Source organism: Aquarana catesbeiana, linkage group LG09 (assembly GCF_042186555.1).
Source record: "Aquarana catesbeiana isolate 2022-GZ linkage group LG09, ASM4218655v1, whole genome shotgun sequence".
Taxonomy (NCBI): Eukaryota; Metazoa; Chordata; class Amphibia; order Anura; family Ranidae; genus Aquarana; species Aquarana catesbeiana.
The window spans coordinates 255,092,025-255,164,113 of NC_133332.1; the positions used below are offsets into that span (position 1 = coordinate 255,092,025).

General features: G+C 43.8%; 1 protein-coding gene across 1 annotated transcript; it reads left to right on the forward strand.

Moving 5' to 3' along the window:
* Window positions 1-18,249: 18,249 nt before the first annotated feature.
* On the forward strand, window positions 18,250-45,126 carry EDA2R (ectodysplasin A2 receptor). Its single transcript, XM_073600216.1, has 9 exons — window positions 18,250-18,376; window positions 18,487-18,597; window positions 20,710-20,882; window positions 29,615-29,700; window positions 29,778-29,951; window positions 31,089-31,226; window positions 34,786-35,282; window positions 37,726-37,768; window positions 40,507-45,126. Exons 1-9 carry the CDS (start codon window positions 18,329-18,331, stop codon window positions 40,773-40,775), a joined length of 1,539 nt encoding a protein of 512 aa, XP_073456317.1. The 5' UTR covers window positions 18,250-18,328; the 3' UTR covers window positions 40,776-45,126.
* The last annotated feature ends 26,963 nt before the right edge of the window (window positions 45,127-72,089 follow it).

Below are 72,089 nucleotides of genomic sequence, written 5' to 3' on the forward strand. Positions count from 1 at the left end.
AGTACATTAGTATACTGACAGGGATGAATCAACACACTGTAGGCTAGTTGTTACTAGTGTGTCTTTCCGGTAACATTCATGGATTGCGCTCGGTGTTACATTCCATCATGGAGGTGTAAGGGAGAAATAAACAATCCTTGGTGTTAAATGTATATATAAGGCATATAGAACTTTGGGATTAAACTCGACATGTCATCACAAGCCTGTACTTCACCTAAGACTCATGTAGGCTGTAACATGTTAATGTCACTTCAAAAGTCTTTTAATCTTTATAAATCTGCAGCTTTTATTAAAGCTGAAGTTTTGTTAAACTTTATCTCTACAGCTTTAATTACATTCCTTACCTATATGAAGTATGTCCCAAAACAAGCTACTGGATTCTGTAGAATCTTCACTGCAGGGCTGCCCTGTCCTCTTCCTGCTGCTGAACTTCTGGCACTGTGGGGGTTAACAGCTTTGGGTTTTCACAGTTCTCATTGGAGGAGAGGGCAGGAGCGAGGCGTGTCCTTGTCAGATCATCTTTAGTGCAGCTGATGCTGGAGACCCCGTGCTGTAAACCCAAACAGTGCTGGAAGTTCAGCAGCAGGAAGAGGACAGTACAGTCCTGCAGTGAAGATTTTTACAGAATCCAGCAGCATGCACAGCATGGGACATACTTCATTACAGGTAAGTAATGTAACTAAACCTGTTTTTAAGCTAAACTTCAAGTGTGTGTAAACCCGAAATCTTTTTATTCAGTATGTTGGACATTATGGTTTGCCAAATACAATCATCTTAAAGCTGAACTCCGAGTCTAGATTTTATTGCATAGTTACATACTGTAAGTATACCTATTCCATACCTGGCCACTACTTGTGGAAGCCAAGAATCACTGTAGTAACCACAACTACTAACACTAAGTAGCTAAGCCACCAAGTGGCTGTGCTGCATAGTGACCACATCCCAAGCAAGCGTTGGGGGGGTTGTGGATATTGTCCTTTTAAGGTGAATTAACCCTTTAAGCGAGGGGAAATACTGTAACTGTAACCCTAGACAGCAGTAGACGCCAACAGGGGTTTTAATTTTCTATCCTGCTCTGGGAAATAAAAAAAAAATACCTAAATCATAGGTTTTTGATATGCAATGATCAGTCGTAACATTTTGACCACCCACCATAACCCGTCGAGGCATGGACTCCACTAGAGCATTAAAGCTATGCTAGGGTATCTGGCACCAAGCTGTTAGTAGCAGATCCTTTCAGTCCTGTAAGTTGTGAGGTGGGGCCTCCGTGAATCAGACTTGTTTTCCCAGCTCATCCCACAGATGCTTAATTGGATTGCGATCTGGAGAATTTTGAGACTCATTTTTGTGTTCCTAAAACCATTCTTGAATTGATCAGACCAGGTCACCTTCTTCCACTGCTCTGTGGTTCAGTTCTGATTCTCACGTGCCCATTGTAGGATGTTTTGCCTGTGGACACGGGTGAGCGTGGGCACCCTTACTAGTCTGCGGCTATGCAGCCCCATATACAACTACGATGCTCTGTGTGCTCTGACACCTTTCTATCAGAACCAGCATTCAGGCCCGGATTGGCCATAGGGCAAACCGGGCATTTGCCCGGTGGGCCGCGGCCGCTGGGGCCGCCAGGCTGCAAGTCCTTGCATGGCCCAAGGCTTGAGCTTGTGCCGCTCATCCAGCTTCTCCGCGGCCGCCCGGAGCTCAGCCATCGGCGCCGGGGGGAGGAGCTAAATGAGACGCCTTCGGCCTCACCACGGCTGAACGGCCGCACGTATAGGTCAGCCGTCAGTGCCGGGGGGAGGAGCCAGAGCAGACACCTTGGAGCCGGTGTTATGTCGAGAGGTGCCGGAACAGAAAACGTAAGTTCAGCCTCCCCTGTGAACTAGATAGGAGGATCGGTGGGGGGTGGCTGCATATAGAACAATTATTTTCTCCATCTTCCTCCTGCAGTATCGGAATGCCTGTGAGAGGTAGAGGAGAAGCAGGCATTCCGAGACTGCAGGAGGAAGATGGAGAAAATGATTCTTCTATATGCAGCCACCCCCCACCGATCCTCCTATCCTGCTTCTCTCTGCTGCTCCCGCAGGGCTCTCCACCGCACCCATACTCTCTGCCAACCCCGTGCTCTCCACATCACCCCCATGCTCTCTGCCATCCCCCATACTCTCCACCCCCCCATACTCTCCACCTCCCCCCCATACTCTCTGCCACCCCCCATGCTCTCTGCCTCCCCCCATGCTCTCTGCCACCCCCCATGCCGTCTGCCACCCCCCATGCCGTCTGCCACCCCCCATGCCGTCTGCCACCCCCCATGCTCTCCGCCTCCCCCATGCTCTCCGCCTCCCCCATGCCCTCCGCCACCCCCCATGCCCTCTGCCACCCCCCATGCCCTCTGCCACCCCCCATACTTTCTAGCCCCCCCATACTCTCCACCTCCCCCCAAACTCTCCGCCACCCCCCATGCTCTCCGCCACCCCCCATGCTCTCTGCCACCCCCATACTCTCCGCCTCCCCCCATGCTCTCTGCCACCCCCTCATACTCTCCGCCACCCCCCATGCTCTCTGCCACCCCATACTCTCTGCCACCCCCCCATACTCTCCACCTCCCTCCATGCTCTCTGCCACCCCCCCATACTCTCCACCTTCCCCCCATACGCTCCACCTCCCCCCCATGCTCTCTGCCACCCCCTCAAACTCTCCACCTCCCCCCATACTCTCCACCTCCCCCCATGCTCTCCACCTCCCCCCCATGCTGTCCACCTCCCCCCCATGCTGTCCACCTCCCCCCCATGCTCTCCACCTCCCCCCATGCTCTCCACCTTCCCCCCATGCTCTCCACCTTCCCCCCATGCTCTCCACCTCCCCAATGCTCTCTGCCACCACCCCCCCCCCCCGTGCTCTCCACATTACCCCCATGCTCTCCGCTTCCCCCTGTGCTCTTCACATTCCCCATGCTCTCCACCTCCCCCCATGCTCTCCACCTCCCCCTATGCTCTCCGCCACTCCCCCCTGTGCTCTTCCGGTCTTCCCATCACCCCATGCTCTCCGCCAGCCCTCCTGTGCTGTCCACATCCCCCATGCTCTCCGTTGTCCTCCCTGGGCTCTCCACCTCCCCCCATGCTCTCCGCTGCCCCCCTGTGCTCTCCTCTTCCTCCCTGTGTTCTCTGCCTCTCCCCTGTGCTCTCGCCCCACCCCATGTTCTCAAGGTTCTTCCCTGTGCTCTCCAACCCCCATGCTCTTTCCTGGTCGCACCCCCCCCTCCACACCTCTGCTGGGTTCCCCCCTTCCCTCTCTCAGGGGATCTGTCAGGGTGGAGAGTGGGGAAGGGGCCGGTTAACATGTCATGGGCTGCTCAATCCAAAATGCCCGGGCCTATTTTTTGTCCCAGTCCGGGCCTGCCAGCATTCACTTTTTCAGCAATTTGAGCTCCAGTAGCTCTTCTATTGGATGGAAATACACAGGTCAGCCTTCCCTCCCCACCTCCATCAATGAGCCTTGGCTGCCCATGACCCTGTTGTCTGTTTTCCTTCCTTGGACCACTTTTGGTTGGTCCTGAGTTGACCATCGCAGACCGGGATTATCCCACAAGAGCTGCAGTTTTGGAGTTGCTCTGACCCAGTTGTCTATCCATTACAATTTGTCCCGTGTCAAAGTTGCTCAAGAGCCTTAAGCCAGTCACAGATGGAGCAATTTTCTTTCCTGCAATCATGGGTCCCGCACAGTCGAATACATGCGTAAGCTGCAGGGGCCATGGCACCCCAGTATTATCTGCAGTCCTAACTCTATAAATTTTGAGAGCCTCCATAGTAGGAGCACATATATTATAATGGATAGATTGCGGGCAGGTATGCCTGGAGGGAGCCCACCCCGCCTTAAAAGTGCAATGATTTGTACCGTTAACTGGGCAATCCCTCCAGCGAAGCCATTGTGTTCATCATCTTCAACTACAACAATTTCACTTGCTGCCTAATTATGGTTTATTGGTGTGTGTGTGTGTGTGTATATATATATATATATATATATATATATATATATATATATATATATATATATATATATATATATATATATATTAGTACACCCCTCACATTTTTGTAAATATTTTATTATATCTCTTCATGTCACAACACTGAAGAAATGTATGCCATAATTATGGCTGATTGGTGTATGTATATACTGTGTGTGTATGTATATATATTTTATATTTTATTCTCTCTTTTCACGTGACAACACTGAAGTAATGACTACAATGTAAAGTAGTGAGTGTACAGCTTGTATAACAGTGTAAATTTGCTGTCCCCTCAGAGCACACAGCCATTATTGTCTGGCAACGAAAATAAGTACACCCCTAACTGAAAATGTCCAAATTGGGCCCAGTTAGCCATTTTCCCTCTCCGGTGTCATGTGACTGGTTAGTGTTACAAAGTCTCAGGTGTGACTGGGGAGAAGGTGTGTTAAATTTGGTGTTATCGCTCTCACTCTTTCACACCGGTCACTGGAAGTTCAACATGGCACCTCATGGCAAAGAACGCTCTGAGGATCTGAAAAAAAGAATTGTTGCTCTACATAAAGATGGCCTAGGCTGTAAGAATATTGCCAAGATCCTGAAACTGAGCTGCAGCATGGTGGCCAAGACCATACACGTGCTCAGCATCATATCCAGAGGTTGTCTTTGGAAAATAGACGTATGAGTGCTGTCAGCATTGCTGCAGAGGTTGAAGGGGTGGGGGGTCAGCCTGTCAGTGCACAGACCATACTCCGCACACTGCATCAAATTGGTCTGCATGGCCGTCGTCCCAGAAGGAAGCCTCTTCTGAAGATGATGCACAAGAAAGCCTGGAGTTTGCTGAAGACAAGCAGACTAAGGACATGGAGTACTGGAACCATGTGCTGTGGTCTGATGAGACCAAGATAAACTTATTTAGTTCAGATTGTATCAAGCGTGTGTGGCGGCAACCAGGTGAGGAGTACAAAGACAAGTGTGTCTTGCCTACAGTCAAGCATGGTGGTGGGAGTGTCATGATCTGGGGCTGCATGAGTGCTGAAGGTGATGGACTGGCCAAGCATGTCTCCAGACCTAAACCCTATTAAGCATCTGTGGGGCATCCTCAAACAGAAGGTGGAAGAGCGCAAGATCTCTAACATCCACCGGCTCTGATGTCGTCATGGAGGAGTGGAAGGGAAACTCCAGTGGCAACCTGTGAAGCTCTGGTGAACTCCATGCCCAAGAGGGTTAAGGCAGTGCTGGAAAATAATGGTGGCAGGACTGGTATCTGCCCCTTTGTGCAAGGAGGAACAGGGTGAGCACCGCCAGAGCCCTACAAAATGACCTCCAGCAGGCCACTGATGTGAATGTCTCTAAGCAATCAGAAAAAGACTTCATGAGGGTGGCCTGAGGGCCCAACATCCTCTAATGGCCCCTGTGCTCACTGCCCGGCACTGTGGAGCTTGATTGGAATTTGTCATTGAACCACCACTGGCGCCCTGTGCTTTTCAGATGAGAACAGGTTCACCGTGAGCACATGCGAGATGTAAAAGGGTGTGGAGAATGTTATGCTGCCTGTAACATCGTTCAGCATGATCGGTTTGGTGGTGGGTCAGTGATGGCCTGGGGAGGCATATCAATGGAGGGACGTACAGACCTCTACAGGCTAGACAATGGCACCCTGATTGCCATTAGGTATTGGGATGAAATCCTGAACCTATTTGTCAGACCCTACTCTGGTGCAGTGGGTCCTGGGTTCCTCCTGGTGCACAACAATGCCCAGCCTCATGTGGCGAGAGTATGCAGCCAGTTCCTGGAGGATGAAGGAGGATGAAAATTGAGACCATTGAATGGCCCCCACGCTTGCCTGACCTAAATCCAATAGAACACCTCTGGGACATTGTTTCAGTCCATTGGACATCACCAGGTTGCACCTCAGTCTGTTCAGGAGCTCAGTGATGCCCAGGTCCAGATCTGGGAGGAAATACCCCAGGATACCATCCGTCATCTCAGGAGCATGCACTGAAGTTGTCAGGCATATATACAAGCATGTGGGGGGCATACAAACTACTGAGGACCATTTTGAGTTGCTACAATGAAATTTCAGCAAAATGGACTTGAGTGCTGCATCATTTTCTCACTTTAATTTTCGGGGTGTCTTTGAATTCAGCCCTCTGTAGGTTGATTATTTTCATTTCCATCAAATGATGTGGCATCCTTTTGTTCTGAACACATTAGCACAAAATATCCTTATGATATTTTTCCCCATTGAGATCTGATGTGTTTTCAAAGGGTTCCTTTAATTTGAGCGTTGTATATACAAATATATAGTATGTGTATATATATATATATATATATATATATATATATATATATATATAGTTTATTGCTATCAAAATTACACAGAAGGCCAAAGGAGCCATATCTGAAATACATGTGATATCACACTGCATTTGCCATAAGCAATGAATGCTGCAATCATAAAACTGCATTCTGATCATTCCTATCCTCTGATCCTGGCACAGATAAAGGTTACATACCTCTCACCTCCTACCAATACACAGGCTGTACGGATACATATTGGTGACACTATTATTGTACATCTGACCTATCCCATTCCTTACTGTTATCCAAAAATACCTATAAACCCAAACTGTTTGAGATCTATGTCTATTCACAATTGCCTTTTTTGCAATCCTTAAAAACCCAATTTTTAGTCTTTTTTTGGAGGGTAGGGGAGACATCAGGGTCTTTTTAGACCCCCGATGTCTCATTAAAGATAACCAGTCACCAAAAAAATATATAACATAGGAGACTTTGTCCAGTATGTGATGAAAAAAAAAGTTTAGTAAAAAATTTTTTTTAAAGTTTCAAAAATTAAAATGATACCCAAGCAGTTTAACCACTTAAGGACCAAGCCTCTTTCTGAGATTTGTTGTTTACAAGTTAAAAACCTTTTTCTTTTTGCTGAAAATTACTATAAAACATTATACTTTTTTTTCTAACACCCTAGAGAATAAAATGGCAGTCGTTGCAATACTTTCTGTCACACCGTATTTGCACAGCAGTCTTAAAAGCGCACTTTTTTTGGAAAAAATACACTTTTTTAAATTAAAAAATAAGACAACAGTAAAGTTAGCCCAGTTTCTTTTATATTGTGAAAGATAATGTTCTGCTGAGTAAATTGATACCCAACATGTCCCCCTTCAAAATTGCGCCCGCTCATGGAATGGCGACAAACCTTTACCCCTAAAAATCTCCATAGGCGACGTTTAAAAAAAAATCTACAGGTTGCATGTTTTGAGTTACAGAGGAGGTCTAGGGCTAGGATTATTGCTCTCGCTCTACTGATCACGGCGATACCTCACATGTGATTTTAACACAGTTTTCATATGCGGGCGCTACTCACGTATGCGTTCGATTCTGCACGCGAGCTCGGCGGGACAGGGGCATGTTTAAGAAAATTTTTGTTTTCTAATTTATTTTACCTTTTTTATTTTTACACTGTTCTTTTTAAAAAAAAAAAAAAATTGTGTCACTTTTATCACTATTACAAGGAATGTAAACATCCCTTGTAATAGAAAAAACGCATGACAGGACCTCTTAAATATGAGATCTGGGGTCAAAAAAGACCTCAGATCTCATATTTACACTAAAATGCAATAAAAAAAATAATAATTTTGTCATTTGAAAAAAATAAATTAAAAAATGGCCCTTTAAGAGCTATGGGCAGAAGTGTCGTTTTGACGTCGCTTCCGCCCTGCATTGTTATGGAGATGGGTGGGGTCCATCTTCCCCTCTCTCTCTATACCCAGAAAGGACAAGCATCTGATCACCTCCGCCGACAATTGGACACTGACACTTTTGACACTTTATGGCAACCAGTGACACAAATACAGTGATCAGTGCTAAAAATATGTACTGTCAGTGTACTAATGACACTGGCTGGGAAAGGGTTAAACATTAGGGCTATCAAAGGGATAACTGTGTGCCTAACCAATGTTTTTATGTAAACTGTGTGCTGCTGCTGGATCGCTCCCGCCGCTCCAGTTTTTTCTCGGGCTTACCGTTCTTACCGGCAAAAAAATTGTACAAAAAAATTTGGGTATATATTGTGTTTTTTTTTTTCTTTTTTGTAAGCACTTCCCATCTGGGCCAATCATAGAAAATTATTCAGAACCCCCAAACATTATATATGTTTTTTAGCAGAGACCCTAGGGAATAAAATGGAGGTCATTGCAACTTTTTGTCACACGGTGTTTGCGCAGAGATTTTTCAAACTCTTTTTTGGGGGAAAAAAACAGATTCATGAATTCAAAAATAAAAAACAGTAAAGTTAGCCCAATTTTTTTGTATAATGTGAAAGATACACTGAGTAAATAGATACCTAACATGTCACGCTTTAAAATTGTGCACTCATGGAATGGCACCAAACTTCGGTACTTAATCTCCATAGGCGACACTTTAAAACATGTTTAGAGTTAGAGGATGTCTTATGCCGTGCATACATGAGCGGAATTTCCGACAGAGTCCAATGGGAGCTTTTTATCATATATTCCGACCGTGTGTATGCCCCATCTGACTTTTTCTGTTGAAAATTCAGACGGACTTAGATAGAGAACATGTTCTATATTTTTCCGATGGAACAAATTACTATTGGAAAAACCGCACGTCTGTATGTTGTTCGGACGCACCAAAAACGATGCATGCTCTGAAGCAAGTATGAGACGGAAGCTATTGGCTACTGGCTATTGAACTTCTGTTTTCTAGTCCCGTCATACGTGTTGTACGTCATCGCGTTCTGGACGGTCGGAATTTGGTGTGACCGTGTATGCAAGACAGCTTGAGCGGAATTCCGTTGGAAAAACCTTCAGAGTTTATTCCGACGGCAAAACCGGTCATGTGTACAGGGCATTATGCTAGAATTGTTGCTTTTGCTCTAATCCATGCGGCGATACCTCATGTGTGATTTGAACACCGTTTACATATGTGGGCGTGATTTGCGTATGTGTTCTCTTCTGTGCGTGGGGACTTCAATTTTTTTTACTTTTATTTTTACACTTTTTAAATTTTTTTTTTTGATCACTTTTATTCCTATTACAAGGAATGTAAACATCCCTTGTAATAGGATTTGTGCATGACAGGTCCTCGTTATGGAGAGATGTGGGGTCAGTAAGACCCCACAGCTCTCCTTCAGGCTGGAAAGGCTGAGATAAAAAAAAAAAAAAAAACACTCTTGGCCTTTCCAGCCACGTCCTCAGCATTGTTTACTTCCACTGGCCTGGACGTGACATCATAACATCGCGCCCGGGCCTCTGAGGGTCATAGAGATGACTGGGGACCATCCGGTCACCAGAAATCTCTACGGTAGACTTCAGGCGGCGACCGATTCGTTCTTGGACTCACCCATCGCATGGGCAAGTCAGGAGAAGCACCGGAGGGCGGTGGGAGGGAGGGGGGATCCCCTCCCGCCGCCTGTAAGAACAATCAAGCAGCTAAACAGTGCACAGAATCACCGGTCGGAAAAAAATGATATCTGGATGATGCCTGTAGCTGCAGTCTTTATCCAGATATCCACACTCAAAGTCCAGGATGTTATATGACGTACTTTGGGTGGAAAGTGGTTAATTCATTAAATTGTAGTTTTTCCCAAAAAATTGCGTTTGAAAACCGCTTTGCAAATACCATGTGACATAAAACATTGCAACAATCGCCATTTTATTCATTAGGGCAGTGATTCTCAACCAGGGTTCCTCCAGAGGTTGCTAGGGGTTCCTTCAGCATTGGGCAATTTCTGCCTCTTAGATAAGTTCCCACTGACACCAGTGATCTTTTTAGCTATCTTTAAAGTGGTTGTAAACCCTTTACAACCACTTTAAACTACAGCCAAGCCTATATTTAGGCTTACCTGTAGCTGCACTGGATATCTCCTAAATCTGCACAGTTTAGGAGATATCCCTGTATTTGCATGTGCAGACGTCATTGGCACATGTGCCCTTAAGCCAACTGAAGCAATGGCACGTACGTTGTATTGTGCCGTTCCCGGCGGCTCCCGTGCTCATGCGCGGGAGTGACGTCAACGCAGCTCCAGCCAATCCATGCCAGAGCTGCGATGCCTGGAAGTAAGTCCCTGGGGAAATGTCGGCCGCCGGAGCGGTGCAGAAAGACCGCTGCGAGGGCTTCAATCTCAGGTAAGTTATTCATAATGAGCTAGTATGCCATGCATACTAGTTCATTATGCCTTTATCTTGCAGGGTTTTTTTTTTGGGTATCTTAAAACAGGTTTTCAACCACTTTGTGGTAATTCTTCCCACTGACCATCACACTATTGTATCATGAGTTGTAGATTTCTAATTTTTAGCAGGGGTTCCCCAAGACTGGAGAACTATTTCAAGGGTTCCTCTGTGTTGAAAAGGTTGAGAAAGGCTGCCCTAGGCACTATACAGTGGAACCTTGGATTACAAGCATACTCCCTTCCAGGAGTATGCTCGTAATCCAATGTATTCGCATATCAAAGCGAGTTTTCCCATTGAAGTCAATGGAAGCCAAAATAATTTGTTCCGCACTGACTTCAATGGGATGCAGTACTGCATGCGGCCAGAGACGGGGGGGGGCACCAGAGAACCTCGGAAACAGCCGAAAAGGCCCGAGGGACACTTCGGCGGACCTTGGCCAACCTCGGAAAGATTCCGTTCACGAGCCTTTCCGAGGTTTGCCGAGGTCAGCCGAACTGTCCTCGGGCCTTTCCGTGCATTTCCAAACGGCGCAGATCGGCGACTTTCGGCTCTGGCGCCCCCCACCTCAGGCCAAAAGCGGTACGGCACACCGCTTTTGGCCTGAGTCCTGCTCGTTTTGCGAGACAACTCTCGCAAACCGAGTTAGGAATTTTAGAAATACAGTGCTCGGTTTGCGAAACGCTCGTTAACCGCGTTACTCGCAAACCGAGGTTCCACTGTATACTGTTTGGGAGTTCTAAGTAATTTTCTAGCAAAAAATAATGTATTAAACAAAAAGTGCCAGAAAAGGCCTGGTCTTCGAGTGGCTACTCTGTATTTATTTCCACCTAAATAATATCCGCTTCCTTTTGAAAGGTTTCATTGTTGCATGCAGCCGCCATATTTCATATTTGTTCTTCTGTCTTTGACTCTCCGTGAACACAAATGGTAGACAAGCGTCACCCGGAGGACTCTAGTAAACAAGTAAACTGTAACCGAAAACTGTGAAGTTATTGCACGGTAATCAGTCCAACTTGAACTTAATCTGCAACTGATAGAGGCAGTGTGCTTATCATGTATTATCATCTCCCCCACTCTGGAAGCTCAGCCTTAAAATCCTGGGCTCTCAGCATGGAAAGAGACGGCAGTACGGAGCCAAGATGTGGGAGGGTGGCAGAGGATACGTTTTCAGGGACTGTGTGGGATAAAAACAGGAGGTCAAACACTTCAAACTAATATACTACCGATAATATAGCCTCAATTCCCTATACAACACACCAGGATGAGGATCCCTATTTTTTTAACCACTTAAGGACCGAGCCTCTTTTTGAGATTTGTTTACAAGTTAAAAACCTTTTTTTTACTAGAAAATTACTTAGAACCCCCAAACATTATACATTTATTTTTCTAACACCCTACAGAATAAAATGGTGGTCGTTGCAATACTTTGTCACAACGTATTTGCACAGCGGTCTTACAAGCGCACTTTTTTTGGAAAAAATACACTTTTTTGAATTAAAAAATAACAGTAAAGTTAGCCCAATTTTTTTTATTTATATTGTGAAAGATAATGTTACGCGAAGTAAATTGATACCCAGCATGTCATGCTTCAAAATTGCGCCAGCTTGGGAAATGGCGACAAACTTTTACCCTTAAAAACCTCCATAGGCGATGTTTAAAAAAATTCTACAGGTTGCATGTTTTGAGTTAGAGGAGGTCTAGGGCTAGAATTATTGCTCTCGCTCTACCGATCGCGGCGATACCTCACGTGTGTGGTTTGAACACCGTTTTCATATGCGGGCGCTACTCATGTATGCGTTCGCTTCTGCGCACAAGCTCAGAGGGACGGGGCGCGTTTAAAAAAAAAAAAAATTCTTATTTATTTTACCTTTTATTTTTTTATTTTTACATTGTTCTTTTAAAAAAAATGGTGTCACTTTTATTCCTATTACAAGGAATGTAAACAAGTAAAAGAAAAAAACCATGACAGGACCTCTTAAAAATGAGATCTGGGGTCAAAAAGACCTCAGATCTCATATTCACACTAAAATGCAATAAGATAAAAAATTGTCATTTAAAATTTTTTTTTTAAAAAAGGCCCTTTAAGAGCTATGGGTGGAAGTGACGTTTTGACGTCACCTCCTCCCTGCAATGGTATGGAGATGGGTGGGGGCCATCTTCCCCTCACTCGTCTCCATGCCCAGCAAGGGAGAAGATTTGATCACCTCTGCCATTGCCGACGGCTCCGGGAAGCGGCGGAGGGCACCGGAGTGTGGCGGGAGGGGGGGTGCCTCTCTCCTGCCGCTGATAAGTGATTGTGCGCCGAATCCGCCACAGAGACCACTTTTATCTGAAAGCGGACGGCCGACCAAAGAAGAGAATACCGGGGTTATGGCAGCTATGGCAGGAATTGGGGCTGATCTGAGGTCTGAAGGTGCAGGAATTGGGGCACATCTGAGGTGTTAAGGTGCAGGAATTGGGGCTGATCTGAGGTGTGAAGGTGCAGAAATTGGGTCTAATCTGAGGAATTGGGGCTGATGGGATTTGGGTCATGTAACGAGCCCCTTTGCTTGCTCAGTTCCACTCTCCCAACATTCCTCTGCTGCTATAGAATCAGACTGCAGATCACAACATCTGATTGTTCGGTCATCCGATGCTCCGGGACTAGAACTACAGCTCTGTGCCATTCTAATCCAGTTGTGATAGCTCAGAACAAACACCAGGCAGGCTGTATGTAAGTTCAAACAGGACTCTCACTTTATTGCAAAATACAGGCTTTTATACACTAAAAGAGGAGGTGCAGACCTTCTGCTCATATTACTCTAACAATACAGCTGTAACCTAATTAACCTAATTAACATGAGCTAATTAACTAATCCCTTTAGACAGCCTAGATGACTCAGACATGACTTTTAGGCCAGACTGGCCGTCTTGTAGTTCAGAAAATCCAATCAACATTATCACAATCAACATAGACTCTTCACACAATAGCAGAGTTAATTAACACAAACAATAGGAATCTAATGACTCTTAGATCCCATACTATAGACTTATTTACAATACACATTTTATCAAACAGACAGACAGGTGCTGGAATTTACATCAGCATCTCCTAACAGTATCCGTCCCAGCATTATGAATCAGCCACTATTCCAATAGGGCAAATCCAGGGTCCCAAGAGTCTGTGTGTCCTGGGGGACCAGGACCCGAATCCACAGTAATATCACCTCAATGGTCCCCAGGCATACAGCTCATAAAGAGCACCGTTCCCCCAAATGCAAGGGCCCCTGATCGATCGGCAAGAGGCTAGCATACAGTCCCCTCCAAAAGTCTCTCTCCCGGCTAGGTCTGTCACAGTTCTGATCTGAGGTGTGAAGGAATTGGGACTGATCTGAGGTTTGAAGGTGCAGTAATTGGGGCTGATCTGAGGAATTGGGGCTGATGGGATTTGGGTCTGAGGTGTGAAGGTGCAGGAATTGGGACTGATCTGAGGTGTGAAGGTGCAGGAATTGGGGCTGATCTAAGGAATTGGGGCTGATCTGAGGTGTGAAGGTGCAGGAACTGGGGCTGATCTGAGGCATTGGGGTTGATCTGAGGTGTGAAGGTGCAGAAATTGGGGCTGATCTGAGGAATTGGGGCTGATGGGAATTGGGTCTGATCTGAGGTGTGAAGGTGTAGGAATTGGGACTGATCTGAGGTGTGAAGGTGCAGAAATTGGGGCTGATGGGAATTGGGGCTGATCTGAGGTGTGAAGGTGCAGAAATTGGGGCTGATCTGAGGAATTGGGGCTGATGGGATTTGGGTCTGATCTGAGGTATGAAGGTGCAGGATTTGGGTCTGATCTGAGGTGTGAAGGTGCAGGAATTGGGACTGATCTGAGGTGTTTAGGTGCAGGAATTGGGGCTCATCTGAGGAATTGGGGCTGATGGGATTTGGGTCTGATCTGAGGTGTGAAGGTGCAGGAATTGGGGCTGATCTGAGAAATTGGGGCTGATCTGAGGAATTGGGTCTGATCTGAGGTGTGAAGGTGCAGGAATTGGGGCTGATCTGAGGAATTGGGGGCCTGTAATGCACAGTGCTCTGGGCGGTGGTCTGAGGGGGGCCTGTAATGCACAGTGCTCTGGACGGTGGTCTGCGAAGGCCTGTAATGCACACGGTGCTCTGGACAGAGGTCTGAGGGGGGCCTGTAATGCACAATGCTCTGGACGGTGGTCTGAGGGGGGCCTGTAATGCACACAGTGCTCTTTATAGTGGTATGAGAGGCCTGTAATGCACACAGTGCTGTGGATGGTGGTCTGAAGGGAGGCCTGTAATGCACACAGTGCTCTGGACGGTGGTCTGAGTGGGGCCTGTAATGCACACAGTGCTCTGGATGGTGGTATGAGAGGCCTGTAATGCACAGTGCTGTGGATGGTGGTCTGAGGGGAGGCCTGTAATGCACACAGTGCTCTGGACGGTCGTCTGTGGGGGGCCTGTAATGCACACAGTGCTCTGGACGGTGGTCTGAGGAGGGCCTGTAATGTACAGTGCTCTGGACAGTGGTCTGAGGGGGGCCTGTAATGCACACAGTGCTCTGGATGGGTGGTATGAGGGGCCTGTAATGCACACAGTGCTCTGGATGGTGATCTGAGGGAGGCCTGTAATGCACAGTGCTCTGGACGGTGGTATGAGGTGGGTCTGTAATGCACAAAGTGCTCTGGATCCCTGAACTACACAGCTTTATTCCCCTCCCACTGTCAACGCAATTTGTTAATTAGGATTTTGTCATCCAAAATTTAGCTTTGCTCCTAAGATTTTCATTGGAGTGTATTCATTTTTGCAACATGGTCTTGAATGAATTTGTCAGGAAAAATACTTTTTTGTGTGTGCAAATTAACAAATCTTGGTTGCAATCAATATTGGGAGTATTTTGTAGTATATTGTCCCATAGAAAATGTTGATTCTGAAAAGTAAAGGCTTTATACAAATCTGTTGGGGTGTACTCATTTATGCTGAGCACTGTATATATAAAGTATATTCTAGGAGAAAGGACTCAGGGGATGCTATTAACACCCGGGTTGGGGGGGGGCGCAATACTTTCTTTGCCCGGTTGGCTGGCAACACATGCTATGCCACTGAGTTTCATAATAATGCCATTTTAAGGCAGCCTTAAACTTTTTACACCAGAGGAACCCTTGAAATAATTTGCAAAGTGTCAGGGAACCCCTGTTACAATTAGTCCATCAGATGTCATAAGGCAAATACCCTTTACATTGGTGATCAGTGAAAAGAATGACCCCTTATGATGCTCAAGGAACACCTAGCAACCTTTGGAGGAACCCTGGTTGAGAGTGGCTGTTCTTATGGCTCATTTACATTTGTGTTAGCCCTTCGAAAAGCAATCTGTGGTGGATCACTTTTAAGAGGGACCCTTGAAATAATTTTCAGGTCTTAAAATATTTCTCACAATATCTCACAATAAGGTAATGTGACTAGCAATTTGTACATTTGTTCGGAGCATTCGCGCTCCTTCATCAGGCAAAATTTTTGTCTAATGAAGGAGCACGCATGCGCCGAAAACCAGCTCCTCCCCACTCTCTCACCATATGGAAGTGACGTGTCCAGCCGCCCCTGAGCGGAATCTGAGAACCAGGAAGCGTTGGGAGCTACCAGCGCAGCCGGGAACATCGGCTGCCTCTCCACCTGCGAGCCCACCGCCTTCCTCCAGGAGTGGATGAACTTCCTATACCATTTCACATGCGCTGTAATCTCTACAATCTTGTGAGTTTAAAATCATCTGTCCTAGATTAAAATGTTTTTTATCACGCTGCACTTAGATGGCGCTGCTCTCTGTTTTATAACTTTCATACAAACCAATTTACACTTATTGGGATTTTTTTTATCAAAGACATGCAGCAGAATAAATTTTGGTCAAAATCTATTAAGACAACCCTCAAAATTTCAACTCGCCTGCTCACATTTGGCGAGTAAAATTATGAGGAGTGCAATTATGGACAGGGCTGTGCTGTCCCGGGAATGTATAGCCAGTGCCTGCCCCCCCGCACAGGCTCACAGCGTGGGTATTTTAGCAGCATCTGTACAGCCGCCTGGGTCTGCCCCTCTCCACCTCCCTCCTGCCGCTCATCCCTGCCCCCCGCACAGGCGCACAGCGAGGGGCATTTCAGTAGGAGCAGTCCGCCGCCTGGGTCCGCCCCTCTCCACCTCCCTCCTGCCGCTCATCCCGCCCTCAGTGTTTACACAATGCCTGACCCTTTGGCTGCAGGAGAAGGGTAACTGTCATTGTGCTGTGATTGAAAGCAGCACATATGCTTGAGGGGGTTGGAGGCGTTGAATGGGGAATTTAACAAAATGTGTGCTGGAAGGAAAGAGGGGGTTAATTTATTTATTTCAGGTACTTATATAGCGCCATCAATTTACGTATACATTGTACATTCACATCAGTCCCTACCCTCAAGGAGCTTACAATCTAAGGTCCCTAACTCACATTCATACACACTAGGGACAATTTAGATAGGATCCAATTAACCTACCAGCATGTCTTTGGAGTGTGGGAGGAAACCGGAGTACCCGGAGGAAACCCACACAGGCACAGGGAGAACATGCAAACTCCAAGCAGGTAGTGTCATGGTTGGGATTCGAACCAGTGACCCTTCTTACTGCTAGGCAAAAGTGCTACCACTACACCACTGTGCCGCCCTAGGTCTGAATCAAACTTATGCCTCCAATTCCACCCCCCCCCCCTTCCAATACCTATGCCTTCAATTCCACTACATTACATTGAGGCTGCATTGATGGGCACTGGTGTGGCTGCATTGATGGGCACTGGTGTGGCTGCATTGATGGGCACTGGTGTGGCTGCGCTGATGGGCACTGATGGCCACTGTTGAGGCTGCATTGATGAGCTTATGCTAATGGGCATTCCTACGTGGCACTGATAGGCTGCACTGATCAAGTTGTTGTTAATATTTATTTTTGTAACTAAATTATGCATAAATAATTTAACAGTGTCATTTCATTATTAGATAATATATGAGGTTGTGTTTAGGGGCAGAATTAGGGATGGGGCATGGTAGGGGTTGGGTGGGGCAACTGGTGGCGAGTAACTCTTAAGGCCTGGCTAGTAGCTCAGGACTTGAAATTTTGAGTCCTGTATTAAGAGATTTGATTTTGTTCATTTTTTACTGGATATGTCTTATAGCAGAAAGTAAAAAATAGTTATTTTAAGTTTTTGGTTTTTTTTTTTCCATTATATATAAAAAAAAAAAACTCAGTTGTGATCAAATACAACCCAAATTTTGCCTGCTTGTGTACTCTTACCTCCTTACTGAAGTGTTCCTCTGCCCTGATTCCTTTCACATGGGTGGTCTGCTGTGCTCTCCTATGGGCGTCGTCTGCTAATCTGTGGACTTTTATCTCCTTCCCTTTCATCACTTCCTGGCCCGCCTCCTAGTTTGCTTGTCTATATAAGACATGCTCAGTGGGGCACACATGGCCTGAGTGATATCACAGTTCTCTGAGTGCTTGGTGATGTGGTGTCTGACGATTGTGTACTGACCCCATCTTAGTTTGCTGCCTGCGACAACCATGGTGTGTCTCCTGCTTGTCATAGGTACACGCGAGTGGTCTCCGCATCATCAGTTGGGGGCCACGACCTGCTTGCTGCAAGTCTATCCCCACCGTCAGGAGCTCTTGTGAAGAAGCAGACTGGGGCTTAGACTCCACGCCCCGGGGAATCCTGAGTTGGCAATCTACAAGGACTCACTACCACAGACTCCTGACAACATTTTATATAAGCTTTATTTGGGTTCAGCGTTGCGTGAACACACAACTACCAGTTAAAGTAGAGCAGTGCTGAACAACAAAAAATGGCCTGGTCATGAAGGAGCTTAAGTAGTTAAAACTTCAGATTTCAATGATTGGGTTACCGTCTGATTTCGTTTTGTGTCCATTGACTTTTTAAATAAAATAGGTGAACGATTACATGCCAACATACATGTTACCATCTTTATATCTGCATACAGACAGGCTGACTCCACAATAACCTTCTTTATTACAGGATTGGAAAACTGGAGACCCGCGGCGTGCTGTTTGCCAGTTGCCAGTCTATTTTTAAAGTGATCGCAGATCATCTATGATGATGGCACGCACATACCTGATGTATATCCTTTTCATATTGACGGTAAGGCTTTGTGACTGTATTGATAGTAGACTCCTGTGCTTTCTGATGTTGTCTTAGATGCGTTTTGAAGAATAATGAAAGCGGGTTACAGGTTTTTTTGTATGTTACAGTTAGTCCTGGTATGTGAAGTCATTGCCGACTGTCAAGTAGGCGAATATAAAGATGATCGTGGGAACTGTGTCCAATGTACTCAGTGTGGGCCGGGCGAGGAGCTTTCTGAGGTGAGATTACCGAAATGTAATTTGCATAATATATACACTATATGGCCACCTGACCAGTCCATCACACCTTCATCAACTTGTTTTATTTAAAGGCTTGTTTGCTTGGCTGCTTTGTGCAATGGTTTTGCATGGAGAAGCCCAGATCCTCCCCTTCTTGGGTCCCGCTCCTGGCTCCTTCCTCCTTTCCGAGTGCACCCACAGAAAAAAGCTTGCTCTGGAGGCACCCAAGCAAGCACGCTTCTGAGCCGCGGCTCTGTCCATTCACATATGGAGCTGCATCTCGGCCCCGCCCCCTCCATCTCCCAATTGCCTCACAGGCTCTGACAGCAGCAGGAGTCAATAGCTGCCAAAAGCCAATCAGGAGTGCGTGTCCTCGGAGAGGCAAGGCTGTCATGGACATTGCTGGATTGAGAGGGGGCTTAGGTAAGCATTGGGGGGGCTGGACACGTCACAGGTTTTTTTTCTTTCATGCGTAGAAAGCATGAAATGAAAAATTCATTAAATGAAAAAGTAAAAATGTAGCACAACCTCACACTTTCTCAAAACAAGTTATAAATATAAACTTGTAGCACCCTGGTGTTAGGCAGGGTGGTTAACAAATTTAGTTTGCTAGGTGGTAACTAGCCTGGCTAATTGTTAGTGGGGTCCACTGACTTTTCCCTAGCTCTGGATTTGATGCACCTCTCTCTTTTGTCACTAGGTGGCATTGTTGCCTGTGGCATTGGAATGACAGGGGGCATAGTGAATTCAGACTAGGAGTGAATAGGTTGTTTCAGCTAATTGGCAGGGGTTTTCTACTGCCCCTTGGCCTGCTGGGAGAGCCTATTCGGAAGGAGTCAGGTGATCGGGATTCTGTGCCACCTGGACGGCAGTCTGGTTGGACGTCAGGGTTGCCAACCGCCTGTAAATTTACTGACAGTTTGTAAAAATCTGATTTTTTTTTTTTTTTTACAACTGCCAGTAAATATCAGGGGCTGATAATTTCATGCTGTGTTTATTTCAGGTACTTATATAGTGCCATCAATTTACGCAGCGCTTTACATATACATAGTACATTCACAGTGCAGTGCGTTCGCAATTCCCTGACTCACCCATATTTGAGACTGATCCGATTGAGGAGCTTTTGGCCCAGGAGTCACTGTCTAAACCCCTTTCCACATTATATATTGCCCTTCTTAGTGTTGAGTCTCCTGAGATGGAATGGCTGTGGGAATTGTGGCACACGTATATACCTATGCATCGCATAGTCACCCATTACCTGAAACCGAAGCCTGCGATGTCCCCGCTAGCAGCGAGTGTCCATCTTCACCCCTCTTCCTTCCGGGGCCGTGAACTCCGACTCTGTGACTGGCCAGAGTCACGTGATGTCACTCCCGCGCATGCGTGCGGGAGCCGCCAGTAACGGCATGACCGCTTCAGAAACTGCATGATCTGCCCTTTCTAAAGTGCGCATGCACTGTAGACATCGGCGCACAGCTTTTTTTGTAAATATCTCCTAAACCGTCGAGGTTTAGGAGATATTTCCAGCACCTACAGGTAAGCCTTTATATAGGCTTACCTGTAGGTAAAAGTGGTTGTACAAGGTGTACAACCACTTTAATCCCAATGATGCCAGGACATTTTCTTCTCCCACTGGCCACAGTTTGGCCCCCCTAAAGCTTGAAGGATAGTAAAGTGGCCCTTTGCCCCTTTCACACTGAGGCGCTTCTAAACTGCCAGTAAAACACTGAGCGCTTTTGAAGAGTTTATCAAGGGCTTTTGAAGAGCTTTCCATTAATTTCAATGGAAAGGGGAGTTTTTTTCACCGCCCTGCCAGCGCACTGCCCCAGTGTGAAAGCATCTATTGATTTTAATGGCAATAGGTTTTCGTGAGCTTTTCAGGCACTTTGTTTAGCGTGAAAGCGCCTGAAAAGCACCTCAGTGTGAAAGGGGTCTTAGTTTATAGAGTTTGGAGACCACTGCTTTAGAATATAGAATGATATCCTTGAGATCTTGTACCATTGGTAGCTCCCATAAATATTATCACAGGCTCGTTTTACAGGAGTTATGGTTGCTATTTTAATTTGTATTGCCCCTAATGAAATGTTACCACAATGTTAAATTTGTTTACAGGACTGTGGCAGTGCAAGAGACATTCGGTGTGTGCCGTGTAGACCTGGAAGGTATAAAGAGGACCGCAGTCACCAGCGTTGTCTTAGATGTTTGCCATGTGTAGTTATCAACAGGGTGCTGAAAGCTAACTGCACTTTAACTACAAACTCAGTGTGCGGTGACTGTCTTCCAGGGTGAGTATGCTAAATATACACTAAGTGAGCAATATGACCAAGTGTAGGTGGACCCTCTTCAGATACTTCATGTTTTTACAGTGAAGGGTACTGTTAATGCTACATTGTCTATTTTAGCCAATTGTGTGCTTCCAACCCTTTTGCAACAGTTTGGGGAATGTTCTTCTCTATTCCAGGATGACTGTGCCCCTGTGTAAAAAGCCAACTCCATAAAGAAATGGTTGAACCAGTTTGATGCGGAGGAACTCAAATGAGCCTGACCTCTTTGTAATGAATTGGAACACCAATTACAAGACAGGTCTTCTGGTCCAACATCAGTACTTGACCTCACAAATGGACACAAATTCCCACAGACACCCACTAAAATCTTATAGAAAGCCATTATAGAAGAGTGGAGGATGTTGAAGCCATAAAAGGGTCAACTCCATATTAATGATCATGGTTTTATAATAGAATGTCCAACAACCTTATACACTATATTACCAAAAGTATTGGGGCACCTGCCTTTACACGCACATGAACTTTAATGGCATCCCAGTCTTAGTCCGTAGGGTTCAGTATTGAGTTGGTCCACCCTGCGCAGCTTTAACAGCTTCAACTCTTCTGGGAAGGCTGTGCATAAAATTTAGGAGTGTGTTTATGGGAATTGTTTTCATAGAGCTTGCTTTGTGCACTGGTGCACATTCATGTGGGAACAGGAAGGGGCCATCCCCAAACTGTTCCCATAAAGTTGGGAGCAAACAATTGTCCATAATGTCTTGGTATGCTGATGCCTTGGCTTAAGCGTTTCCTTCACTGGAACTAAGGGGCCAAGCCCAACCTCTGAAAAACAACCGCACACCATAACCCCCCCTCCACCAAATGAGTTGGAATAGTGCACAAAGCAAGGTCCATAAAGACATGGATGAACGAGTTTGGGGTAGAGGAACTTGACTGGCCTGCATAGAGTCCTGACCTCAACCCAATAGAACACCTTTGGGATGAATTAGAGCGGAGACTGCGAGCCAGGCCTTCTCATCCAACATAAGTGCCTGACCTCACAAATGCGCATATGGAAGAATGGTCAAACATTCCCATAGACAGGCTCCTAAACCTTGTGGACAGCCTTCCCAGAAAAGTTGAAGATGTTATAGCTGCAAAGGGTGGGCCAACTCAATATTGAACCTTACGGACCAAGACTGGGATGCCATTAAAGTTCATGTGCGTGTAAAAACAGGCATCTCAATACTTTTTGGTAATATAGTGTAGGTCAGGTGACCACAAACCTTTAGCCATTTATTATATGTATATGTTGGGGTTTGGCATTAGGCCCAATAATTACTTTTTTTTTAACCTTTCTTTTTTTATTATAGAGTTTTTAACTTTAAATTGCAATACAGTAGGTATACCAAACACAGAACAGAAGCCACCACGCTATCAGGACCAGAGGGCACATAGCGATCCACCCCTGGACGCTGAGGCTACTATCCTATGCATTACCGGGACAGATTCATCAAGTGCAAATGCAGAACTACACCCCCCCCCCCCACTGCTAGTGCATGACGTTGAATAATGGTACCACCCTGCGTCTATTCTCAAATTTTTCCTCTGTTACAACCAAGACAGCTGTCCCTCCTGCCCACCCCTTGACCCAGCCCTGATTATATGGGAAAAGCAGAGATGAAGTAGAAGAGAGACTGAGGTTAAAGAATAAGGAAAATGGAGGAAAGGGGAATACACAAGGGGTAAAGGGGGGAGGGTGAAGGAGCACCTAGAGTAAAGAGGAAGCACGCACCTATAATGTGGAAGGTATCATGGGTTAAGCTCCGCCACTAGATTTGTGGGGCTAACATCTCTTGGAATTGAGCTGTGGTATAATAGTATATTGAGAGGTTCCAGATGTAAAATTGGATATGGTGGTCATCCAATATTTTAATTATGTGCAGTATTATTCAGAGTGGTTTTATTTGTAGAGTATAATCTAACACATGCTGGACACCTTTACTGGTCACCGGTTTAATGTTTGCACTTCAATACCAGGCACTTTTACCCCCTTCCTGCCCAGACCAGTTGTCATTTTTCAGCGCTCTCACACTTTGAATGAAAATTGCTCGGTCATGCAACACTGTATGTACCCATAAGAATTTTTTTATCATTTTTTTTTTCACACAAATAGAGCTTTCTTTTGGTGGAAATTAATCACTACTGGGTTTTTATTTTGCTAAATAAGCAAAAAAGACTGGAAAATGTGAAAAAAATCATCTGTTTTCTTTGTTTCCATTATAACATTTTGGAAATAAAAAAAATCTTACTTTATAAATTTAGGTCAAAATGTATTTTGCTACATTTCTTTGAAAACAACCCAAATCAGTGTGTATTTAGTCTGTAGGAAAATTAGAGTCCACAAACTATGGTATATATCTGAAAAATCGATCAATCCTGATGTACTGATGGCCTATCTCCTTTCTTGAGGCCTGAAAACACCAAAAATATCCCCCAAATTACCCCTTTTTGGAAAGTAGACAGTTGAAGGTATTTAGTAAGAGGCATGGTGAGTGTTTTGAAGTTGTCATTTTGTTACATTTTTTTTAGGAAAATTAAGAAAATATGTAAAAATTTTTTTTTTTTTTTTTTTTACACTGTGACCAGAGCAGTGTTTTTTTTTTTTTTTTTTTTTTTTTATACATTGCTTATACCATTGAATTTCATTGGTATAAGCAACCATTTTTACTGAATGAATCTGATTCATTCAGTGTCTATTGTTGTGAAAAATCTTTCCTTCAGAATTACTTTAACTTCTAATCATGTTAAATTGTTTTGCGTGCTCAGTTTGAAGCTGTGGAGCTTGGTGTAAGTGGAGCTTTTTTAAGTGGGAGTTATAAACAAGAGTTAGAGTATACAAGTCTTGCTGTCTGTTGGTGTGTGTATTGCTGCTGTCTGCTGGTGTGTGTATTGCTGCTGTCTGTTGGTGTGTGTATTGCTGCTGTCTGTTGGTGTGTGTATTGCTGCTGTCTGTTGGTGTGTGTATTGCTGCTGTCTGTTGGTGTGTGTATTGCTGCTGTCTGTTGGTGTTTGCTGGGTTGCATTTTGGGGACTTTTCCTTTTAGTTTTTATCTTGCCTTTTGCTGTCACTTTTTAAATAGCTTTTCTTTTTTTTTTTTTTTCTTTTTGTTTCATCAGTCTATCAATTAAGGGTGTGGTTAATTGCTCCCAGGTGACTATTTAACTTGTTGTAGGACTCAGTTGAGCGTGCTCAGTTTGAAGCTGTGGAGCTTGGTGTAAGTGGAGCTTTTTTAAGTGGGAGTTATAAACAAGAGTTAGAGTATACAAGTCTTGCTGTCTGTTGGTGTGTGTATTGCTGCTGTCTGCTGGTGTGTGTATTGCTGCTGTCTGTTGGTGTGTGTATTGCTGCTGTCTGTTGGTGTGTGTATTGCTGCTGTCTGTTGGTGTGTGTATTGCTGCTGTCTGTTGGTGTGTGTATTGCTGCTGTCTGTTGGTGTGTGTATTGCTGCTGTCTGTTGGTGTGTGTATTGCTGCTGTCTGTTGGTGTGTGTATTGCTGCTGTCTGTTGGTGTGTGTATTGCTGCTGTCTGTTGGTGTTTGCTGGGTTGCATTTTGGGGACTTTTCCTTTTAGTTTTTATCTTGCCTTTTGCTGTCACTTTTTAAATAGCTTTTCTTTTTTTTTTTTTTTTTTTTTGTTTTTTTTGTTTCATCAGTCTATCAATTAAGGGTGTGGTTAATTGCTCCCAGGTGACTATTTAAAGGGGTTGTAAAGGTAAAAGTTTTTTCACCTTAATGCATTCTATGCATTAAGGTGAAAAAACTTCTGACAGAACCGCCGCCCCCAGCCCCCCCGTTTTACTTACCTGACGCCTCGAAAGTCAGCTTCGCGTTCCCGACATCTGTTCCTCCGCTCACCCTGGCCGCTGATTGGCTGCAGTGGATGGATTGAAAGCAGCGCAGCCATTGGCTCGCGCTGCTGTCAATCACATCCGATGACGCGGCGCGCCGGGGGGCGGGGCCGAGTGATACAGCGAGCGGCTATAGCCGCCGGCTGTATCACGGGAGCGCGCCCGCAAGCACTCACCACCGTGCGAGAGAGCTCGCATGAAGGTGGTAAATGCTTGCGGGGAGGAGCTGAGACAGCCGCCGAGGGACCCCAGAAGACCAGGTTCGGGGCCACTCTGTGCAGAACGAGCTGCACAGTGAAGGTAAGTATGACATGTTTGTTATTTTTAAAAAAAAAAAAAAACACCTTTACAACCCCTTTAACTTGTTGTAGGACTCAGTTGAGCGTGCTCAGTTTGAAGCTGTGGAGCTTGGTGTAAGTGGAGCTTTTTTAAGTGGGAGTTATAAACAAGAGTTTAAAACAGGAGGTTATAACAGGGGTCATAGTACCTGTGTAGTGTGAGTATCTGAGTGTTGTCTGAGTAGTGTGTGTGGATCGTTAGTACTTGTGTATTGTGTACCTGTGTATTGTCTTGAGTATTAGTGCCAGGAAGCTAGTTGTTAGGTAATTTGGACAGGGTAAAATCCTCACTAAATTTAATAGGTACGATGCCCGGCGGGTGTGGAGAGGCGACTCTTTGTACATCTTGCCGCATGTATGCGTTCCTTGATCATCCGATCGAGGGCGAATACTGCTGTGCAAAATGTAAGCACATTGTTTCCCTGGAAGCCCAGGTTCTGAATCTGGGGAAGCAACTGTCAGCACTGAGAAGTCCCTCCATACTAAAGGTGAGCCAGGAACGTACACGGCAGGTGCCGGCAGGGGCCAGCACAGAGGCGGGTGGAGACAAAGAGGTGCAGGCACTAGCAAAGAGTAGATGGGTGACAGTCAGGAGGGGTAGAGGGGGAAGTGCCAGGGAGGCCGATCCAGGACTGGAGCATCCCAATAAGTACGCTCCATTGAGTGACATTGGTGTAACCAGTCAGGGACCAGCACTGCTGGAGTTGAGGGACTCTCCTAGCTGCCAGGGGAAGAACTCCTCCAGTGAGAGTGGGGGGGGCAGCAAAGGGAAAGGAAAGACAGATTCTGGTGGTAGGGGACTCAATTCTTAGAAGGACAGAGAGGGCAATCTGTAACCAAGACCTGAAGCGCCGAACAGTATGTTGTCTACCGGGTGCTCGGGTTCGGCACATCACGGATCTTGTGGACAGATTACTGGCAGGGGCTGGGGAAGACCCGGCTGTCATGGTGCACGTTGGCACCAATGACAAAGTCAGAGGCAGATGGAGTGTCCTAAAGAACGATTTTAGGGACTTAGGAGCTAAATTGAGGAAAAGGACCTCCAAGGTAGTGTTCTCAGGAATACTACCGGTACATCGAGCCACACCAGAGAGGCAGAGGGAGATTAGGGAAGTAAACAAGTGGCTGAAGAGCTGGTGTAGTAAGGAGGGGTTTGGGTTCCTGGAGGACTGGGCCGACTTCTCAGTCGGTAACCGGTACTATAGAAGGGACAGACTGCACCTAAATGAGGAGGGTGCAGATCTGCTGGGAATGAAGATGGCCAAAAAGTTAGAGGGGTTTTTAAACTAGGCGATGGGGGGGAGGGTCCAGAGACAGTGATAGCCAGCGCGGAAGATATTCCAGAGGGTAGTATTGGGGGCATTAGTGGTAGGTTAACCAAAGCACAAAAACACAAGGTGAGTATAGTAGCAAGTCCAAGTTGCAATCTTGAAACACCCAATACGAGGACAATATGCGACCGGTCTAAACTATGTGGCATGTTCACCAATGCCAGGAGCCTGGCGGACAAGATGGGTGAACTAGAGATACTGTTGTACAAGGAGGATTTGGATTTTGTGGGAATTTCAGAGACCTGGTTCAACAGCTCTCATGATTGGCTGGCAAACATTCAAGGGTATACCCTATACCGCAAGGATAGAGAGGGTAAAAAAGGGGGAGGGGTATGCCTATATATCAAGAATAATGTACAAGTGAATGTGAGAGATGACATCACTGAGGGGGCTAGGGAGGAGGTGGAATCTTTATGGGTAGAGCTCCAAAGGGATGAAGCTAAGGGGAAAATAATACTGGGAGTATGCTATAGGCCCCCTAACCTGAGGGAGGAAGTGGAGACGGATCTCCTATCACAAATTGGATTAGCAGCAAGGATGGGAAGTGTTATCATAATGGGGGATTTTAATTATCCAGACATAGACTGGGCGGAGGGAACCGCGCATTCATTTAAGGCTCGCCAGTTCCTTAATGTCTTGCAGGACAATTTTATGGGTCAGATGGTAGACGCACCAACTAGAAATAAAACATTACTAGATCTACTGATTACCAACAATACAGACCTGATAACAGATGTGGAAATACGGGGCAATTTAGGTAACAGCGATCACAGGTCAATTAGTTTCAGTATAAATCACACAAATAGGAGACATGAAGGGAACACAAAGACACTGAATTTCAAAAGAGCCAACTTCCCTAAACTACAAACCTTGCTAAAAGGCATAAATTGGGATAAAATATTAGGAACAAAGAATACAGAGGAGAGATGGGTTTGCTTTAAGAGCATATTAAACAAGGGCATTAGCCAATGTATCCCATTGGGTAATAAATTTAAAAGAGCGAACAAACATCCTGGATGGCTTAACTCCAATGTAAAAATGCATATAAAAGCAAAGGAGAAGGCCTTCAAAAAATACAAGGTTGAGGGATCATCCACAGCATTCAGAATTTATAAAGAATGCAATAAGAAATGTAAGGGTGCAATTAGGATGGCTAAGATAGAACATGAAAGACACATAGCGGAGGAGAGCAAAAAAAATCCCAAGAAATTCTTTAAGTATGTAAACAGTAAAAAAGGGAGGACAGACCATATTGGCCCCATAAAGAATGAGGAAGGACATCTGGTTACAAAGGATGGGGAGATGGCAGAGGTATTGAATTTATTCTTCTCCTCAGTATTCACGAGTGAATCGGGGGGCTTCAGTAACCAAAACTGCAGTGTTTATCCTCATGACACAACACAGGAAGCACCTACATGGTTAACAGAGGACGGAATTAAAATTAGACTTGAGAAACTTAACATTAATAAATCACCGGGACCAGATGGCTTGCATCCGAGGGTACTTAGGGAACTCAGTCAGGTGATTGCCAGACCGTTGTTCCTAATTTTTACAGACAGTCTATTGACTGGAATGGTGCCAGCTGATTGGAGAAAAGCCAATGTAGCACCAATATTTAAAAAGGGCCCAAAAAACATCCCTGGGAATTACAGACCAGTTAGCCTAACATCAATAGTATGTAAACTCTTGGAGGGGATGATAAGGGACTATATACAAGATTTTAGTAATAAGAATGATATCATTAGCAGTAATCAGCATGGATTCATGAAGAATCGTTCTTGCCAAACCAATCTATTAACCTTCTATGAGGAGGTGAGTTGCCATCTAGATAAAGGAAGGCCCGTAGACGTGGTGTATCTGGATTTTGCAAAAGCATTTGACACAGTTCCCCATAAACGTTTACTGTACAAAATAAGGTGCGTTGGCATGGACCATAGGGTGAGTACATGGATTGAAAACTGGCTACAAGGGCGTGTTCAGAGGGTGGTGATAAATGGGGAGTACTCAGAATGGTCAGGGGTGGGTAGTGGGGTCCCCCAGGGTTCTGTGCTGGGACCAATCCTATTTAATTTGTTCATAAATGACCTGGAGGATGGGATAAACAGTTCCATCTCTGTATTTGCAGATGATACTAAGCTAAGCAGGGCAATAACTTCTCAGCAGGATGTGGAAATCTTGCAAAAAGACCTGAACAAATTAATGGGGTGGGCGACTACATGGCAAATGAGGTTCAATGTAGAAAAATGTAAAATAATGCATTTGGGTGTCAAAAATATGAATGCAATCTATACACTGGGGGGAGAACCTCTGGGGGAATCTAGGATGGAAAAGGACTTGGGGGTCCTAGTGGATGATAGGCTCAGCAACGGCATGCAATGCCAAGCTGCTGCTAATAAAGCAAACAGAATATTGGCATGCATTAAAAGGGGGATCAACTGCAGAGATAAAACGATAATTCTCCCGCTCTACAAGACTCTGGTCCGCCCGCACCTGGAGTATGCTGTCCAGTTCTGGGCACCAGTCCTCAGGAGGGACGTACTGGAAATGGAGCGAGTACAAAGAAGGGCAACAAAGCTAATAAAGGGTCTGGAGGATCTTAGTTATGAGGAAAGGTTGCGAGCACTGAACTTATTCTCTCTGGAGAAGAGACGCTTGAGAGGGGATATGATTTCAATTTACAAATACTGTACTGGTGACCCCACAATAGGGATAAAACTTTTTCGCAGAAGAGAGTTTAATAAGACTCGTGGCCACTCATTGCAATTAGAGGAAAAGAGGTTTAACCTTAAACTACGTAGAGGGTTCTTTACTGTAAGAGCGGCAAGGATGTGGAATTCCCTTCCACAGGCGGTGGTCTCAGCGGGGAGCATTGATAGCTTCAAGAAACTATTAGATAATCACCTGAATGACCGCAATATACAGGGATATGTAATGTAATACTGACACATAATCACACACATAGGTTGGACTTGATGGACTTGTGTCTTTTTTCAACCTCACCTACTATGTAACTATGTATTAATGTGCTGTCACCTAACCACTCCACTCCAACAAATGTCACATACGTGGCTTTACAAGTGTGCGATTATTTATATACTTCAAAATATGATTTTTAACTTACCCTGCACAGAGATGGGTGCAGATATTCATGATGTCCATGTTGTCTATATAGGTTCTATAGCAAGACTCGTATTGGAGGACTTCAGGAGCTGGAATGCTTCCCATGCACATCTCACACGGCACGCACAATAACTCACTGTAGGTGGCTAACTAATTAAAATAGAATGGTAGAAACATGAATGTGTATTTGTTGACTGTGAATAATGATCTTCTAGGTCATCCGAGTCTAGGGTTTGGTCAACCATCCAGTACAGACGCACCACCTCCTTCTCGGGACCCTATCATTTTAGTGGCGATTATAATGGTGGCCCTGGCATTAATTTTGGTTACCTTGGTGACTTTTTCGGTCATTTGCTGCGGGCGTTTCTTCAAGAGCCAGTGTCAACGAGGTAAGTTGCAAAAAATATACCAATACATGAATTACAAATTGAGTGATCTGGCAATAGATTTCATTGAACTATGCATTTCTATTGTGGAGATGTGGTTGGAGTAAGACAAACAGTTGTGTTGGACAAACATCTGTTCATAAAACAAATATATAGTCTCTATAAGATTGCTGTGAGGGCAGTTAAGCATAGGTACTCTATATGGCCAAAACCTTATCAACACCTGATCATCACTCCTACTCCATGGTCAAAATTATGTTGATCTCCCCCCTCCAAATGAGTTCAGAGGTTTTTTCTCTTCCAGTATGGCTGTGCCCCTGTGTAATAATCCGGCTCTATAAAGACATAGTATTACCAGTTTGGTGTGGAGGAACTTGAGTGACCTTCACAGTGTTTTGGCCTCAACCCTACTGAATGCCTTTGGGATAAATTGCAACCCAGGGCTTCTCGTACAACATTAGTACCTGGTCCACAACAAAGAAAATAGAACCATTTAAATGCCCCCCAAACCTGTATCAGTTGAATCAGCATGTGAATATGCTGGTGCAAGATAGGATCAGCTTGTCAGGCTCTAGAAGACTTCAACAAAATGGTGACCATCTGCAAACAGACATTGACTCCCTGTTGCAAGAATGTGAACAAGCTGATTAAAAGATGACTTCAGCTCCTGCTCTCCACCTGCAGAGAACTCCTCGGATGTGTTTTGCCCTTTTTCGGAGGCAAAACACAAGGGTGAAATGCGTCGGATGAGGTCTCTACAGTTGAGAGCATGAGCGGTAGCCATCTTTCACTCAGCTTGTAAACATTCATGCAACAGGAGTAGTCGGTGTCTATGTGCAGACCAACCACCATTAATTCTTCTGGCTGAATGGGCACAAAACCCCACAAACACACTCCAAAATCTTGTAGAAAGTCTTCCCAAAAAGAGTGGAGGATGCTATTATCATAAAGGGGCCAACTCCATAATAATGACCATGGTTTTGAGGTGCAATGTCCAACATATAAGTCTGATGGTCAGGTGTTCACAAACGTTTAACCATACCCATTAACAATTTTGTCTCCCCTAAAAAAACAAAAAACATCAGGCATAGACATAATGAATAATACATATGAGACTGATTTGTAAATGTTTTTCTCCAGCTTTCCAAAGATCTCACGCTATTGCAGGCCAGCCAAGAAGATTAACCAGACAGTCAGATTCTACAAGCGCCCCCTGTGAGGAGCAGCCAATCCCTACATTCTGCTTTGGATCCACAGACACCTCTGGACAAGTGGCAGGTAAGCTGACACTTTTGTGTAAGCTGTCTAAAGGCATTACATAGACATGAGATGATGGTGCCCACAAACACCACTGCCCAGGGCTGACCAGCCAATAGGAAAAAAAATAAGCACTTCAACCAACTTTGAAAGGCAGAAGGGGGTTAATGTTTTCAAATACACTTTAATATTTGGGTTTACATTCAAAATGTCCAATCTGAGTTTTCACAGCTGTTATCTTGGGATTGCTAAAGAGTTGCAATGTGAGAGATGCAGCAATAAAGAATTTTATCAGGCACTATGCACTGTTAGATCGGATGACAGGCTGAATGACAAAGTGGGTAAAAGAGAAGCCAGGACTGGGACAAAAAATAGGCCTGGGCATTTTAGACTAAGCAGCCCGTGATACCGGTTCCTTCTTCACTCTCCATCCTGACAGATCCCCTGCAGCAGCTGGCGGGAGAGGGGGGAACCTGGCAGTGAAATGGGGTTTGAGGGGGGGGGTGGGAAAGAGCACAGGGGTGGCGGAGAGCATGGGAATGGGGTGGAGAGCATGGTGGGGGGGCTGAAGAGCAGGTGGAGCAGAGAGCAGGTGATGGCCAGAGAGCACTGGGTGGGGGGGGGGTAGAGGATGCAGGGGCTGAGCACGGGGGAGCGCAGAGCATCTAGGGGGGGCAAGAGTACTGACAGTGGGGAGTGGGGGGGGGCGGCAGAGAGCACTGGTGTGGGTGGAAAGCACAGGGGGGTGGAGAGCACTGGGGGGGCCGGCAAGCAGGGGTGGCAGGGAGCACTGGGGAGCCAAAGGGCACTGGGGGCACCAGAGAGTACTAGGGGTAAGCTGGAGAGCATTGGGGGAACTGGAGATCACTGGGAGGGAGCTGGAGAGGAAGGGGGGGGGCGGGGGGTCTGGAGAGCACTGGGGGTGGAGCAGGAGGCACAGAGGGAGCTGGGTGGTGGACGAGAGCAAGAGGGCTGGAGAGCACTGGGGGGCGGCAGGGAGTACTGGGAGAGCCGAAGGGCACTAGGGATTGGGGGGAGGCTGGAGAGCAGCACTGGGGGAGAGAATTGCAAAGCACAGAGGGAGCTGGAGAGGAAGGGGGGACGGGGGGCAGGAAGCACAGAGGGAGCTGGTGAGTACTGGGGGGGGGTGCTGGAGAGTAAGAGGGGCAGAGAGCACTGGGGGGGGCAAGGAGCACAGGGAGGCTGGAGAGCACTGGGAGGGAGCTGAAGGGCACTGGGGGAGCTGGAGAGCATTGCTGGGGGGAGGGGGACTGAAGAGTACTGGGGAGCGGCAGCAAAAGAAGTTGGGTAGGAGTGGCGGGGCAGCTGCATATAGAGCAATTAATCTTTCCATATTCCTCCTGCAGCCGCTGAATGCCTGCTTCTCCTCCTCCTCCTCCCTCCTGCAGGCATTTAGTGGCTGCAGGAGGAATCTGGAAAGATCAATTCCTCTATATGCAGCTGCCCCACTTCTCCTATCCAGGCACACAGGGCTGCATGGGCACTCACTCTAAACAAGCATGCAGCAAGTGGCATCAGGCAATGGGGTCTATTCCGGCTCCATCCCCTTAACAGTCATGGGACAGCTGGGTAGATTCTTTTTAGCTATCTGTAAGGGCCCTTTCACACTGGGGCGGTTTGCAGGCGCTATCGGCCGAATACCGACGGTAAAGCGCCGCTTACAATAGCGGCGCTTTACCGCAGACGCCGCCCCTGTCCCAGTGTGAAAGGGCCCTAAGGGGAGAATTTTTCCCAGTGACCACAAATGTAAGGAGCTTTCTTCCCAATGACCATCACATTAGTGTTCCGTGAGCTTTGAATATAGCAACTATCTGCAGGGAGTTTCCAGACATCGAGACATTATTTTAAGGCGTATATGTATATATCTACAATACATACTGTCAGCCTTCCTCAGCATGGGTTCTGTGCAACCCCAAAATTCCTTCAGTGCTAGGGTTTCTTCGACTGTGACTTATTGACCTCCCATTTGATGGCTTCTGTGTAATTCCAGGTCCAGTGCCACTTACAGTAAATGAGCTAGCAGAATGACACTACTGATGTCTTAGGCTGTCTAATCGGCATTCTTCCCACTGACCACCAATTTAAGGGATGCTCTTCCCACTGATTACCACTGCAGGGAGCATGCTACCCACTGACTCCCAATGTAAAGAGCATGCTTCCCACTGACGACCAATGTAAGGGGCATGCTTCCCACTGACGACCAATGTAAGGGGCATGCTTCCCACTGACGACCAATGTAAGGGGCATGCTTCCCACTGACGACCAATGTAAGGGGCATGCTTCCCACTGACGACCAATGTAAGGGGCATGCTTCCCACTGACGACCAATGTAAGGGGCATGCTTCCCACTGACGACCAATGTAAGGGGCATGCTTCCCACTGACGACCAATGTAAGGGGCATGCTTCCCACTGACGACCAATGTAAGGGGCATGCTTCCCACTGACGACCAATGTAAGGGGCATGCTTCCCACTGACGACCAATGTAAGGGGCATGCTTCCCACTGACGACCAATGTAAGGGGCATGCTTCCCACTGACGACCAATGTAAGGGGCATGCTTCCCACTGACGACCAATGTAAGGGGCATGCTTCCCACTGACGACCAATGTAAGGGGCATGCTTCCCACTGACGACCAATGTAAGGGGCATGCTTCCCACTGACGACCAATGTAAGGGGCATGCTTCCCACTGACGACCAATGTAAGGGGCATGCTTCCCACTGACGACCAATGTAAGGGGCATGCTTCCCACTGACGACCAATGTAAGGGGCATGCTTCCCACTGACGACCAATGTAAGGGGCATGCTTCCCACTGACGACCAATGTAAGGGGCATGCTTCCCACTGACGACCAATGTAAGGGGCATTCTTTCCACAGACCATCAATGTAAAGGGCATTCTTTCCACAGACCATCAATGTAAGGAAAATTATTTCCACCGACCACCAATGTAAAGGGACATTCTTCCACTGACCCCCAATGAAGTTTGGCAGAGGTTCCTTGGGACCTGAAAAGTTATTTTAAGGGTTCCTATGGGAGAAAGAGGTTGAGAAAGGATGATCTATGTTGCACCTACGTAGTTGGCCAGGCATATGTAAAAGGCCCAAAAAGCAGCTCTGTATTAATACTTAGGGTTTGATTTACTAAAACTGGAACGTGCTAAATATTGTGCAGGGCTGCATAGAAGCCAATCGGCCTCCAGGTTTTTTTTGTCAAAGCTTAATTGAACAAGCTGAAGTTAGAAGCTGATTGGCTACCATGCACAGCTGCACCAGATTTTGCACTCCCCAATCTTAGTAAATCAACCCCTAATCTGACGGAGGAGCTCATCAGTCTCCTTGTGCTCCTTCACTGTCCAATCAGCCTGATAGGGGTGAATAGAGGCCACCACCATATTCCTTATCTTTATGTGGCGTCATCCTCCTGGCGGAGTGTAAATCTCAGGAATTAGATTTTTTGGCAGGAAACACAACTCCTATCAATGTATGTCATCTGTATATTGGTGATTGCCCAGAGTTCATCTTTAAACTATTTTAATGATTATGTCTCTGATTTGATAGCAGGTCCACTGGAAGAAGTCCATGTGATTTCAGACCTCGTCTCCTCCAGCCCCTGCGTGACATCCAACGCGTTACTTCCACCATCTGTAGAGCTGTGTGCCCTCCCTCTTCCCCTCGACAAACCCAAGTACAATTGGAGCATCTCCGAAACTCAACCTTTGATCCGTAACTCGGGCTGCAGTGACTGTTTCTCGGGAAGCGGCCCTTCCACCGAATACAGCCAAGGCGCTGTAGAGCCTGGCAAAGCAACTCATTCCTGCGCATCGGAGCGCCAGCACTGGTCTCATGCACCTGTGGAATGTACAGAGCTGGATTTACAGAACTTTTCCTCCGAAGAGGGATTTTCCCACAACGGAGGCCATGATCACTTAGGAGGCAACCAGAGGTCTCATGCGGTGACAAAACCCCACAGCTGCTCGTGCAGTACGCAAAATGATCCTTGCATGAAATCTGCAGAAGAGCCAATGTCACGCTGCTGTGGAAACATGCCTTACCAGGTACAAGCACGCTTCTAAGTTCCAGGAGGAACCTGTCCTGTGTGTTATGCATTTGTGTGATGAGTATTTTGTCAATGAATTTATAGTACCAACTGGTGTTCTTAAAGTTTGTGTATGTGAATGCTAAAGATAATGCCTTTAGGGATTCTGAACATCAGGACTTAAAGCAGGACTAAATCCTTCTCTTTTACAGCCAGGGAAACTGCCATCTTAGTCTGTTTGATCTGCAAAATTTCCACTCGCATTTGAGTGTTTCAGCTTGGGTGAGGGTCAGATCCACTGGGCGGTCTGGCTCAGCTTGGGCAAGGGGCGGGCTCAGGTGGGGTCAAGTCGCTGGCCCGGTGCACATTATGTGGCCACATAAAGGTGCTTTGCTCCACGGCAGAAGCTCATTTTTATCCATGCAGGCTGCTGGCTGGGGCAGGTAAGTTGTAGCTGCCCTTTTGCAGCTATCCAAGTCTTTCAGAGAATGTGGGAAGGGGGTGAGCTCTGTACTGGGGAGAACTTGGGAGTACACAGCACAATCCTCAGCCCTGCACTCTGTACGTAGTGCACCTCTCAACCCTGCACTTAGTACGTAGAGCACATAGGCACTAAATAACTATTGGTGCTTTCAACATTTTGTTACAGTAGCATTTGGAGCATTTACCCTATTGCCACTGTGGGCCTGTATTCAACACAAAATTTTAATATATTTAACCATACATAAAAGCATATCTTAACCAAACAAAACTATTCTCTAACTTCTCTACTCTTCTTACCCCACTTTGCTCTTCCTTCTAACTTTGGGGACCCTATTGAAAAGGAATGTGCTCTGGCAACCCTGATGTAAAAGGGGTGACTTTGGGGATCCTAATGAAAGGGGAACTCTGATGTTAGGGGGAACTCTGAGGTCCCCGTTTTAAAGAGGCAGGGCTCTGCGGACTTTGATTTAAGGGGAGGTGATGTAAAGGGGGGCTATGGGAACCCAGATGTAAGGGTGGACTTTGGGGTCCTAATGTAAGGGGAGACTTTGGGGACCCTAATGAAAGTGGGGACCCTGATATAAGGGCAAACTCTGGGGACCCTGATGTAAGGGGGGATGACTTTGGGGACGCTGATGTAAGGGGGGATGACTTTGGGGACGCTGATGTAAGGGGGATGACTCTGGGGACACTGATGTAAGGGGGGATGACTCTGGAGACACTGATTTAGGGGGGATGACTCTTGGGACACTGTAAGGGGGGTGACTCCCGGGGATCCTGATTTAAGGAGAGGGGACTCTTGGGAAATTAAGGACCCTAATGAAAGGGGTAAATTCTGATCTAAGGGGGTCAACCTTGGGGGACCCAGGCCTAAAGCTGTGTAAGGGCCCTCAAAATTTGTGATGGCTGCCCTGTTTCCCACACACTGTGCCAACATTTGGCATGTCGCTGCAGGATTGGATGGTGTTAGCTGGAGACAAAGCTGTTTCCTGCAAACTTTAGCCAATCCGTGAAGAGGTATCCAGCCAATGACGCGCCTTGCAAGCCATGCTGTGCTCAACATCATGGAGCTAACATTGGCAAGGAGGTGAGAAAGCATGCCTGCATAGGCTGAATTTGCAGCCTTTATTTATATTTAAGGGGGGGGTTTGAAGTAGCTGCTCTTGCCTGGGGTGCAAAATCGTCTAGCGCCGGCCCTGCTAACAGTTCAGTAGAGGCAAAGGTCACCGGAAATTATTAGCTCACAAGATTTCTGGCTGGATTTATATTTGCACTTATTCAATGGATATAGCAAAATGCTTTTAATGGTATATTTAACAGGTCAAAGGAGAGTAAAGTTTTACTAAACCCACAACAGTAAAATCAGTCTGTATATGCAGTAAAGCATGCTGCTTGTTGTCCCTGTGTGAACCAAAGTTAATCCTCTGCATTGCGTAAAAAGGCTGTTTGATCCTGTCTTCTCTGATCCTCCCCTTCTTTTACTGTCCCCAATACATCTCCTGATAGTACAGATCTTTTAGGGCACTCTGCACATGCTCTGTTTAGTGTGTTGCTATAGTTTTTTTTTTTTTTTCCCTTGGGAGGGTGTATGCAGGGCCGTCTTAATATCATTATCTGCCCCTGGGCAAAGTAATGGACGGGGGCCCCTACTAGACTGCCCCAGTTTACACACCTACTTTCAAGAATTAAAGTTTAAAAAGCTGAGTAACGCCCTAAGGGAAGTTCATTGTTAGTATGCACCATTTGAACATTTATTTGCTGGAAAAGGGACCGCGGACTCCTGGATGTGTCGTATAAAGATAGCATACCCATGCTGATGTCTTTTTGTGAGACTGGGTTTTCCATACAGTTTGGTTTAATAATGAAAGGAAGATGGTCTTGGTTGTGGTTGATACCCCTGAGACTACAGTTCATAGATCCCTGATGATACATTCTTTGTAATAACAATAAAATATAACCATACATATTTTCTTTTATAGAAAAGGGGAGATGACGTATCCTGCTTGAACACCGTCGCTCTAGGTATGTATCAGAGCTTTGCTGTTTTCCATGAAATAATGCTTTAAAAAAAAAAAAAGGCTCAGTTGTGTTTGCTGTAAGACATGTGGTTACTTAAAGAGACACTATCACTTTTCCCATACAGGGCAAATGTGACAATCAGGGGCAGACTGACCACTCATGGGGCCCCCTGTCCACACTCAAGCCACACCCACACAAAGCCCCATCTACCTGTTGCATCTCAGATGCATAGAGGGGACATTTATACCTGCAACCATTCCAAATCACATGACAAGTCCCCATTGCCGGGAATATAACTGTTCATATCGCCGTAACTTATGTCGTAGCAATTATAAAAAAAGGTTCCTGCACTACTTTTTTACCAGTTTCATTGCGACTTGCATAGACTTCGGTTGTATGAAGTCCGAAGCCACAATGGAATCGGCAGTGCAAATTGCAGGTATGTGTGGCTCTGAAGTAAAGCAATTTCAAAACTGCCCCGGTAGTGGCTATATCTACTGCAGCATAGCCTTCCTGGAAGTTCCCAGCTTCTTTCCATAGAAGTCGCTGGGCACTTCCTGGTTTATAGGTGGCTGCCATATTGCAGCCATCTTCATGACGCAAGCAGGGCATTTTGTGAAAGCATTGGTTGTGGTTTTTGGGGGCTGTAGGTAGCTCCTGCTGGTTATATATTACAGTAAAGTTGCCCGATGATTGAGAGGTTGTTTGCCTTGTGCAGCAACTGACAAAACATGGAAAATCTACTGACAGAGCGTATTTTTTCCTGAGAACCTAAAATATGCCAGAAACTCCTATTAGAAACTGAGGAAAAGGGGGTGTGAGGGAGAGAGAGGAGCAGAGGGTGTGTGTGTGGGGGGGATAGGAATAGGAGGGAAGCAGAGGGAGGCGAGAAGGGGGAGAGAGTGGGTGGAGAAAAAAGGTAGCGGAGAGGGGGGTTAGAGAGGGGGGGGTTATAAAGGGGTGGGGTGGGGGGGACGAGACAGAGGGAGGTGACAGGGGGGAAGAGGATGGAGAAAAAAGTTGGGGGTGTGTGAGAGGGGGGGGGGGGGTGAGAGAGTGAGGGGGATAAGACAGAAGGAGATGAGAAGGGGGAAGGGTGGGGGAAGAGAAGGTGGAGAGAGAGAGTAGTGGGAGTGGGTGTAAGACAGAGTGGGGTGAGAGACAGAAGAGCGATGGGAAAGATGGTTGGGGGATGAGAGAGAGGGTGAGACAGAAAAGGTGTGAGAGAGAGAGGGGCGAAACATTAAAAATGCTAAATTCCTTTAAATAACATGTCTGGGGGGTGCTCCAAACCTGCATGTGAAGTGGCACATCTGTGTAATGTATACAACCTACTAAAGCAAAACTAACATGGAATCAGGGATTCCCACCCAAAATCCATACTAGACTCATATCTGAACATGTATTCTGGCAGGCCAAGAAAGGATGGGGGGGGGGGGGTCCCCATCTCCTTCATGAACCATGTCAGGCCACAATCCCTCAATTTGAGTGAGGAGGGTGCCTTGCCAGGAGGAAACCCCCTGTCAAAGTACCTTGTTCTGATGTTTAGGAGGACAACAGTTCTCCAGAGTAAAAATAGTAATTCCAAAATGCATTTCATGTAACTTCCTTCCATGTTCTCCTCCTGGGTGGAACTCCTATCCCCTCCCTTTTAAAGGGGAGCCTCAGCTCAAGTCATTTATATGTTTTTTTTCTCTTTGGCCCCTTTCTTCACGAAATAAAATTTCCTTCCTTCGAAAACCGCTTCTTTACCATGTTCCCTTTGACTCCTCCAACATCTCATTGTGTACCTCCTGTATTGCTAACCTAAGTGGCAGGATTATTCTCCAAAAGGGCCCTACATCTTCTTAAAGGTGTGGATTCTCTTTTATCTGGTTGATCCAGAATGAAATCCTTTTGGTGCTATTTAGGCTTTTGTTGCATTTTGCTCATAATATGAGACTCCAGATGCTCATTTATTTGTTACATTGTGTCAGATAAAAGCACTGACACTTCTGAATGAGTACCTGGTTTGGGCTGGAGACCATACTGGATTGGCTGGACCAATCATTAGTCGTGGGTGGTTGTGTGGGCAATAGGGAAGAAATCCCTAGGGGGCTGGGGCTGCTACCTTTCTGATATATTATGTTTGTTTCAGTGGGAAGACTTGGGTAGGAAGGAAGGCGCACCCAGTGTCCAGAAAATTGCAACTATTGTTGTATAGTTCATAAAGCGTTTATTGAAAGTGTAAACATGTACATCGAGCCAACGCATTTCGGGGAAATGGACTCCCCCTTATTCAGGGCCATTGCTGCGTGCTATGGGATGAGAATGGTTCCCAGAATGGTTTATAGATTTTGAGATTTTGGAAAGCAGAATGGCAGAGTGCTGGCTAGGGATGGAGAGGCAGCAGACTTACTTCTGAATAAGTGGCCTTCAAAGAGCTTTGATCTCAACCCTACTGAACACCTTTGAAATAAAACTGGTGAGCCAGGTCTTCTCATCCAACATCAGTACCTGACCTCACAAACGGTCACAAATTTCCACAGGTACACTCCAAAATCTTGTGGAAAGCCTTCTAAAAAGAGTGGAGGCTGCTTTAGTCTCAAAGAGGGGGCCAACTCCGTATTAAGGGCCATGGTTTTGGAATGGGATGTTCAACAAGATTGCTTATAAACTTGATGTTCCATATAGCATATTGTGTTGCTGTTGTATGATGTTCTTTTTCTGTTTCAATATATAACCGATCTTCTCTTTATCAGAACTACCAGTCTCCCAGATGCCAGACTCCCTGGTCACCCTACTTGCACTAAAGCTGGACAGTTCCTCACCCGGACACAAAGATTTCAGAGATGTCGGAGTGGCACTAGGAGTGCAACCCTTTCTTATAGATCGCATGCAAGGATTCCAGGCATTGCATGCTCACTTGTCCACCAGTATGTCCTGTACATTGCGGCAGTTAGTACGGACTCTTCAGAGGCTGCAGAGGAGGGATGCCTTAACCCTGATTTACTTGCATTTTGGCCAGTAGAGACTGTTCCGAAACTTTACATTCTTTGAGGTTCCTAAAGCATGGCAAGTGCTAAATCACTTAACCCCTATGCACTGCTATGTGTGGAATCTGTGGTGTCCGGACGGTGCAGCATCCCAGTAACCTGATTTTAGGTACGGGACCTGTAAAGGTTATACGTGGTGATGGAAAGGCGAACAAGTGGAGCAGCAGATGCTTCCTTATACGCAGGATTTTCAAACTACAACATTGATTTTAAGTGGATTTTCTTTGTTCAAGGGTTGATTGTTTTTTTTTTTTCAACTACAAGATGAACCAAGCAAAGTCAATTATTTGTGAAATTCATGAGAATGCACATTGTAGATCTGCAAGGTATATTAGAGACTAGACCAGCCATTCTCAACAAGGGTTCCTCCAGAGTTTCCTAGGGATTCCTTGACCTGCAGCTGTTTGACCTTCCATTTAATGGGCCCTGCATACTTCCTTGACCTGTGGCTGGTTAATCTTTCATTCAATGGTTCCTGCATAGTTCCTTGACCTGTGGCTGGATGACCTTCCATTTAATGGTTCCTGCATAGTTCCTTGACCTGTGGCTGGATGACCTTCCATTTAATGGTTCCTGCATAGTTCCTTGACCTGTGGCTGGTTGACCTGCCATATAATTATGCCTGCATAGTTCTGGAGCCACTACCACCTGGAAAAGGCAGCTGTATAGCACCAATGATATTTTTTAGCTGTCTGTTAAGGTGGCATTCTTACCACAACTCTAGGAAAGACATTCTATCTACCAATCACCAATGTAAGGGGCACTTTTCCCCATAGACTTCCAATGATTTGGTTTTAGCAGGGGTTCCTCAAGAACTCAACATTAACTCAAGGGTTTCTCTGAAGTTGAAAGGCTGGACTAGACATTGAAGCCTGTAATAGACTTACTGTATATTCCACTTTGGGCTGGTTTAGATAAACATGTCTGTTCATCCTTCTAGCCTTAAAGATATTGCATTTAAAGTAAACCTAAACCCTAACTGGATTGTTTAGCTTGCTCTGTGTGTATGCCCTTGTTCCAATTTTGGCTGCACATGAACTGGCATCCTGATAGTGACACTGGCAGACCATCCCTGTGTGTTGGCACAGATGCTTGTAGTCTACCCCAGGGGAGTATGCGGCACGGTGACAACACAGGAGGTGGGAGAAAGACAGAGCGTTGTTACCCTATAACAGGAAGTGCCTGAACAAGGGGCCTTCATGGCAGCATCACAAGGGATTATTTTAAATCTGGACTCCTGGAATGAGACAAAATCTACACTAGCAGTGCCCTCTACCCCCGCATTGCAAGGGTTAAATGCTCGTTAAGTCTGGGGGTGCTGGTATAAGGTGTATCACCTAATTCCTGGCTCCAGCAGGCTCCAACGCTGTCCTCAAGCTCCGCCCTGTGGGTGGTCCCTCAACGTCATCATGCGTCGTTTAGGGCTATTAAGCCTGAATTGTATCTGAGGATGAAAGCCTGTGACCATGGCCTGAAATGGCTTAAAAAGGACACTGTGGGGGCCCAGGTGCAGAGATGGTGGGACCCTGCAAGAGCCAGGGATAAGGTAAGTAGTACACCTTATTCCTGCATCCCTGGACTAAAGAAGCATTTAATCCTTGCAGTGTGGGGAAGGGGCGAGAGTTGCTTGGGTAGATTTTGTCTCATTTCCCAAATTTTGCTTTATTGGCGTCCACATAACGCATATGTCCAGCGGCAAAGAATGTAAGCTTTAACGCCCACAGACTGCACATACGTGTCCATGGGCGACCAAGGTTTCTGTGCTGACTGCATGCTCCCTGCACAGTGACCTAGCTGTCATATACAGCTCCTGGACTGTAGTAATGATCGGGAACTGTTTGGACTGACTCCTGATCATATGACCGTTGTGACAGCCAATCACAGTGGTCACCTGATTGGGCAGTCCTTCCTACCCCCTGGGCATGAAGACCCAGTTGAAGGAACGCCAGGGCTGGTCCAGAAAGGGTTAAGATGTTAGCAGTTGGGTTTAGATCTACTTTAAAGAGATTTAATGTTCTTGAAAGCTGTGAAAAAAGTCTATGCTGGATTTGATGTAGTCAGTACTTTGATCGACAAAAAGAGCGCCAGCTGGTGGTTGTTTTAAAGCTGGCCATACACTGGTAGATTTTCGTATGAACATTCGTGCAGAAAATCTCGGCAGTACTTTCGATAAGGCCATCAGAGGTTCAAAGAATACAATTCAAACTTCAAAATTTGCTTTCAACATTCGATTTTGTAATTAATAAAATTTCCCGAGTAAAAAAACACATTCATGGTTAGAAAGTCATTCAAGAAAAATTTTCCAATGCTTCGCATTTTCTAGTCACTACAGTCAAAAAGGAACTACTATTTGACACTACTATTTGACACTAACGATTCGAAAATTATAAAGGTTTCGAAAATGAACATTTTTATAACAAAATTCTACTAGTGTATGGTCAGCTTAAGAGTCCACACAAATTTTTGCTGATATAACAAGAGGATCGAAGACGTCCAATGCGGCCAAACATCCCCCTTCATCAGGGCTGGAGATGCATCTCAAATCATGACAAGTATTTTAGTGAAAATAATTTCAGCCTGAACAGCCTTTTGTTCCGGCAATGGGGTTTGTTCTGGGGATGAAGTGATGGAGTTATAAATGTAGCAAAGTATTAATTTGAAGCATCCGAAATCCATGGATGACTATTGTTTTTGTACAATGTAAAAGTGTAGAATGTTAAAATGTATCTAAACACGAAAAAAAAAAATATATTGCAGCTTACCAGACCTTAAGTGCCGGTTCACACAGGGGCGGCACGACTTGCAGGTTGCCTCACCGAGGCGACCTGCACACGACTTGGGCGGCGACTTGCAAAACGACTTTTGTATAGAAGTCAATGCAAGTCGCCTGAAGTCGCCCCAAAAATACTACAGGAACCTTTTTCTAAGTTGGAGCGACTTGCGTCGCTCCTATTAGAACGGTTCCGTAGTACAGAACGGGACGTGACTTGTCAGGCGGCTAGGTCGCCTGACAAGTCGCCCCTGTGAACCGGCACTAAATGTGCTGGCTAAATACATTTTTGTTTTTAAGGCTTCTTTTCTTTAATTATAGGGTTCTATACACTCTATAGTATACATACACATACAAATTACATAAAACAGGTTGAAATTAAGAGTCCATCTAATTAAAAAATCAAATGTATGAAAAATAGAAAGTTTAATAAGTGAAATAAATAAAATGAATGAAAAATGTAAAAAAACTATTTAATTCAAAAAATCAACAAAGGTTAAGCCTCTCATATAATCTAAATGTATAAGGATAAAAAGGTACTGTAACAAAACGACCCACACTCCGCTTGAGTGCTTTCGTCATATACCGCTTCCTACCAGTCTGAATATAGATATCAGATATACCAACCGCTAACAACAAACACAAGAAGACAATACTCGTTTGGTTGCTGAACATGGAATGTTTATTAGAACAAGAATACAGTCTTATATACAGTTGAAGAGGAGGTTCCCCCCTCCTGCTCATATTACTCTTAACAATAGACCTGTAACCAGAAACATAATTAAGAGCTAATCATTTACCCAGACTTGGTGACTCAGAGTTATGACCTTTCAGGGTAGACTTGCCATTTCCTCACTTACAACTTATAATACACATATGTAAAAACACATCCCCTAATAGTGCATCTAGGAGACAAAGGTGTGGTAATGAGCACAATAAACTATTGGGTAAAAGACCCAGGCTTTCCAGGTCTCATTAACCAGCATTCCTTTCACATACATCTGTCCACTGAGTCCCAAGCTTGCAGAGACCATCATGACCTCCTTAATAATGTCCTTTTGCATTACATAACAGAATATCTTCCGAAGTGCTTGTAGCTCCCTCAAATGCCAGGGCCCATAGTCGGTAGGCAAGAGGCTAGCATTCAGTCCCCTCCAAAAGCCTCTGTCACATTTGATTGAAGAAATTGGAACAAGTAAAACTTGTCCCCAACTGGTCACGAAGGAGGGGGGAAAAAAGGGGGGGGGGGGGGGGGTAGACTATCGCGGTACCAACTTGAACAGAGTACACAAAGTTCATAAAAAATGTTTTATTGATACAAACCATTAAAGTTAATAGGTATCCCAAAGTGACATTAAAATTTAACTAAGAATTAATTTAAAATGTAAAAAAAATATATATAAATATATCTCTTTTTCACTTTCTCTCCTCTCTCTCTCTCTCTCTCTCTCTCGCTCTCTCTCTCTCGCTCTCTCGCTCTCTCTCTCTCGCTCTCTCTCTCTCGCTCTCTCTCTCTCTCGCTCTCTCTCTCTCGCTCTCTCTCTCTCGCTCTCTCTCTCTCTCTCTCTCTCTCCTCTCTCTCTCTCTCTCTCTCTCTCTCTCTCTCTCTCTCTCTCTCTCTCTCTCCTATCTTCTATCTTTTTCTATCTCTATCCATCTTTCTTTTTCTCTCTATCTTTCTTTTTCTCTCTATCTGCCTAGAGTTTACATGTTCTCCTTGTACTTGCGTTTGTTTCCTCCGGGTGCTCAGGTTTCCTCCCACAATCCAAAGACATGCTGGTAGATGAACTGGTCCCTGACTTAATTAGTACATGTGTGTAGTATGAGAGTTAGGGACCTTAGAATGTACACTATATATGTAAAGCGCTGTGTAAATTGACAGCGCTATATCAGTACCTGTAATAAAATATATATATATATATTATTTTTTTTAATTCATTTAATATATGTTTAATTTTATTTTTCAATTAGATGGACTCGTGTCCTTTTTTAACCTGAGTAATCATTTAGGCATATAAGCTGGTGATTGTGCAAATAACACATTACCTGTCCCTGAGTGGCTATACTCCTTTCCCTAGTGTATCTATAGAGGGAGCCATGGTTGTCACCCAGGCTAGACTACAAACTAGTCTGCCTTTGTTCATCTCCAATACATGGGGGTGAAGGGATTTGTAGATTGCACATGATAGATAACATTGCGTTAAATAAATGAGATGTAAAAACAGTAAATGGATAGAAAGATATATGTATATTATATACTTGCTTTTCTTTCTTTTTTTTTTTTTTACATTTCTTCAGTTACTTCCTGGTTTCTGGCCTAGGCCAAAATGCATATATCCAGCAGTCTTCATGGCATTTTTTTTCTATCATGTGGAGGAAGGGCTAAGCACACCCTCATGCCTGAGCTAAGGGCAGATGGAATACCAGGATGTAAATACTACATAAATCCTCTTCCCCTTCTTAAGATGGCTGCGGCTAGAAATGCTGGGCAGTTGTTTTTGAAAGTGCTTTCTCAACAAAATAAAAGATGGAGACATAGATGGATGGGTGGTTTTGCTATGAATATTTAAAATGAAATGGCATTTTCAGTTTTTGGTGCTCAGATACAGTTAAGTTCTGCTTTAAGATTTCTTGTTCAACTGCCTCTTAGATTGTAAGCTCTAATGAGCAGGGCCCTCTGATCCCTCCTGTATTGAATTGTATTGTTCCCATACTGTCTGCCCTCATGTTGTAAAGCGCTGCGCAAACTATTGGCGCTATATAAATCCTGTATAATAATCATGGGAAGGACACTGCATTTCTAGCAGGCTCAGTGGGCATTTTCTGCATTTCCTAAACAATTTTTAAAGCCTGAAAAAAACAGTACAGCCACCACATGTAAGGACTGGTAAACTGCAATATATGACTTTTTTTTTTTTTTTTTGCGTTTAGTTATCCTTTAATACTATTGTTTTGTGTATGCTATACCGGAATAGGGGAATTTTTTTTTTTTTTGTGCATGAACTGAGTGTAATTTCACTAAGGACCACTAGATGGCAGACCTAGAATATATTATATCTGTACATTAAAGTCAATGATTGTTTGGCGGACAGATTCTTGTTCAAGCCATGTGATGCATGTGATGTTTTTATATTAGTAATATGTGACATTTTCTACACCAATTAAGTGTTGGTACAAAAAATGTGTTTGTCCATTTCATACACTATTGTATTTACAGCTGGTTACCATAACTGTACACCGTAACTAAATGCATAGATTGGTAAATAACGGTGTATTTTCAATTTCCATTTTTTCTTTTCTTTCTTATATAAACTACTTGTTTTTACTGTGGGTTTTTTTTTTTTTTTTTTTTTTTTTTTTTAATCCTTTGTTATATCTCAGTGCTGCTGATCTCCTGCCGTCTCTTGACAGCCCCTTCCTGTCTACATGCGTGCCAGTGATAGTTGCATGGCATATCCTCACGGCGTGTTTCCTGATGGTGGTAGCAATTGACCATGCCTGTGTTAATGTATGTTGAAATGTCCACTTTAGATATCTGCAGAATGGAAAAATTTGTTTTGTTATTTACATAAATTTGTTTAGTTAACTTTGTTAAATTTATTTAATTTGTTTTCGGAATTTGTTTTATTTGAATTTGATTCAAATTCTCCAAATTTGGTCCAATTGAACACAATTCAACCGATTTTCGAAAATGCAAATTCCATTCAAATTCTATTCGAAATCCAAATTTTGGAAGATGGTTATATTCTTTTATTCCATTCTATTGTTTTTTTCTACTCTATGCTTTTATTTCTATTCTATGCTTCTATTTCTATTCTATTCTTTTCTATTATATACTATTTTAATTCAAATTTTTTCTATTTGAAATTTAAATTTCGGAAGATGGTTATATTCTTTCAAATTTTTATTCTATTGTTTTTTTTTTTGTCAATTCTTTTCTATTTTATTTTCTATTCTTTTCTATTCTATTTTATTCTTTTCTATGATATTCAAATTCATTCTATTGGAAATTTGAATTTCTGAAGTTGGTTATATTCTATTTTTTTCTATTCTCTTTTTTTTTTCTATCTATTCCAATTCAGAATTTTTTATTCCATTTGAAATTTGAATTTCGGAAGATTGTTATATTCTTTCTATTTTCTTCTATTCTATTGTTTTTTTTTTTTTCACTTTTCTATTCTATTCTATTTTTTTCTATTCTATTTTATTTTATTTTCTATTCAAATTCATTCTATTGTAAATTTTAGTTTCTGAAGTTGGTTATAATCTTTCTATTTTATTCTATTGATTTTCAATTCTTTTCTATTTCTTTTCTATATTCTATTTTAATCCAAATTTATTCTATTTGAAATTTAAATTTCGGAAGATGGTTATATTCTTTCTATATTTTTATTCTATTGTTTTTTTGTTTTTTTCAATTCTTTTCTTTTTTCTTTTCTATTCTCCTTTTATTTTCTATGATATTCAAATTCATTCTATTGGAAATTTGAATTTCTGAAGTTGGTTATATTCTTTCTATTTTATTCTATTTGATTTTTTTTTTTCACTTTTCTATTCTGTTCTTTTATTTTCTATTTTTATTCTTTTCTATTCTATTCAACTTCATTCTATTGTAAATTTGAATTTCTGAAGTTGGTTATATTCTTATGTAATGCTATTCTCTTTTTTTCTATTCTATTTCAATTCGAAATTTGTTCTATTTGAAATCTGAATTTCTGAAGCTGGTTATATTTCTATTTTGTTCTATTTTCTTTTCTATTTTATTCTTTTCTATTAAAATTCATTCTATTGTAAATTGGAATTTCTGAAGTTGGCTATATTCTATCTATTTTATTCTATTCTATTGTTTTTACATTCTTTTTCGATTCTCTTCTATTTTATTTTCTATTCTATTCTTTTCTATAATTCTTTTCAATTCAAATTTATTCTATTGGAAATTTCGAATTTCTGCAGCTGGTTGTATTCTTTCTATTCTATTATATTCTCCTTTTTTCTATTCTATTCCAGTTCTAAATTTATTCTATTTGATATTTGAATTTCGGAAGATAGTTATATTCTTTCTTCTGTATTCTATTGTATTTTTTTATATTCTATTCTTTTCTATTCAATTCTATTCTTTTATATTCTATTCTATTTTATTCCGTTCGGAAATTTTAATCGAATTCTAAAAGTATTTGCATAGAATTTAAACATTTTGAATTTGTTTCGAATTTCCGTTATTTCGGATTTGTATAAATTCATTGCCATTGTAATTCAGATACATCCGAATTTCTGAAGAATGCTAATTTTGTCCAAATTTCGATTCGAAACTGCACGCATCTAGTCCATTTGTAGTCTCCATTGAAAGCTCCTGTGGCAGGGTGACAACGCAGAAGCACAATTGCTAGACAGGCACAAAGCGTTGTCACCCTCTAACAGGAAGTGCCTGAACAAGGACCTTCGTGGCAGGATCACCAGGGATTATTTTACTGAAAGCTGCAGATTTTTTTATAAGGTTGCACGGTATAACTTATATTGGATTTTGGTAACTGGGTTTACTTCTACTTTAACCGGCAAAGTTACCATTTTCCATGCAGTTTTGGCAGCTCCTGTTTAGTGCTGTGTACATAGGCGGTAGGCTGTGTGATGGGCTCATGAAGGCTCCTGAAAGCACAGATTTTATAAAGCTTTCAGAAAGCTGGAGGTGGAGAGCCTGAGTTACTCTGCAGTGCTCAGTGAGAGCTGATTGGAGAGAAGGGACATGCCCCCCCCCTTGACACAGCACACAGGAACAGAGCTGAGGTTGTCAATCACAGGCTGCTTGCTGGAGCTCCCTCCCCTGTCACCTTTTTTTCCTCTTGGTGTCAGAAAAACCTCTCCGAAGGAACTCATGCTGATCACAGAGGAACAAGGCAGAAATGACACTTCGTGCTTTGGACTGAGACAAGTACACACTATATAGCGATATGCTTTGTTCATCTTTGAGGATAATCACTTTAACGCCCAACAGTGTGTACAGCCTATTGCATTAGGGTGTGCACCCCAAAGCTCAAACACATATGAGTGTATGTGCATGCGGCAGTGTCAGTAGAGCCATGGCCGGTGTCAGTAAGGTAGTGGCTGGTGTCAGTAGTTTTTATTGTTTGATTTTTTAAAATAATTTTTTACAATTTTTTTTATTTCTTTTAATCTTTTTAAAAATTTTTAGGAGCCCCGTTAGGGGGCTTTGGCGAAGTTACAGGGGTTTAAACGGGGAGTCTGCCCCACATGGGGTGATTAGGGGTGTGCCCAGGCACACCTGGCACACCCTGTGTGCACGCCTATGACGCCCACATCTCCATGGACGGCCAAGGTTCCTGTGCTGAGAGCATGCACATTCCCAGCATGGTTCTCAAGCTGCCATAGACAGCTTGCAGTGTCTATTCATGATTGGGAACCAGCGGGACGGGCTCCTGGTCACGTGACCACTTCGATGGCCAATCCGCCATGTGCACCAGGTATAAAGACCCATTTAAAGCGACACCAATGCTGGATTGGAAGGGGTTTGACCTTTGTTATAAGCATTGATGAGACCCACTTTGCTTTCTCTTGTACGTCGTGGGCACCTTGAGAGTCCACCATGTGGACAACACCTACTCCATTAATCATGGGAATATAGCCCATTGGCCTAGAGTGTTGTGTGTGTGTGTGTATATAAACGTAAAAATAATATAAAATGATAATATTGTTTGTTCCTCCATTGAAATTAGCCTCTTGTTTCGCCATGCATCTTGCTTAGGCAAAATTTGGGCAAAAAAAAAAATACCATTAGGAAAACCTGCCCATGTTGGGTTGCAAGCCCCTTTGACCTCTCCCCAATCCAACTTCCCCCACCAAATCACCCTTACCAGCCCGAAGTGAAATTTAAGGGATGACGGCAGCATGCATAATATGCCGTAGCAAAGAGTTGAATGGTGGCACAAAGAGTGCGGCATGGCGAAACGCGGAGAAAATAGCAGTATGTTTTGGTAATGGCAGGTCTGCAGAGTATTAAATTATAGTATTAGTATTCTAGTATTATACGCCAACTCAGTATCATTGTAGCTATCCCAGTTGTACCAAAGTAGAATTGTGGCATAGGAACAATTTTGGCAAATTTCTAAATTTGGCAAAATGCATTGGAGTCACTGAAGGAAGAATATCAAGGAATTTTTTTGATGGATTTTAGGGGAACAGTAGACTTTAAATGGAACATTTTGGCAAAATGCACTGGAGTCAGTAGAGAAATCGAATTTCCAAGGATTTTTGGTGGATTTTTGAGGCACACTAAGCTTTAAATGACAGATTTTGGCAAAATGCATTGGAGTCACTGGAGAACGAGAAATGAAAGGGCTTTTTGGTAGTTTTCTATGGACTCAGTGGGCTTTAAATTTCAAATTTTGGCAAAATGCTTTGGAGTCTATGGAGAGTTTCAAGGGATTTTTGGTGTTTTTTTTTAAGGGTACAGTGGGCCTTAATGGCAAATTTTGGCAAAATATATTGGTCACTAGAGAAATGGAAATTCAAATGCCTTTTGGAGGTTATGGGTACAGTGGGCTTTAAAGTGCAAATTTTGGCAAAATGCATTGGAGTCTATAGAGAATTTCAAGGGATTTTTGGTGGTGTTTAAGGGTACAATGGGGGTTAATGGCAACTTTTGGCAAAATGCCAAACTGGAGTCACTGGTGAAAGAGAAATTTAAAGGTCTTTTGTAGGTTGTTATGGGTACAGTGGGCTTTAAATGGCAGATTTTGGCAAAATGCATTGGAGTCACCGTAAGACATTCAAGGAATTTTTGGTGGATTTTAAGGGTAAAAAAGTAGGCATTAAGTGGCACACAGTGTTTTGGCAAAATGCATTGGAGACACTGGGTAAAGAGAAATTTAAGGATTGTTTTGGTGGTTTTTACGGGTACAGTGGTCTTTAAATGGCAAATTTTGGCAAAATACACTGGAGTCAATAGAGAAAGAGAAATCCAAGGGATTTTAGGTGGGTTTTACAGGTACAATGATCTTTACATGGCTCCAAAAATTTTACAGAAACTCCTTTAATCCATCTGTACCTGGTCTTGTGCCAACAATTGGCCCCTGGGAGGGATAGGAATTCAGGAACCCTAACACCGATCCTATGAAAACAATGTCTTTTGATTAAAAAATTATAATAATAATAGTTATTTTTTATCGGAGTGCTGGCTGTTTGTTAACAAACCCATGTGATCACCATATAATTGCTGATATGTGATCACATTACTTTGTAATAATAATAAAATATATATATATATATATATATATATATATATATATATATATATATATATATATATATATATATATATATATATATATATATATATATATATATATATATATATATATATATATATATATATATATATATATATATATAACATAATTGTTATTTTTTAGCAAACTTCACCTAAGCAGTTAGGATGGCAAAATTTGAGGCTAATTTTGATAAAATTTCAGTAAATAGGAACGTTGACTGAACTTGTATTCATTTCAAATGTTTGATCATGGGCAAGAGAAGCCCCCTTCTTTTTTTTTTTTTTTTTTTATTAAATCTCTGTACATGATTTTTTTTTTTTTGTGAATGATGTTTACAAGCAATCAATAAAAATGTGCAAGATCTTGAAATACATTTGCACTTGTGTAAGAAAAATATAATTTTTTTCATGTTGAATATTTTCTGCTTTTGAGTTGTAAATTATCGACTTACCGTATCTCATTGTGAATTTTGTTTTGTACCAATTTGTTTTATGTGATCAAAATGTACAGAAAACCAATTTTGTAAAAAATAAACCTTTTTTTTTTTTTTTTTTTTTTTTTTTTTTTAATATCCAGCGAGTTTTTATTATTTTTTTTTTTTTTTACGTCTAAGTATTTCTCACGTGTTTGAACATAAAGAGGAGACTATTAAAAGTGTTTTCTGCATTATCTATAGAATTTTCTAATCGCTTCTTGAACCTCTTGATAGTTAAAGTGAAAGACCTCTTGAGAAAAATCAATCCACTTCAAGTCAAATCAACCTTTATTATAGAGCCTTACTTGCCTCTGTTCTCCAGTTAGGCCGTGCCCATTGTAATGATTGGTCTAAAACTTCTGCAGTGTGTGCATAAAAAAAAAAATATAGAACGTAATAGCTCTGTGAAACTGCATGTATGTTCATTTCTGTTTGAATCGAAAGATACCTGGCTATTTTCTCTCCAGGTCAAATGTTATTCATTTATCCAAAAAAGAGTAAATCAGGAAAATATCACATTTTGGCCTGTAGATGGAGTTGATGATCATAGGAAATAAATATTAACTATGATCGTGGGCTCCGTTTAGTGGCCATTGACGTGGTATTTTCCTGATTCATGCAGTATAAGGCGCCGCACTGCTGATAGCCTCGCCTGAACAGCCGAAACGTGTTGGATTTCTTTGGATTTCCTTGTATTTCCTTGTATTGTTCCTATGTATAAAAAAAAAAGGACTTTTTAGTTTTATCTTGCGGATTTTACCGAAGAGCCAGCTTTCCTCTTAAGAATCACTGGGTGTTTGGTCTACAGTGACCGCTAGTCTGAGCACTGGTGCATTTGAACCACTAGCCGACCGTAATACGTATCTATACATTGCGGTCTGCGAGGAATATTGGCCATCACCCCGGTATTGTTTTCTTTCCCATGAGCCACTGGACCGCTACACCCCCCCCCCCCCCCCCCCCCCCCCTTGCCGGTGTCTCTCAGGCTTACCGTTTATGCTTGCTTGACCGACTGGTCACACAGGCGATCAAAGAGTAGATCCTCTTTGAAAGCCCCTATGGCCTTTGAGGGCTGGAGCGACATGACGACGTCACTTTCGGTCCAGGTTGGAAGTTTTTTTTATAAACTAAAAGATCAAAAAGAAAAATTTTTGATCTTGGGCTTTTAAAGGTAAAGGAGAGATTTGGTGTCTTTTTGACCCCAGATCTCTCCATAAAGAGTACCTGTCTTCCTTATTTTTATTACAAGGGATGTTTACATTCTTTGTAATAGGAAAAAAAGTGAGTAAAAAAAAGTGAAAATAAAAGGACAGTGTAAATAATAAAAAATAAAATTTTAAGCACCCCCTTCCCTCATTTGTTCTCATGCATAAAAGCAAAAGCATACGTAAGTCACGCCCGCATATGTAAACGGTGATCACACAACACATGTGAGGTATCACCGCAAACGTTGGCGCGAGAGCAATAATTCTAACACTCTACCTCCTCCATAACTATAAACAGGTAATGAAGTTTTTAAGTACCGTTGTTTTGCCGCCATAACACGAGTGTGCGCAATTTTAAGGCATGACATGTTAGGTATCAGAATGCTCGGCGTAACATCGTCTTTCATATTATACAAAAATTAAATGGGGTATATATATTATGTTTTGTTGTAATTCATTAAAATTTTTTTTTTAAATTGCGTTTGAAAAATGGCTGCGCAATACTATGTGACATAAAAAAATTCCAATGATCGCCATTTTATGCCTTAGGGTCTCTGAGAGAGAGAGATAGAGATATATATATATATATATATATATATATATATATATATATATATATATATATATATATATATATATATATATATATATATATATATATTTATATATATATATATATATATATATATAGAGAGAGAGAGAGAGAGAGATATGAGAGAGATATATATATATATCTCTAGAGAGAGATATAGAGAGAGATAGATATATATATATATATATATATATATATATATATATATATATATATATATATATATATATATATATATCTATCTAGAGAGAGAGAGATATGTGTATGTATATATATAATATTTGGGGCAATTTTCTAGCAAAAAAATACTGATTTAAACTTGTAAACAAAAAGAGTCAGAAAAAGCCTGGTCTTCAAGTGGTTGAGGACATTGAGATGAGGAGGCTGTAGCTCTGATCCTTTGCTTTGTACATTCAGGTCGCTTTTCAGAGGGCATTTGACAGGTGGTGAGGAGTTGTTCTATTACCTCGCTGCCTGTCCAATGCCCTCTGAAAAGCGATCTGAATACAAATCGCTCTTCAGTGTCCAACATATAAAAACATGCGAGGGTGCCAGGGGCGTAACTACCACCATAGCGACCCATGTGGGTGCTATGGGGCCCGCAGCCGAGTGGGGCCCAGTGAGGATAAGAGCACCGCCGCCACAGTCTCCCAGCCAGGGGAAGAGAGAGAAAAGGAAGAGGCGAGCTGTCCGTGTCAGCAGAGAGCTGAATTGCCCGATGTAAGAGCTTTCATTAGAACTTCCAGTGTTCCCGGGGCTCACGTCACATAGCTCTACCTTTTGGCCCCTCCAATGCGGGACATGTGACGTCATCAAAGGCGTCGGGCCAAGAGGTGGGGCTATGTGACGATGAGCCCCGGGAAGACAGGAAATTCAAATGAAAGCTATTACAGCGGGCAATCCCGCTCTCTGCTGATCCGGATGGCTTGCCTCTTCTTCTGCATAGGTGGGGCTGTATGGGGCACAAGCAGACCAGGCTGTATTGGGCACAGGTCACGGTGTATGTGGCACAGGTCACGGTGTATGTGGCACAGGTCACGCTGCATTGACACTAGGGCAGCTGTGGGGGGGGGGGGCTGTTTGCAGGGGGGGGCCCATACAACATTTTGCTATGGGGCCCTGCTATTTCTAGTTAAGCCCCTGGAGGGTGCTTACAATGGTTAGCCTATATTCATTAGGTTTAAAGCATTAAAAAAAAAAAAAATGCTGTGTTTGTCATTACAAAACTATATGTTTCTGTTACACTGCCCTGCTAATAGGGTGACAACGCTGCTGTACAGTTTCACAGCAAGCAAAAAGCATTGTCACACTATTACAGGAAGTGGAAAAAAAACATCTACTGGCAGGATCAACAGGTAATAAAACTATGCTATAGGCTGGATTAAGACGTCTGAGCAAAATAAAAAAATGACCTACACAGTATATCATGCAGTTACTAATATTAATGCAGAGTTCCACATTAATATTTAATAAGAACACATTACCAGTGTAGCAACGCTCTTTGCAAGGATCTCATTTAGAATACTTATGCAAGTAGGGATCAAGCAGACTCTTAGGTCTCTTTCAAATGGGGAGAGGTAAAAAACAGGTGGCTGAGCTGCAGGTTTTGCCACCCAACCGAATACTGACTATAGCCTGACAAGCCTGTAAGTCATGCAACGGCCATGGTATTTTTAACTTGGGCCCACTGAGATCAATAAGGCTGCATTACAAATGCTTGGCTTGCAGCTGCAGCGCAATGGCGCAAAGTAAAATTGCTGTTTAGCAATTAGGGAAAAAAAAAAAAGCAAAAACTCAACAAACATGCATTAGGAGTCCTCCCGAATGAAAAGAAAAAATAACTAGTAGCAGCTTAGCATCAATGTCAGTGCGTTTTAGGTAGCTTAACCACTTAAGCTCCAGGCCTTTTTTTTGACAGGCTAAAGGGTAAAACTAATCCTAATACCTGTACATAGTTTTGCAACTTTGACCTGTGTTAGTAAAACTGTACATATCATCCCAACTACTTAGTACATCCACATAGAAAAAAAAACACAGAAAAGCGCCTCTAATGCCACGTACCCACGACCGGACTTTCCGGCATACTTGGTCCGGCGCACCGGAGTCCGCCGGACAATTCGATCGTGTGTGGGCTCCAGCTGACTTTTTTTCTCAAAAGTCTGACAGACCTAGAAATGAAACATGTTTCAAATCTGTCCAACAGACTCGAGTCCGGTCGAAAAGTCCGCTCGTCTGTATGCTAGTCCAACTGACAAAAACCGACGCTAGGGCATCTATTGGCTACTGGCTATGAACTTCCTTGTTTTAGTCCGGTCGTACGTCATCACGTACGAATCCGTCGGACTTTGGTTGATTGTGTGTAGGCAAGTCTGTTGATTCGGAAAGTCCGTAGTCCGCCATGTGTACGCGGCATAAGAGCAATGTTTAATATGCAATATAATAAAAATATCCAACACTTACATCTAGGTAAGGACTGGTATGCTCGTGGGAGATTGAAATCTCCTTGGATTTTTTTGCCAGCGTCTAAAGCAGTGGTTCTCAACCTTTCTAAGGCCGTGACCCCTTGATAAAATTTCCCAAGTTGTGGGGACCCCTAACAGTGAAATTATTTTCGTAGCGTGGGTTGTCAGCACCCAAGGCAAGACAAGTAATTTGCGCCCCTAACCCACGGACATTTAGTGCTCCCCGAGTCCCTTCCACTCGTACAGTATTGAAACCTCTTATGGTACATTTTAGGAAATACCATTCTCTCTTTGTTCTCCTTTTTTTTCCCTTTTATCTCTCTATCCTAATTCTTGTTTTTATTCCCCATCCCTCTCTCTAGCTGTCTTTTTTGTTCTTTCTCTTATTCTTTCTCTCCCTTTTTCTTTGTTCCTCCCCCTCTTTCCCTATCTCTTCCATGCATTCTCTATTTTTATTCCTTGGTGGGGGGAATGGGGTGAGTGGCAGTGCTGGCAGCGGGGTGGAATCAGTGGCAGTGCTGGGGGGGAGTTCTGATCAGACAACTTAGGTGCTCTTGATGAAGGTCATCTGCTGATCTGAGAACTGTAGTTGGGACATTTAATGGCAACTATAATCACAGGTAGTGTTACTCACTTTGTCTCTGGCTTCACTGTGTCTCCAGCTCTGTGGTGTCTTGCAGCAATGACACCTATGCCGAAATCAGGAGATAGGGTCTCCTCCAGCCCCTCCCACTTCACATTCTTCACCAGTCAGCTGACCTCTAGTCTCTGCCCCCCACCCATGCTGTGAACTGAATGGGTGGCTGCGAAGAGGCTGATTGGGTGGCTGCGAGCTACAGGAACAGCCCAGCTGGGCGGCCACAGGCTCCAGAGACAGCCCTACTGGGCAGCCGCAAACAGGCTGGGAGAGTGGCACGGGCTTCAGAAACAGCCCAGGACTTGGTGACCCCTGGCAAATCGTCATTCGACCCCCGAGGGGGTCCCGGCCCTCAGGTTTAGAACCATTGGTCTAAAGCGTGTCCTTAGCGTTCATTGAGACCAGGCTGCGAGAGCCGCAAGGAGCCAGAGAGGAAGCTGGCTAATCCCTTGGAGGAGATGATGATAGTCAGCTCGTGGAGCGACGATTCTGGGCGCGTGACATCAGCAGAATCGGGGAAACCGCAACGCTTTACGGGCATGCGCAAGACTCGTACAGCGCATGCGCGCTCCTTTCTCACACGTGGTTTCCCGAATCCAGCTGACGTCACGTGCCCAGAAGCGTCGCTCCACGAGCTGACTACCATCATCTCCTCCAAGGGATTAGCCGGTTTCCTCTCCGGCTCCTTGCGGCTCTCGCAGCCTGGACTCAATGAACGCTCAGGACACGCTTTAGACGCTGGAAAAAAAATCCAAGGAGATTTCAATCTCCCACGAGCATACCAGTCCTTACCTAGATGTAAGTGTTGGATACTTTTATTATATTGCATATTAAACATTGCTCTTAAAGTGTAAGTAAACCCTCCTATCGTTTTTAGCAAGGAAGCCGCCATCTTTGCCTCTGTTTAATCCACAACTGCCATGATGCTGCACATGTGATCAGTTATGACACCAGCCATTGGATGGTTTGATTGTTTTGTTGAGAGCACAACCAATGGGAGCGTTACATTTCCGGCACGTGCCAAAAATGGATGGGTTTACTTCCGCTTCAAGCCTCGTACACACGATCGTACTTTCTGATGGGAAATGTTGGATGATAGGCTGTTGGCAGTTAATGTGACCGTGTGTACACTCCATCGGACAATTGTTGTCAGATTTACCGCGGACAAATGTTGGCTAGCAGGTTTTAAAATTTTCCGCGGACAAATATCCGTTGTCGGATTTTCCGAGCGTGTGTACACAAGTTAGTCGAACAAAAGTCCAAAGTACAAACACGCATGCTCGGAAGCAGAAGCGGTCGGTCTTGTAAACTAGCGTTCGTAATGGAGAATTAACATTCGTGACGCGGCAAATTCTGAAATCTCGAAATGCAGCGCACAATTCTCTTCTTCTTTAATGGGATAATAATAAAGCTGCTTTGCTGGTGATACTGATGGAGTTATTGCAAACGAATTTTCAAAGGCTTTTTTTTTTCCTAGTGATATAAAGAATAATATTATTATGCTTTTTTTTTTTTTATTTGGGCAAGTTACCACAATACCATTATCCTGTAGTTTTTAAAATCAAAGATACAACTATGTTGGTGCCCTTTGTCAATTTTACATTGTATTTTTTAAAATGTAACTGCCGACTCCCAAACTGTCATTTGAAGTAAAACACATAGCCAAGTATTATTCTACACAATTGTTTTATTGTGCATTAAAAAAAGGAAACAAATAAAATTGGACATGCTATCTGCCAATAGAACTTAACCAAAAAGTGCATTCTATGCATCCAAAAATATACCATATCAAATCACTATTCAACCAAAAAAATAATGTTAAAGCAATAACTCCAAGGCCAATAATAAATAACACGTTATCTCCTCCGATTCCGCAACATGTCTGATTGACGAACGGCCCTTCAGAAATGAACTGAAAAGTGCGAAATGAAAAGCGCGAATCAACACTCACCAAACTTCTACTAACACGAAATTAGCAGAAGGAGCCCAAATGGTGGCGCTAAAGAGCTGAAAAACAATGTAGTACGTCACTACGTTCGTAATTGTTGGCCAACAATTGTGTGGCTGTGTGTATGCAAGACAAGTTGGGGCCAACGCCCTTCGGATAAAAGTCCACGGTTTTGTTGGCGAACAATCCGATCGTGTGTACAAGGCTTTAGAGGCACTTTTCTGTGTTTTTTTTCTATGTGGATGCACTAAGTAGTTGGGATGATATGTACAGTTTTACTAACACAGATTAAAGTTGCAGAACTGTGTTCAGGCATTAAGATTAGTTTTACCCTCTGATATGAAGGGGGTGAAATAATATGCTTGGAGGATGCCTTAGAGACCATTTATACCTAGACAGCTCTGCAGTCGCTGTAAAGCACCGTTCATTTTACCGGCTCTTTACCGGCGCTGCAGAGCCACTTTGCGGACGGGAACGGATCGCTTTTAACCCCAAAGAAGGGGTTAACAAGGGGTTAAAAGCGCCCGTGTTGCAGCGCTGCCGAAGCGTTTTTCAGGCACTTACATAGCTGGCCATTGATTTCAATGGGCAGGGCGGTTTAGGAGCGGTGTATACACCACTCCCAAACTGCCCCAAAGAAGCTGCTTTGCAGGACTTTTTTTTCCCGTCCCGCAAGCGCAACGCCCCAGTGTGAAAGTACTCGGGTTTTCACACTGGGGTGGCTTGAGAGACACTTTTCATGCGCTTTACAGGCGCTATTTTTAGCGCTAAAGCGCCAGAAAAGCACCTCAGTGTGAAAGGGGTCTTAACGCTGTACGCAACAGTCCGATTTTCATGGGCAGTCTCAGCGACAGCATAATGCAATAATGTAAAATTGACCAGCAGCAGGACTGTTTTAATCACAATAAAGTACACAATAAAATACATTACACATAAAGGGATCATTGAGGGGAAGGTCTTGTTTTCTGCCATATGTGAGAGTTTAATTTTCGTAAAGAAGAACGTGATTTACTTTGTATGGTGTTGCCCTTTGTCAGGCTCTGATCCAAGCCAGGTTTTAGTTTTTAGGTTGTATTACATCCCTTATGTTGGGTTCTGATCCTGGCCAGGTTTTGCTCCAGCTGGCCTCTAATTAGTGATACGGGTGACACAGAAGGGAAGGTGTGTAGCAGAGATGGAGCTGAAAGTTTGTGTTTAAAGCTGCCTGGACTGATAGACAATGGTCCGGATACAGAGGCCCAGCAAATGGATCAAGGTGCCTTCAAAAAGGTGGCCCAGCACCTGGAGAAGATAAGTGCGGCTCCAGTACCTGCCATACACAACCTGGTGTCTGTAAGTAATTTTCTGCAATAAATTACAGAGTTGGATTATATGGAAGTCTATTGTGCCACATTTGAAAGGATCGCAGTGAGCGCAGTGGGTGGGACTCATCGTACTTTATCTAACTTGTGAACCCCAAAAGGCCCACCTTGAGCTGGAATCTTATGATGCTCAGAACTGAGAAATGTAAAGCAGAGATCCTTGCATGGTTGGGGGTCATCCTTGCTGTCTGGGTGTATAAAGCCAGAAAGCCCCCCAAATATATGGTCTCATTCATCTTATCAGAAAGTGGTTGCAACCAGAGACCTTATCAGCTCTTGACATGGATATGGACAGATCTGTCAGCACTACCTACCTCTCTGAGGAAGTGGGGTAAGCCATGGAGACCCTAAAATGGCAGACCAGCTGGTGGAAACGGTGGAAAGGTATAATGCGGCAAAGGATTTCGACAGCCTGAACATGGTTTCCCAGAGGGAACATTTCTGGAGTACTGGTAAGATTGTTGCAGGAGTTTAAGGGTCTGAGGAAAAATTCATGAGTGTTGCAAAAAGGTGAAGAGACCTGGAGACTGGCCAAAAAGGTCAAGAAAGTCTATGTTGCCTGGTAAAGGGTACAGAACCCTAAGAGGTGTTTCCATTGCCAAGGGTTAGGACATATTGGGCTCCATTTACTAAAACCTATTGTATGCGGTATTTGGATCACGTGACACATTTTTTTTCCCTAAATACCTCTTGCGATACTGAAAATGTAAATTTACTATTCCTTTATGCGTTATTTACCTCAAAAATCGCTCAGTAAATACAGTATAAAATAGTGTTACAATTCACTAAATGAAATAAATACATGCGTTAAAAAAGTAGTCCAGGTATATGATAGTTAAAGAATGAGTTTTATTTCAGCTAGTTGTCAAGGAGCTGGACCCGCGGGTATCCTTAACAACGAGGAAATGGCTGATTGTTAATAAGCCGGCACCCGCTGCTCCCTTAACAACTATGACTCTTTTGCTGTCAGTGGGATTATCCACTGACATCAAAATGTATACTAAAGAGCCGTCATAAACAAAAAAATTAAAGAAAAAACGTGTGACCCCCGCCCCCTTGTGAAGTCACCAGGTGACATCACTGGGTGACCCCGCTCCTTAGTTTATTTAGCAGCAGGTAGGCAGTGAAGCTGTCATTCGCCAGAAGCCAAGTGTCTGGTGCAGATTTTTTTTTTCTTGTGGGTCAGCGGCTGGCGTTCGTTATGATTGACACTGAATCTGCTTTGGGGGGCACTTATTTATTTTTATTTTTTTGGAGAGTTTTTTTTTTTTCTTTTTTTAAATAAGACTTGCCAAAAACTGTCTTTGTTTTTATTTACTTTGCCTATTTTTTTTGGTGAATAAGTAGAGATACTATGTACCCCATACTCGTTCATATGGGGTGCCTGGGATGTTGTTAAAGGGGGCTTCCCTATTCAGATAAGTCACCCCCCGAACCCCCACAACCAACAGGCCAGGGTCATGCAGAAACGGCCCTTGTTGTCATCAACACAAGCATAAGGTATTTTGGAGGGGTATACCCCTCCATGTTGTGGGCATGTGGCCTGGCATGATTCAGGAGGGGAGGTGCTATCTCATTCCCCCCCCCCCTCCCCCAGCCCAGGCTGCATGCTCGAATAGGGGTCTGGTAATGGTTTTGGGGGGGGGGGGGGTTGGGAATACTATGCCTTTTTGTTTCTTATTAGCATGTGGTCCTCAAAATTCATACCAGACCCGAAGGACCCCCACTGGGTTTTCTTTTAATTAATTATTTTTTTTCTTTTTTTTTTTTTTACTCCGGCTCCTCTTTTGTTTATGTTCTGCTATCAGCAGGGAAGCCTACTGACAGCACATGAGTCATAGTTGTTAAGGACATGGCTGTTCGCTGGTTGGTAAGGGCGCCAGTGTTAAAATACTGCTAGTTTGCACTACTAAAATACTGCATCACTTCAAGAAATGGGGCATGTAGTATTTTAGCAGCTTTTTTTTTTTTTTTGTGAATTGCAATCATTTTTTTGAAAAATGGTTGAGCTACTTTATCGCAGTAAATGCGTTACGTGAATGGAGCCCATTCCTGCTAACTGCCCAATAAGTAATAAATAGTAATGAGCTCAAGCATGCTCAGCTCCTATTTTAAACCCACCCACCCAAGCAATCAGAAGTGGCTGAGGCATGCCCTGCCGCTGCACATATACTTGCCCCTTGTATACGTGCAGCTGTGGGGTGAGTAGTGCCATGGCAGCTTATGATTGGCCCAGTAGAGGTGACCGCTTCCTGGCAGACTTGCTCAAGTGAGTTTGGACTACAATTCAAACACACTTGAGGTCATCCCTACTACTGAACCAATGCAATGTTATGGTGATGTGCTGATACACATGAGTTTGTTTGCTCAGATAGTATGTACTATAGCAGGATAATGTTCTGGGTTTGGTGAAAGTTGATTTTCTCTGTCTCCTTAAGTACTAGACCAATACTACTGGGGTAATTTGCAAACATGATGATTGTGACCACCAAACTTTAGTGTTTAAAAATTTTACCCTGGGGTACTGCGATACATACAGTGGGCCTGGTGCCTTCAATATGTTATGAAGCGACCAAGGGGAGGGATTTTCTGCTCTTCTGGAAAATAACATGAGTCAGGAGCATAAATCTAAACCTTTTGAAATCAACCCTGACCCCTTGGATGGTAATATGGAAGGGGGAACTGTTAAGCCCCGTACACACGATCGGATTTTCCGACGGGAAATGTTTGATGTCAGCTTGTTGGCGGTAAGTCTGATCGTGTTTATGCTCCATCGGACAATTGTTGTTTTCCGCCAACAAATGTGTGTTGTTGGACTTTCCGATCGTGTGTACACAAGTCCGTCAGACAAAAGTGCAAGATACAAACACGCATGCTCGGAATCAAGGACGAGCCGGAAACGCTCGGTCTTGTAAAACTAGCGTTCGTAATGGAGACATTACGTACGTCTTGCACGTCACTACGTTCGTAATTGTTGGCCAAGATTTGTGTGATCGTATGTATGCAAGACAAGTTGGAGCCAACACCCTTCGAACAAAATTCCATTGTTGTTGTCGGAAAGTCCAATCATGTGTACGAGGCTTTAGTGTGACCAATGAGGGCATTAAATCCTTCCCTTTTTCAGTAATGGTTGGGTGTGAGAGGAGGTAGAGTTTGAAGTTGGGAGTAATGTGCTAAATGTTATGCCCATCTCTGTTTGGAATGAGGACAATTTTATGTGCCTAGCAATCAGAAAATTAGATTTTTGGTACCAAAAAAATTGGGAGATCCCATACTGGTTTTAGAAAATGTAAAAAAATTATAGATGGGAAAACTTGTTGATCATGACACTAGGCCAGTGATGGTGACCTTCCGCACCCCAGATGTTTTTGAACTGCATTTCCCATGATGCTCAACTACACCGCAGAGTACACAGAGTACATGGGCATCTTGGTAAATGTAGTTCCTAAACATCTGGGGAGCCGAGGTTCGCCATCACTGCACTAGGCTGTCCTTCCCATACTTGGTTTTTAGTTGGATTAAGTGGTGAAACAAGAGGATGATGTTGTGAAGCAATTGGACCTCCCTAAACCATAATCGCCTTATGGTCATATATTCGATAGACACTTGGGAATTAAGAAAACTAGAAAAATAATAAACCAGGGTCTGTTTTGGTCAGGGTTGCACGTGGATGTAAAGGAGTATTGTGCTTCATGTTCTTTGCCAGTTCCCGTTATCTCGACTTGTTGGTTGTTTTCCTAATTGTCGAAGTACTTTTTGAAAGAGTTGGCATGGATCTGTTGTAATCTCTGCTTCGAGTCTCAGCATATTCTGGTAAAACTTGACTTTGCTATCTAGTATCCTGAAACCATTCCCTTTCTCAATACATCTTTCCACTGCCCATGCCACCACAGTCCTCCTTACTGGCTCTGCACCCATCCCAAACTGTTTGCACCCAGTCCTCTTTGGCGTTCCTCCCAGTCCTCCTGACTGTGTGTCACTTATCACCAGCCCTCTTGGCTGTTTCTGTTGTCCTCCTGGAGACTTTCCTGGCAGTGCTCTCCCGCAGTCCTCTTAGCTCCCAGTGCCTCCTGGCTAGAACACCTCTGTGGTTTTAGGAAGGCCCTGTCCACACACGAGCCCAGGCCCAAGGTCACCCCCCGCGCCCAGACTGGGGTGTTCCCTCATAGGCCACAACAGCCTAATGCCACATACACGCGATCGAAAATTCGGCCATCGAAAGACCGATGAGAGCTTTTGGTCGGAAAATGCGACCGTGTGTATGCTCCATCGGACTTTTGCTAGCGGAATTCCCACCAGCAAAAGATTGAGAGCACGTTCTCAATTTTTAGGAAAAAGTTCCTATCCGAAAATGCAATCGTCTGTACAAATTCAGACACACAAAATTCCTACGCTTGCTCAGAAATAATTCGACGCATGCTCGCAAGCATTGGACTTTATTTTCTTGGCGCGTTGTAGTGTTGTACGTCACCGCGTTCTTGACGGTCGAAAGTTCAGAGAACTTTTGTGTGACCGTGGTGTATGCAAGGCAAGCTTGAGCGGAATTCCGTCGGAAAAACCATCCAAGTTTTTTCCGACGGAAAATATGCTTGTGTGTATGCAGCATAACACTCCTTCTCCAGCTTCCACCCGAACAACTCCACCCAGCTGGGCTGACCCTGAGTATTTGAGGGGGCCTGTCCTCTGCCAATCCAAGTTGGGGATTGGTCAGGGTCCTCTGAACACTCCAGCTTGCTTCTCCTGGTCGACTCCTATCTACTTCTGGAACTTTCTCCCAAGTTTTCAGCTAGCAGGGAGGAGTTCACCAGAGAAACTGTTGATGAGTCATCCAGCCTACCTAAGTCACTCAAACCCTGACCCAGAAAAAAAACACAGGCTTGGCTCCCAGCCAAGCCTGAAAATGTACCTACGCTACACAAAAAACTTTAGCACTCTAGCAACAAAGCTAGGGGGTGCTACACACCTGAATATCTATCTGCTACAGACCAGGGGCCATAATATCATACTATCATTCAGTATATAGTACAGGTTATACTCCTTGCCGACAGCTTTCTGATGACATATACTAGCTATTAGTGTGAATAGGAATGAGCCAAACACCCCCCGGTTCGATTCGCACCAAAACAATAAAAATGAAATATTCCTTTAAATATCATGCCTGGGGGTCGACCCCTTTAGTCTTCCTGTAGAGTAGCGCATCTTTCTCGTGATTATAACAGTACCGCAGTAAAATGACATTTCGAAAGGAAAAAACGTCATTTAAAATTGCTTGGGGCTGTAATGTATTGCCGGATACCGGCAATATACATAAAAAAATCATTGAAAAAAATGGCGCGGCCCCCCCCCCCCCATTCCATACCAGGCCCTTAGGGTCTGGTATTGATATTAAGGGGAATTCCACAGCAAAATATTTTTTAAAATGGCGTGCCCCTACCCCCAAATCCATACCAGGCCCTTCAGGTCTGGTATGGATTTTATGGGGAACCCCGCATCAAATGAGAAAAAAATGGTATGGGGGTCCCCCCAAAATCCAGACCCTTATCTGAGCATGCAACCTGGCAGGCCACAGGAAAGGGGGGGGCAAGAGAGCACCCCCCCCACCTGAACCGTACCAGGTCACATGCCCTCAACATGGGGAGGGTGCTTTGGGGTTGATAGGGACAAGGGCCTCATCCCCACAACCCTTGCCCGGTGGTTGTGGGGGTCCGTGGGCGGGGGCTTATCAGAATCTGGAAGTCCCCTTTAACAAGGGGGCCCTCAGATCCTGCCCCCCTATGTGAATGGATAAGGGGTACATTGTACCCTTACCCATTCACCAAAAAGTGTGTGTGTGTGTGTAAAATATATATACACTCTGCATTCAGTGTAGAATCTATATTCAGTCAATGCAGGCAGTGCAGTTTATATAATACAGTGTATTGAGGTGGTTTACATTTTTATTTTTTAAATGGCGTGGGGGGTCCCCCCTAAAATCCATACCAGACCCTTATCAGAGCATGCAACCTGGCAGGCTGCAGGAAAAGTGGGGGGGGGGCGCACCCCCCCTCCTGAACCATACCAGGCCACATGCCCTCAGCATGGGGTGGGTGCTTTGGGATCCCCACAACCCTTGCCCAGTGGTTGTGGGGGTCTGCGGGGGGGCCCAAAGCATCGTCCATCATGGTTCAATCATGACTGACAATGGATTTACATTGCGGGACACTAATATATATATATATATTTTTTTTTTAAATACATATTTGTTTTTTTTTTTCTAATGGACCCCAGATCTCTCCATAAAGAGGCCCTTTCACGCCCATGCTATTACACGGATGTTATTCATGCCTTGTAATAGCAAATAAGTTGATAAAGTTAAAGGTACAGTGTTTAAAAAAATGAAATAAAATAAATAGGTATCGGTAATGGTGAGTACTTGAGGAAAAGTGTCTTAAAAAAATTGGTATCAGTGCATCCCTAATAGATATAAGAGCATTGTGCGCCCTGAACAACCTTACAATCTTTCATTCAAATTCACTGCACCCCTCCTATCCCCATATATAAAGGTTAGGCATACACTGGTTAGGTCTATTATCCTTGTGAGACCTCACTCTTTGGGATCCTCTTTTCTTGGGTAAAAGGAGACACTAGGAGGATGCATCTTTAGACCTCAGACACAGCAGCCAGCTTTTTTTTTTTTTTTTTTTAAGTAATATAGTGGCGTGCAGCAAACAAACTTTGAGCACCCCAAACTTAAGAAAAAGGCCATATCAACAAAGAATTAACCCCTAGGCGCCGACAGTTCGCAAATATGTGGCCTTTCAGCGGGTGGGCCTTGGCGGCAAGCGCACTCATATTTGCCTACCAGTTAGCCGACACAGCAGTGCTGAAAGCACGTTCCCGGCACAGTTACTGTCTGCCATTGCATGACAAGTCGCACTGGTGTGAACCAGGTCTTAAACCCCACCGAAAATTAGAAAATTAAAAGAATGTTCTCAAAACCAAGATTTTCTGATTAGATTCTTATCCGCGTATGGCCAGCTTTGTTCTCAACAACTGTCTTCAGACGAAAACTGTTCTCCGCAGAATCAGGTAATCTATTGTATGTGCAGAACATTAAAAAAAAATAAAAAGATTAAGTACAGCGCTGCGCTAAAAGTAAGGTAGCAGCCAACACACCCGTAGACTCAGGATCAAAAATAACAGAAAATTCAAAGTGTGGCGCTATTTGCTCTGTAAATATAAAACACAAAAATCCTAAAAATTGAGTGACATCAAAACATTACAGTGTGAACAAGAAAGATGCCACGTGAACATGTGTGACAGTGACTAGTGAACAAGGTAATAATACATGTATGTGTTCAAATCAAATAAACATCAGAGACGATATTGTATATAAAGTCCATATCACAATGGATAAAATATGAAAAGCAAAAAAAAGTCTGTGATAACAGTACATAGGCGATGATAAACAGGTGTTTTCTTGTACGTGCAGAAGGATTATTTAGACCCGGCAGCCTGGCAGATAAATGGACCATGGGAAACCAGAGGTGCACGGAAGGTTGAAAGCAGTGCCAGGACCATCACCAGAAACTATGGAGGCTTACCAGAAGTAGTGGCCTGAAATAGCATATGCCATACAGGTCAGAAAAGCTTGATGACCAACAGGTCTAGATGTGTTATCTGGTCAGATGTCATCACCACACAAAACGGGGGGGGGGAGGGGGGGGGGAATGGTCAGCACGGCTTCCTCATTAATAGATGTACCACCATAAGCCAAGCGAACGATTCGTGTTGCATGTGACGGATGAAAACACTCACATAGCGTGATAATGTTTAAACTTGGATTTATTTAAAAATTAACAATAAAAAACAAACTCACATTTTTAGAAGATAAGAATAGCATGTAAATCGTGTAGCGGCAGTCGTGAGGGGTCCACCCGACATGTTTCAACTAAAAAAGTCGTCTTCTGGGGTCCTGACATGTTTTTAGTTGAAACATGTCGGGTGGACCCCTCACGACTGCCGCTACACGATTTACATGCTATTCTTATCTTCTAAAAATGTGAGTTTGTTTTTTATTGTTAATTTTTAAATAAATCCAAGTTTAAACATTATCACGCTATGTGAGTGTTTTCATCCCTCACATGCAACACGAATCTTTCGCTTGGCTTATGGTGGTACATCTATTAATGAGGAAGCCGTGCTGACCATAACACCCCCCCCCCCCCCCCCCCCCCCCCCGTTTTGTGTGGTGATGACATCTGACCAGATAACACATCTAGACCTGTTGGTCATCAAGCTTTTCTGACCTGTATGGCATATGCTATTTCAGGCCACTACTTCTGGTAAGCCTCCATAGTTTCTGGTGATGGTCCTGGCACTGCTTTCAACCTTCCGTGCACCTCTGGTTTCCCATGGTCCATTTATCTGCCAGGCTGCTGGGTCTAAATAATCCTTCTGCACGTACAAGAAAACACCTGTTTATCATCGCCTATGCACTGTTATCGCAGACTTTTTTTGCTTTTCATATTTTATCCATTGTGATATGGACTTTATATACAATATCGTCTCTGATGTTTATTTGATTTGAACACATACATGTATTATTACCTTGTTCACTAGTCACTGTCACACATGTTCACGTGGCATCTTTCTTGTTCACACTGTAATGTTTTGATGTCACTCAATTTTTAGGATTTTTGTGTTTTATATTTACAGAGCAAATAGCGCCACACTTTGAATTTTCTATGTGCAGAACATTGAAAATCCTTCTGTCGTATTGAGGCATGGAAGGTGGTGAACAGTCGCTCTTACATGATGAATAGGAACACATGCTGACAATTACATGATCTAGCATAAGTAATAAAAGCTCTAGCAGATAATGGCTTTAAGTAGACTTAAGAGTAGTATATGGATTACCATACATTTCCAGGAAGGTAATAGACACATGGATATTTTTATACTGGTATAAAACAGGATTAGTAATGGAAATTGGTTATTTTACTGAGTTTTATCCTTTCGTAAAAAAGCTTGCTTTTAACAGTTTAGTTGCCAGAGCATTTTTTTTTTTTTTTTTTTTTTTCAGGTTTAAAAAAAAAACATTAAAGGCTGTTTTTATCAAAACTGGAGCAGCCAGAATCTTGAGCAAAATATAAAAAAAGCAATTAATACTTTTGTGCTGCTTACATGATTTCAACTCTGATGAGCTGCTAGCAGTCCCTATTATGTGTTCCCACATCCACTAGTATATAAAGTGCTCACTCGCTCTCGGGAAGTGAGTGAGTGAGCGTGGTGGAGCAAGAGGTCCTTCCCCCTCCCTTAAAAGGGCACACACCGTGGTTTCTATCCTGCTAGTAAAGGAGGAGAGTTGGAATTTCTTTACCTTCTAGGAGGTACAGCGCATGGTGACCTACACTAACCGACCACTGTATTAGGTACACCTGTTCAATTGCTTGGTAACACAAATTGCCAATTACATGGCAGCAATCCAATGCATTTAGGCATCTAGACATGGTGAAGAGGACTTGCTGAAGCTCAAACCGAGTATCAAAAACGGGAATTTAAAGTGGTGTTCCACCCTAAAAAAAAAAAAAAAATTCATGTGCCTAAAAAAAAAAAAAAAAAAACATTTGGAAATTTTTTCTTTTTTTACTTACCTCTAAATGCCTGTTGCTAGGGGGTCCCTCGTAGTCTGCCTCTTCCAGTGCCTGGGCTGGTGACATCACTTCCCCCTCGGCACAGGAAGGGCTCGGCTCTGCTCCCTCCCTCCTGTCAATCATCTGGGACCCATTACAGGTCCCAGGTGACTGAGCGGCCAATCACGGCGCGCGGCGCCTCTCACGCATGCGCAGTGGGTGCCAGGCTGTGAAGCCACAGCCCGGCGCCCACAGTTGCAATGCCAGCGCCGCTGAACGGAGGGGGGAGACGAGCGGGGCTTCGATCCCCCACATCGATGGACCCTGGGACAGGTAAGTGTCCAATTAAACGTCAGCAGCTGCAGTATTTGTAGCTGCTGACTTTTAATTTTTTTTTTTTTTTGATGGGCCCTCCTCTTTAAGTGACTTTGAATGTGGCATGGTTGTTGGTGCCAGACAGGCTGGTCTGAGTATTTCAAAAACTGCTGATCTACTGTGATTTTCATGCATACCCATCTCTAGGGTTTACAGAGAATAGCCTGAAAAAGAGAAAATATCCAGTGACTGGCAGTTGTTTGGAGGAAAATGCCATGTTGAGGTCAAAGGAGAATGGGCAGACTGGTTTGAGATGATGGAAAGGCAACAGTAACTTAAATAACCACTTGTTATAGCCAAGTTATTCAGAACACCATCTCTGAACGCACAACACCATGGACCTTGAGGCAGCAGAAGACCACACCGGCTGCCACTCCAGTCAGCTAAGAACAGAAAACTGAGGCTACAATTCGCACAGGATCACCAAAATTGAACAATAGAAGAATAGAAAACGACATCTGATCTGTTAAGTCTCGATTTCAGCTGCGACATTCAGATGGTAGGGTCAGAATTTGGTGTAAACAACATGAAAGCATGGATCGGATGGATGCCTTGTATCAATGGTTCAGGCTTGGTGGGGGTGTAATGATGTGGGGGATATTTTCTTGGCACACCTTTGGCCCCTTAGTACCAATTGAGCATCATTTTAAACACCACAACCTACCTGAGTATTGTTGCTGACCATGTCCATCCCTTTATGACTACAGTGTACCCTTCCAGCAGGATAATGCACCATGTCACAAAGCTCCAATCATCTCACCACTAGTTTCTTGAACGTGACAATGAGTTCACTGTACTTCAATGGCCTCCAGTCACCAGATCTCAATCCAATAGAACACCTTTGGAGAAAAAAGTGGAGTTGGTGGTATGTGTGTCTTTGATTAGCTAGGGAACCTCATCCCAATAGTATAGATAGAAACATTGGGTGGGATGGTGGGATTATTGCGGTGCTGAAGGTATAACAAGACAAAATATTAAAATAATTAAAATTTATTACAAAAATCACTTAAAAGCAAGTAAATTTCATTTACAGTACAAATACAAAAAGGAGCATAAACGGATATATTGCAACCAGTGGGTGGAGGAATCGAACCAATAATCCCTACTAGTTTCGCCAATACATTGGCTTCCTCAGGGGATGTAATAGGTTGTAATTCTACAAAAGAAAATTTCAAATTAATATGATGAGATATGCTGGATATAATGGGAAGCAGCGTAGTGCCAACTACTGGCAAAAGTACATGGAGACTAGACAAAATCACCCAAACAATAGGTCCCAGCAAGGATGGAAACAGCATCAATTAAGGATTACAAATACATACCCAATGAACCCCGAAGGTCCGAACAGGAGACCTCCAAAATGAAGGTCGCCTCCTCACTGCCTTAGTGTGGCTGCAGGGGGCTTGATAAAAGATCTGTGAAAATAGCTGTGGAAATACATGTATATGAGGCTATATAGCTCAATTACATTAATAAGGGGAGAAGGGACAAAAGGGTCCTCAATACTCACCAAAAACAAAATACATTAGTAAAAGAACCAGGACGCTGAAAGGGTCGATAAGGGTTGA

Bases quoted from the DNA above. Each gene is read 5' to 3' on its own strand.
- EDA2R (XM_073600216.1), top strand. From the start codon at position 18,329: ATGATGATGGCACGCACATACCTGATGTATATCCTTTTCATATTGACG. The intron at 18,598-20,709 runs GTGAGATTACCG...ATTTGTTTACAG, and splicing joins CGGGCGAGGAGCTTTCTGAG to GACTGTGGCAGTGCAAGAGA. The intron at 37,769-40,506 runs GTATGTATCAGA...TCTCTTTATCAG, and splicing joins CTTGAACACCGTCGCTCTAG to AACTACCAGTCTCCCAGATG.